General features: G+C 45.5%; 1 protein-coding gene across 1 annotated transcript; it reads left to right on the forward strand.

The window, feature by feature from the left end:
• Positions 1-43,357: 43,357 nt before the first annotated feature.
• Positions 43,358-46,402, forward strand: TMEM17 (transmembrane protein 17). The gene is made up of 4 exons (XM_066547819.1): positions 43,358-43,516; positions 44,890-44,993; positions 45,214-45,327; positions 45,777-46,402. Exons 1-4 carry the CDS (start codon positions 43,369-43,371, stop codon positions 46,065-46,067), a joined length of 657 nt encoding a protein of 218 aa, XP_066403916.1. The 5' UTR covers positions 43,358-43,368; the 3' UTR covers positions 46,068-46,402.
• Positions 46,403-60,948: the final 14,546 nt, after the last annotated feature.

Here is a 60,948-nt window from a genome sequence, read left to right on the forward strand (position 1 = left end):
GCTTGTACAGCCAGAATCCCAAACATCACACAATGGGACATTGGTGCTTGAGAAAAAGTTATCTCAAAGCACAGGGTGGAAATATGTATGTGTGGTGTGGCCTTCAGCCTGGAGAAGAGGTACAATTATCACAGTTACAGCTCATGGAAATGAGCTCCGAAGACCTGTTCATGTATGCAAGACATTCAAGTGGACAAGAGTTGGCAGTAATGGTGTTGGGCAGGCGTGAAATGGTGTGGAGAGACTCAGCTTTGAGAGGACAAGCAATTAACTGTGTTGTAAAAATGACTCCAAAGTTTCCTGTTCCTACTTTTAATACCTCAGCAGCCATCCAGTTGAGATAAATATCTCTTGTTAATCTGGAAATTAAACTAGATAATCACAGCCAAGTTAGATAATTCCAGACTCAGAAACTGTTCTTCATTTTGCCCAGATTAACCCACAGGGATTTAAATGGTGTTGCAAGTTATTTTTAACTGAGTTATCACTAATCTCCCTCTATACTTTTTAGACTGTATATATTAAAATCACATTGTCAGAAAACATGGGGACAGTTATCTTCCAAAAATAAAAGAGCTGACAAATGGGTTGTAGGACTTATTTTGCCAGATCATGGTCATGTTTGGGCTCCTCATGTTTGCCCCACTTCACAATTTTATTTCTGTTATTTCTGTTAAACTCCTCTGCAAGAGCTATGGAGGACATGCAGCCTTAAGGACTTAAGGGATATTATCCCTGTGGCAGAGTCCTCAGTGAGTCCAAGGCTGAAGGAGGACGTTGGTCAGTGTAGATATCTTTCATCCACAGTCTTGGAATGGGAAATTCTTTTTTTTTTTTTTTCTGATTAGTTTTAGGAACCTTACTGACACTTCACACATGCCTAGAAGGAGTGACTGCTTTGTCAGCCATATATAGGGACAACTGAAAAAAAAGGAAATCTCTATTTGGGGCTACTTCCTAAGTGGAAATAGGTGACACTCTTGTGCCTGGGGCAACCTTCAGTCACTAGTTTTGAAGTTAAAGATCTGAAGGTGTAAATGGGTTTCTCTCCAGTAAAAAAAAAGTAGAATCCCAAAACCCCAGCAAATGTGCTCCCAGCCCAGGTCAAGTGCTGGGAATGATTCCATTGCTGCACTAAGAGATGCAACCTAATCAATCACCAAGATACCTTCCTCTCATCCCTAACCCGAGCTCCAGAGCTCAGCAAAGGACCTGCACAACAACAGCACAAGGCTGGTAGAGGAATCTCAGCATCTCTCTTCCTGGCAGAAATTCCTGTATCTGCCAAGCTAGCAGAATCTGTTTTGGAAAACAACGGATATATCAAACATTCTGGGAAAGCCCGGGAGAAATGACAGTTCAATGATGTTGAAAAGAAAATTATCAGAGAGAGATTAATTTGTCTGACAGTATGTCTTAATGGTCTCCACTGAGGAAGAACAAGAGTCCCTTCATGCATATTGAATTTACTTCTGGTGTGAGTCAACCTCTGTCAGTAGGGCTGTAAGTGCTGCCAGTTTAGGAAAATGGGTGATTGCTGCTACCTGGCACCTGCCCCCTGCACACCTTGGAGCACCAAAGCTTTCCAGCCACTGCTTCTGCCACTAGCAGTCCTCATTTTACACCATGGCTTGGGGCATAGCATTCAGAACATCTCCTGCACTATCCATCAAAACATCTGCTGAGGAGGCAAGATGGGACAGCCAAATGCAGGGCTGCAGGCCATGGGAAGCCCAGAGTCTGGGTTTGGAGATGAAAAGAGCAAATGGTGCCTGTTAACAGGAGTGGCAATCCCAGCCCATTTCTCAAATGACTTTGCAGGTGAAGTACCCAGCACTGCCAGCTGCCTGGGGCCATCTCTCTCTGCAGGACACAGCAAAATTTGACCATGTTTTGCCACAGCCAGCCCTTGACTGCTGTGGTGTCACAGCTTGTGCAGAGGCAATAATCCCTGAACAGCAGAATGATGCTGTAGAACAATGTTCTACTCAGAGTGTCTTCAGCAGATGTGTACCACACACTCACATCCATTCTCCTTCCAAGATATCCATGAGCTAAAAGCTCAGGTACAAAGCAATGTCCAGAAGTTTCAGGTCCTTTTTTCTGATACTTATAAGATGCCAAACACAAATGACAGTGGTATGGATTTTGCCTTATGCTCCTGCTGTTCTGCACACCATTCTGGCAGCCCAAAGGTGGCAGCAACCCAACTGAACTCATGGGTTGTTTCTTTCCTGTGAGCAGGCAATGACACATGAAGCAGCAGGAATGGGGTGTCACTTCCCAGCTGTGTCACTGCTGGGGACAAGGACAGGGTCACTGGGGGACTGGTGTGTCTCAGTGTGGCTGGGCAGCAGGAGTGCCCCTTGGCTGGCTGCAGCAGCTGGCATCCCAAAGAGCAATCCCACTGCACCCTTCTGCTGGCCTGCACATCCCAGTGTCCAGTGCAGCAGCAACAGCTCCTGTTTGCTCAGGCCAGTGCAGATCACTTCTTCCATCACAGGGTTTTCTTTTGCCAGCCTCTTTGCTGAGAGGGCCAACTGTATAAGCAGTAAAACTGAGCAACTTAATGTGAGCCTGTTGTTTATTTAAAGCATTGATCAAAATACTTATTTTCCCTAGCATGAATCTTAGTACTGCTGGAATGAGTTGAGCAAATTATCCCAGCCAAAAGATGAACCAGAAGCTGTCACAAGAGCAGGCATGAAAAGTTTGGCTAAAGTATAAGGAACCAAACAAAGAGGGTCTGGCACCTGGCAGCTTCAATAACTGTAGACGCCCTTCAGCTTGCTTGACCCACTACATCAGTCCATGCTGACCTCACTGCTCACCACAAAATTGAGATGCAATCCTCATCCCATGGCAGCATCACCTCAGTGAGACTAAAATAAAACCCACTGAAAGGTTTTATATAATACCAAGGCTACAAGATCTCTAATGTAGTTTTCTTATTGGAGCAAGAGCCAAGTACAGCTTAAATTCATTAGCTAATGGCCTGTGACAACGAAGGACAAAGACAATTATTATGCACATTTCCAAGCTGATTGTTTCTGTGTGAAGAAAATGCAGCAAATTATTGTTCTCCCATATTAACGTACCATAAAGGATTACTATCATATCTATTTCAAAAAATCCCTATCCCTTTCAAAATGCAGACAAATGCCAGATAAATTTAATTTTTATAGATGAAAGCCTGGTGGAAAAGTCAAGATTTTATTAAGGCTATGGACAATCACATTACATTTTATATGATATGACAACTTCACTACTGAATCAGGAAATTGATCTCAGGACATTTTTTCTACTGAAAGCTTACGAATTCCCTGATTATCTCTCATGTATCTCAAACACTTATCCTTGGATATACTAGTTGGAGACATTCTTAATAGCTGCTTGTATTTATAGAAAAGTCAGAAAAGAAATACAACATAACATCATAGACTCATAGAATCATTGAGGTTGGAAAAGACCTCCAAGATCATCAAGTTCAACCTTTGACCAATCACCACTTTGTCAGCCAGACCCCAGCACTGAGTGCCACCTCCACTCATTGGTTACTGTGTTCAGCAAGGCACTTATTGCTGGTCATGAAAGGAGATCAGGCTGATCAGGCAGGTCCTGCCTTTCCTAAACCCATCCTGGCTGTCCTTGATCCCCTGGCTGAAGATCTGCTCCATTACCCTCCCAGGCACTGAGGTCAGGCTGACAGGCCTGGAGTTCCCCAGATCCTCCTTCCAACCCTTCCTGTGGATGGTGTCACCCTGACCAGCCTCCAGTCACCTGGGACCTCCGTGGTCAGCCAGCACTGATGGTCAATGATGGGGAGTGCCTTGGGGAGCCCTTCCAGCAGCCCCCATCAGTACTTTCAGGTGAATCCCATTCTGCCCAATGACTTGTGAGCATCTAAATAGCACAGCAGATCACTACCTACCTTCTGCTAGATCACAGGGTGTCTTTTCTGCTCCCTGTCCCTGTCTACCAGCTCAGGGGACTGATTTTTATAAGGATAACCAGTCTGTCCTAATGTGGAAAGGGTAAATAATTTCACACTTCCAGCAAAATGTATGGTAGTCACACTCCACATTCCTTGTAATTTTTCAATGCCAACAGGTAAAGAAAGCACTGAGGAGAGGACGTGTCACCTCAGTCTGCCAACTGCTGTAAATTCAGAAGAAGCTGTAGCAGCAGGGGGGTTTAGATGGTGGTTGCTGCTACCTATTTCCCAATCAGCATCTCCTGTGGAAAAGCCACTTGGGTAAGCATTCAGGAAGGCAGTGAAGACCACCCTCACCACAGCAAGCTCAATGAAGAGAGGCAGAAGGGCCTTTTATGTGGTCAGTTCCAGCGAGGTTAATGGGAGCACGCCGAAGGGCAGCCACAGACCAAAGGCTGACCATGTGCTCTGCACAAGGCTGAGCAGGGAGGGCATGGGGCGGTGCCAAGGGCAGGGCAAAGGGCATTGGTTCTCAGGGAAGAAGGGGTGGCCACGAGGGGTACCAGAACCAGTGAAGAAACAGGGGAAGTTGGGAAGTGGGGAAAGGAACTGGGATGGATCCCTGTTCAGCGAAAGTCTGTCAGGAAAACTTTTCTGGGGGGAACTCTATGGTAAGTCTCTCCAGGGGAGGGCTCTGGAGGTTTCCCTGCAGGGGAAGGAATCAGAGGATTCCAGAGGAAGCTGGACCCAGCCAGATCCCCCACAGTTTCAGGGGCCCATTCTGTACCCAGGTACGTGTGGAGCAGGTTGGCAGCTCTGGCAAGAGGCTGCTCTCTGGCATTGTGTCAGAAAGGGGAGGACTGACCCCATCGTCCACCAGCAGTGATGGCTTCCTCTCATTTTCATTTCTCACTGTCATTTTCAGTGACAATTTGAGTTTTTCTGAAGCTGTGACTTCTTCCTCATCCCCTGCCCCTTTCCCAAAAGGTGCTGGATAACTTATGTCAAAAGACATTTCTCCCAGCATTCGAGTAAATGACCCACAACTCTAGTAACACCAGGCAAGCTTTGCAGAGGGGTACAAAAGGCCTGGGTCCAGGCATAGACACATTTTCTGAAGTCTCATATTCTGGTAAGCATGCACCCATTGTTCTCAGGGACCATGCAGGACTACTCAGAATCCCACTTGGGGCAGCAACACATCCTCCTTCCCCTCTGTACTCACTCCCAGAGTGTCACTCAAGGTGTCCCTTACTCTGGATTTATCAGGTCATTCACACAGGTGTTGACAAAACCCCAGAGTTACTTACCCTCTAGTGATAAGTGTGAGCAGGAAGCCTCCTTCAGCAAGGGCTTTGTAATCCATCCTGAAAAGAAAAAAGCTGCAGGGGGATTCAGGTGTCCCAGCATGGCCTGGGATCTGCCATTACAGCTGGTCCAGAGGCTTTTAGGCATGCAGTGCAAGGCTCACCTTCTTGTTCCCCTCCAGTTCCACAACTCCACCTTTGTATGGTTTCCCTTTGCAGCTGACACTTGCAATATAAGCCACTGAGGCTGTAATAAAATGCTCAACACTAACAATATATATGGAGTGTTACAGATTATGAAATTCAATGCCATTTTTTTAGATGTCATAAAAACATTATCTGATTCCCAGTAGCCCCCGGAGAGACTTGGGAATATGTTTATACACTAAAATGTCAAAATCATAAAGTGCCTGCTTTTGCACTATTTATTTTTCATGGTGGTGAAGTAGTTATTACATGACATTTCATAAATACAGTGACTCAGAAATAATTAGTGGGCTGAATAACAAGCTTTCCACTCTAATACAGCACCATACATTTTAAACCCCCGATTTTCTTGAGGCACTCACAGAGTCTAGCTTAAATACTACAAATAAAAGTGAACTTGGGGGCTGGGGGGAAGAACAATTCTGCTGCTGAGTTTTAGTTTCTTTCCCTTTCAGGAGAGGTGTACTGACAGTCAGGACAGCAGGGTTAGGCAATGAGCAGCAGTAACTGTGTTTCCCAAAGGGCAGGGACAAAAGAGGCAGCATGTCTCACTGTTATGACACAAGGGAGAGGTTCCAAGAGAGTATCACATTAGCAAGATTAACATTAACAAAAACGCTGAACAAAATCCTTCCTTGAAGGAAGGAGATGATTTAAAATTGCTTGTAATTAATACAGGAGAAACAACGCTGCACACAGCCCTGCTCTAGCCAAGAAGTATCCCAGATTTTCACTGCTCAGCTTGTAATACTCCTACTTACTTTTTTTTTTTTTAAACACACAGTGGATTTTATTGCCTTTTTTAGCTATTAATATGCAACCAATTATAAATTGTGAGTTGCAGCACTGGATAATTTCCCTTCAAGAATGCTAAGCAGATTCTGTGCTGTATCAGGCCATGTGACAGCACAGCAACTACCATCCTCTCTGACATTTTTTTAGCAGCAATTCCTAAACACATGCTCAGCAGGAAAACTGGAGCAAGCCCCATCTTAGGACCTCCTTGTGACACTGTTGTTTTAACTTGCTGGATATTCTGCCTAAAAATAAAAGGAAAATTTAGGATTTAACTCAAGTTCTCAGGAGTGGAGGTTCAGATGAACAACAGGAAATACCAGTAGTATTTATTACATCTTGGGGGTACTTGTCTTATTTTCTCTCACTGCTCTTGTGCTGGCACCACATTCAAAGCTTCTTCTTGAGGCCTGTCAGAGGAGAGAGGGCAAATTTGAGGTGCAAGGTTAGAAAAATAAAAGGAAAACAGAGAAGGCAGTGTGAACTTTGATTTCCCGCAGAAACAATGCACCTGACAGTGCAGCAGTGTCCCTGTGGTGAGGAGCCACTGACCCAGGATGAGCTGAGCTGGAAGGGACCCACAGAGACTATCGAGTCCCTGCCCTGCACAGCACCAAACCAAACAGCACCCAGCTGCTGCAGGTTTTGGCTGCACAAAAGTCCCCTCTTCCCCTTTTTTGTTTATCCTGGGATAAAGCACTTGCAATAAAACCACTCTCCCACTGAGTGAAGGTATAATCATTGATAGTTATTGGTACCCTTGCATTAATGACAGTAGTTGGGCCAAGATGAAGCTCAAGGCAGCTGGCTGAGTCTACAGCAAACCCAAGCAGCAAGAGCTGTTCCTGAATTTGAACATGAGCATGGAACTAGTAAACACACTACCTACAGAAGGAACTTGCATATTAAGTGTCACTATTTATGCATGCTTTACACCTCTTTTCTGTTAAAAGTCTCTTCGCTGTGTGGAAAAATAGTTCTTTACACTGAAATGGCAAAAATGCTGAGGTCAGGCAGTACTTTATATTGTCTTACCATAATCACAGGATTATGGTAAGTCACAGGATTATTTTGTGGGTGTCAGAACTGGGTTTTGGCTGAGGCAATTTAATGCACAGGGACCCTCCGTGGTAACACGAGCTCAGACATGAAACACCGAGCTGGGGCCAGAGCTGTGATATCTTATTGTCTTTGTCTAGAAACTGCAGTCAGCATTTGTAATCCTTCACAGGGAGTTTCAAAACAGCTCCAATGTTTGTGAGACCTAAGGCCAACTTTGTGTGCTGCAGTGTCAGAAGAGCTGAGGACACTCCAGGGGTTTTGCTGCTCTGCTGCTTTGTGGATTCCAGCAAGATGTTGGTGTGTCCTTTCCACACTGGCCTGCTCAGCTCCAGAGATCCTTTCCCTCTCAACACGTTCACATCACCTTTCAATAAATAATTATTAAAAGAACTTCCATAAGTGTTTGCAGTTCATCACAGTCTACATTTGAAGATAAATTAACAGTATGGAAAAGAAAAATCCACTCAAGTATAAAATATCCAGATTAATTAATGGTCCTTGTTTGTTCTTTCTGTTTTATCCTTCATTCCCTCCACCATTCATCACAGGTCCAAACTGGTGCAAATGAACTTCTGAATGTGTGACAACACATCCATCTAAGAAACCTAATTCAGAAGCAATTATTTTTCTTACTTTTCTTTATTCTGTTCCTTCTCAGTGTCCAAGAATGTTCATGGGATCTTGCTAAGGAACCATTTTGATTTGCCTGTTTGTGTAAAAATAATCCACATTTCCTTGACATGTTGAGAATACAACATGCCAGGAATAACTTGCATACTTTGGGAGGTCTTGCTGCTTGTGAAAGTCCAGCATGCTACTGGCTTTATCAGGAGGTCTAAAACATGCTTGGGGAACTTGAAAAAGGTCTTTCCAATGACTAAGGCAGCCCATTTGTATGGATAGCTCATTAAATTAGCAGAAATGCTAAGTCTTACAAGAAGCAATTGTTTTCTTATGCAAAACACGAAATGTGCTCATCCGGAAAAGGAAATTTCACATCTCCTAGCTAACAGGGAAATAACAGACCATCACAAACTCCTTCCAGACTCTTCTGATTTGGACACATTCCATATCTTTTTCCCAGCCAGCATAAGCCTCTGGGAGGCCCTGGGTGCACTGATTTCTCTGCAGTTCCAGCCCCAGCCAGAAGCAAGCTGAGGGAACAGCATTTATCTTTAGATTATATGGCAATATGTGTCAAAGAAGAATATCCTGGAGCCATGATCTGAAGGGCTGCCATGTCCATAGGGCTGAAAGGGTTTTATGTAGCTGCTTTTTTTTTTTTTTTTTTTTTTTTTTTTTTGGTAGCATCTCTAGGTCAAAGTGTTGTCACTTTAATGGTTACATGTGAGGAGATCATAAGGACTAGACCGTTTCTCTTGCTACATGCTCTTTAAAGAGTGCACCTATTGATGCATGAAAAGGCCAGGAAAGTTAGGGATGTTGCAACATTTTTATTAGGGAATTTATCTTGTAGGCAGCCTGGTCTAATTTGGTTCATCTCCCAGTGAATATCAGAAAATATAATATGTTGGAGAAACACATGGAAGCCTTGGGATCCCACGTGCTGCATGGTCACTTTTGCTTACACGTGTCCCTCTCAGCAAAGGAGTGACAGCCCTTGTTAAAAGCATTTGTGGATGGACTGGGGGGAACCTGGGAGCTGCACAGGCCCCAGTGCTCACTCTGTGCCTGACCTCCCCCTGCACCAAAAGCCCTGCTGGCATTTCTGCCCAGACATTTCTGTGGGCACAGAGGCAGAGATGGTGCTTGCAGTCACACCTACTTACAACTTTGTGCTGTGTGAAAATGACTGTTCCTCACTCATCTAGTTTTCAGCTAAGCAGATCTTGAATTTGATTGCATCCTAAGACACATCTGGTTGTAGCACTGCAGACAGGGTCCTTGAAAAACCACAAAGAAAAGGTGTTTAGGTTAAGAATACTCTTGTGATTAAGAAAATATTGAAAGTCCTCAAGTGTTTGTTTAAAGAAAATAATTTTCATTAAAATGCTGGCACAATTTCAAGCAATTTGATTTTAATTTTGAAGTGTTGAAAATGCCCTCAGATAATTTCTGCAGCATTCCAGAACCCAGAAGTGATTGTCGAAAGCAAGTCACTTAAGAAATCAACTGCAGAACTGAAATTCATTTCCTGTTTTCTAAGAAAACAAAAAAAGGCCCAAGGCTCTTAAGTCTTTCTGAGAAAGACCTTCTCACAAGCAGTTTTCAAGCAGGCCAGTGTGGTTTGCCTTTTTTCCCCTAAACAAAACAGAGTTTGCACATTCAGAAAGCTTCCAAGAACCACACAAGACATATGAATACAAATAATTTACTGGACTTTGGTACCAAGTACACTATTTAAGCATGGCTCAGTTGGACCTGAAAGCAGTCTAAAATCATTGCATTATGATTTTAAAGATGCTCACTGATGCATATTTTACAACACTTGTGCTCTGATTTCATCAAAGCAGCAGTCTGATCATTTCATATTAGGATTTCATCTAGGATTACTAAAGCTTCAGTTCATTGACCTTGGGTGGAGTAGAGCTCTTTCTTCAAAGAATCCAAGTGAAATTGTGTCTCCAGCTCACCTCAGAGGAGTGAACACCCCCAGGCAGGCAGGTTCTTTCACTGGGGTTTTGCTACCAGCACCACTTGTGACAAGATGTGCCTCCATCCAGCAAAGAGATGTTGCAACTTGCTGCAAGTACAGCTGTTGCCTCATTTTGGTTTCAAGGAAGCAGATTCTGCAAAACATTCTGCTAGGAAAGTTGGTTTCCATTTAGAAAGGAGGAAAAAAATTGAAAATAAGAAGAAGAAAGAAAAATGCCTCGGGTGCTTGATGCTTCCCCTGGGATACCAAAAAGTGGCACTTTTTTGTGGGAGAGAGTTTTTGACAAATTAGGCCCTTTTAGTCTATTGATAAGAGTCACATAAAAATTTATATCCACAAAATGCCTATTTAGAAAAGGAAGTCAACAATTTTTATTTTTTAATGTCACCACCATTCTCTAGATTTAGTGTCTACCCCATTTATTCAGTTCTCCATGGCAGCTTTTTCTTAGTTTACCATAATTCTCACATTATCAACATCCTCTTCATCAGCATATTTACATGAAGGCAGGTAAGAAATTAGAGAGAAGTTAGTTGACTGTTGAATCACCTGATGTAAATTATTCAGGGTGTTAATCCTGATGCAGTGGGCTGAGAAGAGAGAAGAGAGGACTGCTTTATTGGGTCTGGTAGTTTTTCCACCACTGTGCTTCACACATGTGGTAAGGCAAGGGCAATAAATCAGAACAAAGGCAATAAAGGATGAAGGCTTTAGGGAACATGTGTTTTAGAAGAGAAACTTGGCTCACCACTAAAGCAGCACTGCCTTATAACGGATGTTTAAAATTCAGATGTGGAAAGAGACTGACAGAATTAAATAAATACAGGAGACTTGAAGGTCTGCGCAGCTTTTGACCAGCACTGCAAGCCAGTCCATCTCTGGCAGCCCCTCCTGGGCCTGGACAGGCAGGTCCATGCTCCAGAGCAGCAGGACTGCAGCACTGTGGCAGCACAGCTCATCGCACAGCAGTACTGCTGCACACTGGGCTCAGACAAAGCACTGAAGAATTCAGCCCAGCCCAGGCAGCTGACACATTGTTTTCCAGGACCAGAGCTCTCTCCAGCTGCTGTTGACAGACCTATTGCAAGCAAACCCATGTGAGCCAGGAACATGCTGCTGGAGGAGTCCTTTGCCATCCCTGGGATCTGTACAACCCTCACACTGCAGTGTCAGGGCAGCAGCTTCATGCAGCCAGGAGGACTCTGCTGAGACTCTGCTCCCAGCCTTGGGCAGGCAGAAACTGCTCAGCAGAAGTGAGAACTACTTTGAAGCAGATTTGCCAAGGTTTTTGGAAACCTGGACATGAAGAGAGGTGCCCCATGAGGCTTCCCAAGGCCTCCATTGGGTCAGGCTCTTCAGACTCAATCCCTGAAATGGGAATTTTCTTCCTCTCTCCCTCCAATCTCCCAGAGACCTTAGTGTATGGGGGGCTGCAGGGGTGGTTTCTGTAGGAAGCTGCTGGAAGCTTCCCCCACATCCAACAGGGCCAATGCCAGCCAGCTCCAAACAGACCTGCTGCTGGCCAAAGCTGGGACAATCCAGAATCATGAAAATGCCTCTGAGACAACATTTGTGAGAAGGAAAGAAAACCAGTTATTGGGCACATATAACTGCAGCCAGAGGAGAGGGAGAGGGAGAGGGAGAGGGAGAGGGAGAGGGAGAGGGAGAGGGAGAGGGAGAGGGAGAGAAGAGAAGAGAAGAGAAGAGAAGAGAAGAGAAGAGAAGAGAAGAGAAGAGAAGAGAAGAGAAGAGAAGAGAAGAGAAGAGAAGAGAAGAGAAGAGAAGAGAAGAGAAGAGAGAAGAGAAGAGAGAAGAGAAGAGAAGAGAAGAGAAGAGAAGAGAAGAGAAGAGAAGAGAAGAGAAGAGAAGAGAAGAGAAGAGAAGAGAAGAGAAGAGGTGAAAGTGATAGGAACAGCTCTGCAGACACCAAGGTCAGTGGAGAAGGAGGGGGAAGAGGTTCTCAATCCACCCCACTTTTGAAAGGCCAAGAAGTGCCTCTCTGCATGTTTGGGCACCCAAATACCTCTGCAGAGAGTTTTACATTTCATGACCCTTCCCCTCCTCCTGTGGGCAGCCCATGGGACTCCCAGCCAGGCTGGTGGCCAAGGTCAGCACTGGAGTGACCAGTGCTAAGGGCAGTAAAGCAATCTGGGCTGCTGGCAGGACACAAGAAATCCCAAGAGGGTAACAGGGCTCCTGTTTGTCTGTCCTGTGCCTGTTAATCTCTGAGGGTAAATGGTCTCTATTTCACTTAATGCAATAGCTTTGCTGCCAGTCTTCTGCCAATACACTTTAAGCTAAGTAGTCTAACACTAAATGTATCTTACCTATACTTGGTTGTGATATTAGTCTGCTTTTCCAAATTCCCCTCTTTTTTCATGCTTTATTCATTCCAAGTTTAAATAAAGGCAAAGCCCGGATTCCAAGAATCGAGTGGTGACTAAGATCGGGCTGTGAAAAGGAATAGAGAGGGAGTTGAGCTATAAATGGAATCAGGGAAGCATGGCTTGGGGTGTTTAATGAGCTTACTGTGACAAGTGCTTACTATAAACAGCAGGTAGAGAAGCAAAGCCAGCAGCAGAAAGTGCTCAGGAGCACAGGAGGTGGAGCCATGGCCCCCCACATCAGCAGGGACCCTCCTCAGAGGGGCTTTGGGTGGGGTGAACAGCAGCATTCATAGAACCATTGGGGAACAGCATGCATCCTTGTGGGAACCTGGGAGAAAAGAAGGATTTTTTTAAAAAATACAATTCTATTACTAGCAGCAAAGTCCTGGCTGAAGGTACAGCTAGCAAGTGTCTGTGCTTTTACCCTCCTTCCATGGGATTTTTCTCTAGCAGTGGGTATCCCTGGTGCCCACACTGCCTGCCAGGTTTGCAGCTGCCTGGCACACAGGGCAGCCCCAGTGGGGTGGAAAGAGGAGGACTCTGGAAAGATTGAGGGACTAATGATCAGGGGAAATGCAGTGCAGCTTGGAGCAGCTGTCCTGCAGCATTCAATAGGATCCCAGCATTATCATTCCTAAGGATAAATGTGCAAATGGAGCCTCTGAAATCCTCTCGCTGGTTTGAAAGCATAGAAAAACAAGCAAAGAAAAAGTTCCAATGGAAAACAAAACCAAAATTCTCCCCCCACAAAAATTGATGTTTTTGATATTATATTGCAATGAAAACTGAAACTTTCTCCTTGTTCTCTGTTCCATGATCCATTGATCCATCTCTCTTAGGAAAGCTCAGACTACTGTCAAGTTGTGAGAAAATGGAGAATAGGCAAAACTGGAATTCCAGAGGTGGATTGTTATAGATAAACATAATGCAGACTGTTTTTATAAATAAACTGGCCAAGACTGAATTATTGTTAAAACAAAATATAAATTTTAAACAGTGAAAATAGAAGCTGTGTAAACCAAACTACTCAAGAGTCTTCAAAGAAAACTACTGGGTTACTCAACACAGTGAGCTCTATGAATAACTCCAGCCCACTCCAGCTTGACTTTCCCTTGTTGCAGTGCAGAAAAGTTTCCAGTGCTTGTAGCAACCAACTCAGCTCACTTTGTCTTGCTGGGCAGTTTTTGCAGCAGTGCAGAGCAGATGCAATGGGAGTCAGGATCTGATCCCCCACATGCACGGTTTTAAAGATTATCATTCAGCAGAAGCCACTGTGAGGAAGAAAAAATGCTAAGCCTAGAGTCTTAGTTATTTCTGTGATCCAGAATGCTAACAAACATAATACTTTATTTGGCTGGTTATAGAAAACATGTGGCAAAGCTTCCATTTTTGGGGAAGGTTTGTCCTGCAGCACAAAAAGGAAAGAAAAATAACTGAACTTTATTCTGCCTGTGCTCATCTCTGCAATGCTCATCCTTGCACCCACACAAGCTGCTCTCACCTGAATTTTAATTCTGAATACAGACGATAACTCTGTTTACTCTGCAGAAATACCAACAAGGTCCCAATCAAAGATTAACATCCACATCTGCAGGGTGGGTGCAAACAGGAAAGCATCCCCATGAAAAGTTTATGCTCCAAGCAAAATGGGAAGGTTCAAGATGATCAGTTATTTAAAAGGACATGAAAAGTAGTGAGTTCAGGACAAATTTGAACAGCAAAACACATTCCCCAGTGTGCTTAGCATCAGCAAGAAAATTGTTCAGTGCTCAGATGTCTTAGACCTGAGTACAAGGCTGAGAGACCAGCCTACAGGACCTTTTGGGGCTTTGCATTTAAAGTTCCAGTTCCAATCCTGACCTAGCATCAGGCCCTAAATATGGTCTTTGCCCTGTAATCAAACAAACAAAAAACCCCAAACAAACCCAACAAAAAAGGAACAATGACTCATTTACCCATTGGAAACCTTTCACTTGTCAGTGAACTCCCCCAGCATTTGAAGGGGAGCCAAGGGGTGAGAGACATTACAATGCACAGGAGGAGCACAACAAGAGGGTTGTTTGCTGTTTTCCCCATCCCGGCAGCTGTTCCTGATGTACCCAAATCTCTGCTAAACCTTCCTTAAGGACATTGTACAAAGGGAAGGGTCACTATCCCAGCAGGGCTAGGACGGTTTTCAGCTGCCAGCCAGCTGGGTGAGTGTGAGCCACAGGAGGGGAGGTTCAGGCTCCCATCCTTCCCTCAGGAAGGCTGATGCTGTGCCAGCACACACAAAGGGTGCACACACATGTGTTCTGTACTGGCTCAGCTCCAGGGATGCTTATTTCCAGCTGAGGAGCTGTATCAAGCACAGCAGGAGATAATCTTTCCAGCCTATCCATTGGTTCCTGCCACAAAATGGCACAATAAAGATGTTTCTAAACACCTCCAAACAGGTGGAGGGTTATGAAGTTGGGACAGTCATAGCCATTGCCCTACTTCCTTCATCAGGGGCAAATCCTTTAGCTATTCCCTAAAGCCTCTCCTCACCTGAGCCACCACAGGACCTACAACTCACCTCCTCCTCTTCCCTGGAGACTGACCAGCTGCCCCCAAGCTCCCTTTGTCCATCAGTGAGGGACAAGTCCTCTGGGACCCCTGTGCCCTGCGGTCAGCCCAGCACATCCTCAGTGGGTTTGCTCACCAGGCCACCAGGGATGTCCCCTGAGCTGAGAGCCTGTGACTCAGCCGTGGGCCCGCTGCCACCCAGCTGCTGGCACTTGGCACTGGGCTGTGTGACTCAGGCTGGCAGGAGCCTTTGGAGATGCCTTCCCCTGATTTATATCTGCAAGGGATCCTTTGTGTTCAGACCCTATTGTTGGCATGCCAGCCTCACTGTAAAAATCTGGAGTTAATAAACTCCACTTTGCGAGCCCAGCAACTCAATCCAGGATGCAGCTTTGTAGGGCTGGCAGTGCTTGCTCCTGCTCCATCAGCCAGCACGGCTGCTGATGCCTTTACCTTGCAAAAATCCTGGGATTTCACACATGGGCAACCCCAGGGAAACCCCAGGGTCACAGTGCCTGGTAGTCTGCCTCTGTCTTGCTCCATCTCTTTACCCCTTTTGGGGCCCATGATATTGCAGCCCCACCCCTAAATGCAAGAAGCCTCTTGGCACCAGCAAGTTGAGCTCCCCCAGAGAAATCAGAAAATTTCAAAAAAGAAAAAAATATAAAGACAAAACATGGATGTGTGAGTTCATTTATGGAGCTGTATAAATAATGGGACCATCTCTACCCCTCTCCAGAACTGGTGACATTTTACAGAGGGCAGAGGGACTCAGACGTGGCACTGCAGCCTTTCTTCCATGGCAGATTTGGGACTTGTTTGTTATCAGTCAAAAAGGGTGGAAGCAACTTTCACTTCTCAGCAATCCCATGGGACAGGTGTGCTCTGGAGCTGGCTCCATTCCACCAGAGTGATTCACTTACTTTAAGCCACATTTTTGGTTTGTATTAGCTGGACTGACATCAGTGGAGCTACACCAGTTTGCATCAGCCCAAGTGCACAGCTCCACGTTCTCAAGGAAGGGAGCTCACTTCTGGCAGGTTTTGAGCAGCTCCTTGGTGCTGCAGGCTGGATGCCCCTACAGACAATGAGCCCTGCCTGGGAGGATGTGGGAAGGCTCTTTTGCTTTGTGTTACTCTGGAGAAGAAATGAGGCAGTTCTCCTCACCGTGAATGACAATGGGAAAACAAGAGGAAACATCCAGCAAACAAAATAAAACACTTTAGGACTGAAACTGGAAGCTGAGGCTGGGAGAGAGCTGGAAGAGGCTCCAGAGAGCCCTTGGTTCACAGGGGATGGCAGGATCAGACTGTGACACTCATCACCCCCGTGGGACAGACAGAGGGTGTCAACAGCTTTTCTTAGGAAGAACTGAAAGGATTAAAGCACTTCCATTCCTCCACCCAGAGGAAAATGGGCAAACACAGGACAGCCATGTGTGACTATAATGAACACTTCAATGCTGGTCCTGTGCAGTGCTGGGCAGGTGAAGGGATGTGTTCAGCCCCTGCCCTGCTCCTGCCAAACTAACCAAGGCTAAGCAGGGCTTACAGCCATCCTCTTTCTCTAGCCCTTTTGTGGAGATTTGCTCCTCAGCAAATCCCTCTTCCAAAAACTGACAAAAATCTACGTGTTGAGAAGCTTGGAAACCCATGTGATAATTAGGCAGAGCCACAGAGCGATGCTGTACATTAAATACTGTGATTGTCTGCAGGAACATTCACACAGGGACAAGCAGCTAGCTCCCTTTGCAAACCAGGGTTCAGCAGAAGTAACCCCAACTTACAGCAGGAGAGCATGAACCACAGAGATCAAAGGCTGCTGCTGTTACAATAAAACATAGGCAAGTACCATAGGCACCTTAGGAAAGATTTTGGCAGAATTTGAGTACCCTGGTTGGAAACTGCAATCTGGGAGCTCCATATTCCCACTCTGCTGCTGCCTATCCCTGGAGGTGTCTGAACTTGCCCACTGCCTCCTGTTTTGAGTCACTGGATGGCTGTGAAGCTGCTCCCAGATGTGGTCAGAGCTGCTCCCATCCAAACATCTCCCTCCAGCTCTCAGGTGAGCGCTGCCGTGCTCTGGCAGCAGGGCTGGCAGTGCTGTCCCCATCCCCAGCAGGACCCAGCCAGGGCACTGCAGCAGGAGCACTACAGTCCCCCAGGAAAAGCCTTTTGCTGCAGGAGCAGGAGAGGCTGGGCTGTCCCTGGGAACACCCCTGTGCTGTCCCTGGGGACACCTCTGTCCCATCCCTGGGAGCACCCCTGGGCTGCCCCTAGCAGCTCCCATCCTCTCTGCTGTCCATCCTGTGGGGCACCAGGAGCTCCCCAGCAGCCCCTGCAGCCTCCCAGCTGTGAGCACACACAGCAAGAGCTGCATTTCCCTCCTTCACAGGGATGCCACAGCGTCCTGGGTGACAGCAATGAACTGCAGCCTCCTCCCTGCCCTGCAGAGGTGCCAGGGTAACACAGGCTGGGGTTGACTCTGGCTTTTGTCACTTTTTCAGTATAACCCATGCTTGAGGCAGAGCTTTTTTTTGATGAATTGCGCAGGCATTTCTCCTCCTGTCCTGTTAACAGCTTGGTTTCAGAGAAAGCACAGTAAGTGCCTGTGGTAAGGAACTGCTGAAGCCCAGCTCCCCCCACACTGTCAGCCTCTGCAGCTTTCCCAAACACAATCAACAACCTGGCCTAGGGCTTATCTACCCACTTCCAAAAGTCTTAATCTGACAAATAATGATGCATTAATCACTGTCAGACCACAATCTTTTGTTTCTGCTTCTCTGCAGGCATCTGTCAGGATCACAAAGGATTAATTATTGCACTAGCCTGGGTACAGAAGCTCAGCCCCTCTGCAGATACTCCTCGATGTTTTGTGATTCCTTCAGCAACCACTTCACCTGTCCTTCCCCTCCTTCCTCACCACTCACATTTCTAGCCCTGGATATCTGCTCTCTCTTGTGTAAGCAGGGGTCCTTTTTCAACCTCACAAGCAGCACTAAAAGAGAGGATCACCAAACCCCTTCCCTGCAGCATTGTCCCTGTTTGGGCATCCTGGTTTCAAATTAATTTAACCATGAAAGGTGCCTACTGTCTCCTTCATATCTACTTTTATGTGGCTCACCTCCAACCTTCCATCCACACAGCACTCTAGAGCATGCAGTATGCAGGACTATGAAGAATCTGCTCAAAATTAAGTGACCTTCCTTGCAAAGCCCGTGGGATAGTGACCAAACACCAGAGCAATCTCTGGGAGGCATCCAAGCCCCACCTCAGCAGACAAAGCAGCTGCATCACTTCTGCAAAAGAGCCCCGACAGACTGAAATCACTTTCACGTCTCAAGAGCCTGGGCCCAGCTGCCCACAGGACGTGACACCCCCAGGAGATGCAGGGACATCAAGGGCTCATCTCCACATGGAAGCTGTGAGGGTTTATGGATGCTGGTGCAGCACAAAGAGCCTCTGGGGTTGGACAGAGTAAAACTGTTGCACACACAGAGGCACAGCTGCTTCCAAAGGCAAAAGGAATTAAGCTACACCTATGTAAAATAAATTTTTTAAATAATAGCTTTTCCTCAAATGCAAACTACTTCCACTGACATGGGTGTTGGACCTGCATGTCCTGAGCCTTCTCTGCAGCAGCAGCAGCAGCCAGGAAAGTGCATCTGACCACCCTTCACTGAGCACTGCCTGAGGCAGCCTTTGCTCTCCCTTCCATGAGTTTCTGTGCATGATTCAGCAGCCATCTATGAAAAGCAATTCAGGAGGGGAATGAGTTCACTTTGAAGAGGGGAGGAACACAAGAGAGCATCTCTTGGGTGCATGGGGGAAGTTTCAGCAGGTGCTTGGATCACACAGATCTCTCCATTTCTCAAACATATCCCAGGTGCTGGAGTTACTTCAGTTGTTTTCCTCTCTATAGCAAAGGCCTGAGAAGCAGAAATAGACAAAACTAAGCAGGAAACAAAATCAAGTACTTGTATATGATGCAGTAGCTTCTTTCCAATAATCTTGGAGTGTGTAGGCTTTACAGAAGGAAAATACTTGGCACACCAGCACAGCATCATCCTGCTGCCAGTGACAGAACAGATGGTGGAAGTGTAACCTGACACAAGAGTACCTTTTCCTGTTGGGAGATTTAGCTTACAGCTCCTTCCCAGAGATACATCTAAAGCAGGAAGGTTTCTTCTTCCCAAAACTGGAATTCTCTGAGTGTTAGTTACACTGCTGGAGATTTAAAAGTTTTATTTATACTGGGAAATTTTCTCCTGTAAAGAAACTCCAGAAGTTCCTATAGCCCCAGCATTGCAATGGATCCCCATCTGCTGGAACACTACTGGAATCAAATATTGCTCCAGCCAGGGCTTCCTAGCCTGCTGTGCTGCTCAGGAACCTCTGAGAACATGGCTGAGTCTTCTTAGAGCCTCACTTCTCTCATATATCTCTGAATTTTAATGGACTCGAGTGGTTCCAGCTGCAGCTGACACTGCAGAAAGGACAGAGCCCGACCAACCCACACTTGTCCCTCCCCACCAGCAGGTCTATTTGTGGCCTGGGCAGTGCCAGAAATAGACTGCTTTCCTTGGAGAGACCCACAGCCGAGTGCTGGGCTCTCCACAGAGGGCACAGCAGCCTCCAGGAGCCCCTTTTAGCTCTGGTTTCAAAGTGCTCACCAAGGGGTTTTAGAAGGCTGGAAGTGCCGCTGGGAGTCATGGTGAGGTGGGAAAAGGAGGGAGGTAAAAATTAAATTTGTGTCCCCTCCTAATCCTTGGAAAGCAGCCCTTAAGGGTATGCCAGCTCCCTCTCTTCTCTTCTCTTCTAGCTGGAAGATCCCAGCCTCACAAGTGCAGTGCTGAGTCTATTTTTAATGACTCATTAATGTTTGCACACAAATGCCAGATGCTTTCTTTTTAAATAAACAAACAAACAGCAACCTCAAACACCCTCTGAGAGATGGAACATTTTTTCATACAGTGAAGGCCACAAGTAGTTGCTTGTTCAGGACAGTGGAAGAAGGTTCCTCAAAATCCCACTTTATGAGCCTTTTTCCTCCCTTCCTCAGCCCTTCCCCTGCCACACAGGTGGGGACTTTGGGGAGGGATGGAGGTTATTTCCTCCTACAGCACTGAGGAGAGGATTTTGGAGGACGAGAACTAAACATAGCTGATGGGCTCATTGGAAATTAATCCCTGTGGTTTCCCAGTCCTGCCAGTCCTCAACTTTTCTACACTTCCCATGTTCTTTATACCGTGAAAATGGCAGTGTTACACCAGAAACAAATGGGGGGGAAGAATGGGCAGACTGGCAGAGTTTGGAGGAAAAAACCTCAGATTCAAAATTGCAGGGAAGGTGATTCCAGTGGGAATTAGTCTCTGCTTGCTTCACAAGTTTTACTCCCATGTGCCAGCTGTCAGGTGAAGGAAATGCCCACTGCTCCATGGACACACAGCATCCTTCTTGCAGGGATCTGTTCACACACACTGAACTAAACCCACACCAGCAATTGCTATAAAATTTTAAATAAAGAAAAGGGAAATGTATATTCCGTTTATGTCCTGTGCAAAGGTACTGGCTACTGAAGGCAAGAGGGATTCAGGTGAGCGCTCCACGAGATGTGACTGGAATATGTTCCCTCTGAAGTGCTGTAATCAGAGCAGTAATGTATTCCTTTTTTTCCCCCTAAGACCGGGAAAGCACGTTTTAGTGCCTGCCACAAGACTGTCAGGATCAGCATTTCAAGTAGCAATTCAACCTTTATCAACATTCAACAGCATTGTAAGTCAGGAATAATTAATGTTGCATTAACATAGAGCTATCAGGAAAGGTAAGGCTGTAAGTATTCAACATCAGATCCATTTAGTGTTTCCTGCAATAATGCCATCAGCAGGGAGTATTTACCATAAATGTTGGCTTCAGGGGGATGTTCCAGGGAAGGCAGGAGCAGTTCAGGTGTGCCACCCCTGTACCTGCCACCTCCCAGGTCTTCACAGCTCTTCAGTGCACTCCTCAGAGCATCATCCTGCTAAGCTGATTCATGTGTCAAAGCAAAAAGAACTATTGCTGTAAAAACCACAAACACTTTGCTATGATATCTCCAAGATGAATATAGGGTTAAACTATATTCACTTTCACTATCTAAGATAGATAGATAGATAGACAGACAGATATATCATACAGACAGTCCATAGAGAAATGATAGATGAGAGTCATGGAATGATAGATACAGAGCTGTATTTTTGTATTTATGCAGGCATTTATATGTGAAAGGATACATAAAATCATATATTCACACATCCACCCACCACAACAGGGAAATATATTGTGGCTCTTAAAGAAACTGTTTCTTGACTTTTCAGTGGATATATCAGACAGGGTGGTGTGTACTGTGCTTAACCCCAACAATATACATTCATTTATTTATTTATTTATTTATTTATTTATTTATTTATTTATTTATTTATATAAAAATACATAAATTGATATAAATCCAGTCCAAGATTTTTTTTCATAACAGAGGAAGACAGCTAACTGCCTTGACATCTGGAAAAGATGTCTTTCAGGACACTCAAGGGGCCTGATTCCTGCATTTCTGTTCCATCCTTCTCCAGGGCTATTCCAGTACAGCCAAAAGGAAAGGGAGCCTGAAGGAGGGGTTTGGCTAAGGAGGGTTGCACTAAATATTTAGTGGGATTTTCAAACATGCCAAAGCTGCTACCTTTCATTGACCAGGAGCAAGGCCAGGCATGCTGGAAAGTCTCTGTACTTTCAGGCTCACTTGTAACAGCATGGGACATGTGACAGAGTGCCTAGAGTCAGAATCCCACTGAATTTCAGTGGAACTGGGACACCTGCATCCAGGAAGTTCCAGCAAGCCCCTGCATCACCAAGCACTCCCTGTGCTGAGGGCTGGAGCACCAGTCTGTCCTGGGCTCTGTCCTTGCCCCAGCCTGGCTGGTCCCACTGAGCTCACTGAACCACAGAGCCACAGAATGGTTTGGGTTGGAAGGGACATTAAAGCTCACCCAGTTCCAACCCCCTCCCACAGGCAGGGACATCTCCCACTCAGCCAGGTGGCTAATGCCCCATTCCATCTGGCCTTGAACAGCTCCAAGGATGGGGCATCCACAGCTTCTCTGGGCAAGCTGTTCCAGTGCCTCACTGGCCTCTGAGTAAGGAATTTCCCCCTAATATCTGACCTAACCCTGCCCTCTGCCAGTCTAAAGCCATTCTCTCCTATCACCCCTGTCAAAAGTCCCCTCCAGCTCTCCTTCCCCAGCTGCCACGCACAGGAGTACAAAGAACAGGGAACAAGGAACATGGAACAAACCTTTGCTCTGCAAGATAAGCCCCAAAACCCAGATCCTGCACCATCCAGCACAGAGCTGGTGTCAGCAGTGTGCAGGGGAGGAGGTGAGGGATCAAGACTGACTCAGGAGAGAAGACACCTCTAACTAAAAGACTTAAGCAGTGCTGAGGGCATCTACTATAGTCTCCTTGCTATGCGTGGGGTTTCAAATGCATCAAACACATCTTGAACAAACACTGGATCTTTCTTTAAAAGAGAGAAGAGCTTTTCCTATGAGTAAAATAATGTTAACAGTCTGCTGCTTGGAATTATGTCTAGATAGGGACAAGACAGTGCCTCTTTCTGGTGCCTGTAAAGGAGTTTGATGGCCCCAGAGACACTTCTGTGTGAGATTGTCTCCTCAGGGCAGGGATGGGAGCAAGGCAAGCCAGCCTGTTGCAGTTTAGGATGCCACATTCCCACTGAATCCCAGTCCCATGACTTCTTAGTCAGTTCCATGCTTGTTTGACTGTGTACAGACCAAATGCTATAGAAAAATGTAAATATTTTTATGGCCTGGCCTGCTTAAAAGCCTGTGTTAATGGGAAAGGAATGCTGTGCACACACAGAGCAGAACAAATGTAATGAAAGCCAGAACCCAGAGGTATTCTGTAACCCAGGGATGGAGTGCTTTGCATTGCTGAAGGGTGGGCATTTGGTACCTCACAAAGACAGCCTGAAAGTCGAGATAACACAATTAATAATGAACTCTCCAACACAAAGCACCAGCACATCACCATGACCTCACTCTCCTCACAGACAGAATACAGAGCTCTTCACTCATCTCCTCTTGCTTCTGAGAAATGGGCCAAGTGCCCATTTGTTCTCTCTGTACTGCTGCACAGTTTTGGTGGTGACAGAGCTGGGCTCCTCTGTAGGTGAGCAGGGCACGGACAAAGGGCAGTAACAACCAAAAAAACCACCTTTAGTGAAATAAGGCCCATAAAAGTCCTGAGCTGAGGCTGTGACCACTGAGATTTTCCAGGAGCTGCAGGTTACACCTCTCCCAGCACCACTCCTGACAAAGACCCTTCCCTGTGGACAGTGCAGCCCCCAGCTGGGAGCAGTCAAGGTGGCAGAAGAGTCACTGCTTGCTGTCTTGCATCTCCCCAGCAGCAGGATCACAGGCAGGCAGCAGCACCAGCTGCTGATAAAAACATCCAAGGCAGCCCAGAGCTGCCTCACCCTGCTCTGGTTTTAAATGTGATCTTCGCATCAGCTCTGAAAGCTGGAACTTAATCACAGCTTTGTGCTGCACCTCCTTGTCTTCTGAGGTGTTCCCACCACAGCTGGGACAGCCTCTGGCATGGGGAATCACCCATTCCACCCCCGTGGTACATCCAGGAGCACTGTACACTGGGATGCAGCTCCAGTGAGGCCAAGAAAGCCACACAAGGCATGCAAAGCTTTGGAAGAGAGCCCAGATACAACACCAAATAAGAGGTAAGAGAGGTAAGCCCTGCACAAAGCTTGGCAGAATCCTAATGCACTTAATTTCTTTAGATACATTTATTTAATTATATCTTTTCATATCATCAGTGCTTACAAAGTTCAAGTTTAACCCAGGGAAAAAAGGAAAGACTTAGGAGGATGGATTAAAACCCATCTCAAATATTAAAGCCATTTTTACAGCTAAACATTAAAACTATTTCAAACTCAAATTTCAAACTATTTCCCTCAAATATAAATACTACAATTATGTTAAATGTAAGGCTATTTCTCCCTTGGTCTTGCCTGCATCCTTGAAAAAAAAAAATCAAGTAGACAGAATTTAGGTGGGCCAGGATGAAAGCACAAAAATCTTGAGGTCCATGACAGCTTAATTTAAATTGCAGAGTGCAGGGTCTCTGGCCACAGGGTGACAGCAGCCCAGCTGCTTTCTCAGCACCTCCAGCTTTCAGTCCACAAATGCCACTGGAGCAGATCCTCAGGACATTTTCCCTTTGCCTCTGGGTCTCACAGCGATTTGTTGCTCCCTGACAAACAGCCCATCCTTCAAAGCTGGGAGCCAGCCCCTGTGACCCCTCCAGGTGCCCTGCTGCCTCCTCCCCTGCTCCCACCCTGCTCCCCTGCCCCTGCACCCTGCCCTGCCCGGGGCAGCCTCTGCTCACCCAGCAGGGATCTCAGCATCTGCTGCCTCCTGGGTGCTCCTGGGGCCTCCTCCCGTGCCTCTGAATTCAGAAAGGCTTCCAAGAGCCGAATGCAGCTGCAGCCATCACCAGCAAGCTGCCAGGCTCATGGGCCTGTTGGTGCCCAGCTGGGGGCTCTTCCTTTGGGACCTTTCTGTGGCCTCACTCCCTTTTCTTGCCCTTTCTGGCCTCAGTTACAGCCACATGAGAACAATGTGCCCTGTGTGCACCTTCCCCACTTGGTGTATAGGCTTGTAAAACACTTTTAATTTGTGATTTACAGGGGTTCTGTTTTGGGCTGAAATGGGTCCCCTGAGGAGCTGAGCAAGGCTGAAGTGGCTGGAGGTGTTTATGGAGGGCCAGGTGGGAGCTGACAGGGGGATGAAGGCTCTCAGCTCGCTGGCAGCTCCAGCACCTGGCACTGCAGCCTCTGAGAACCAGAAACAGAAAAAAAAGGGAATGGTGATTCCTGCTTGAGCTGGCATTAGCCCCAGCAAAGCATCCCCACTTCCAGAAGTGACATTTTTGGAGGTTAAGAAATATTTAGACTTGGTCAAAAGCAGAAGTAACCTAAAGCCACTGCAGCATTTGACCCAATTCGATTTGTGACATTTTCTTCCCCCAAAAATTCCAAAACATACTACTAGAAACACAGAAGGAGTAAACAATGGCATCTTGATTAAACTGAATCATATGGGAAAACAGCACCTGATGATTGTATCATAGAAATATATTCTAGAGTAGAATTCTCATGAAAAATAACTTGTAATATTGAAGCATTAGGCAGTCCAGTTTGTTATCATTGTAGGTCCCTAAATTCCAAGTGCTCAAGTACAACTACATTAGACAAAGTATCTAAAGTCCAGCTCCTTACTCAACATTAATAAAGTTTCAATTGGAAAAGATAATATAAACTTCCTGTGCTAGAAAAGGCTACTAGAGGCAATTAAAGCAGCAGGGGAAAGGGGCAGTACTGTACTCTGACCAGCAGCTGCAGTGTTCAAGTCTCCTTCACAGCAGCACATGTTATGAAAGGGAAGGCTGCTGTGCCTTGATTTTATAGACATATATTACAAGATGATGTCATCTCAATTTCAAGTGCTGACAAAACACACTTCAGGATTCTTTAAGGACTTCTTGCTACAGTGGAAGCGTGGGGAAATGTTTGATCTCTCCAGACAGCTTAGCTGAGATTATTTCCTAGCAGGCTGAAGTAATGTAAAAGGTTTTTTCCCCTGCAGAAACACCTGCTAGTGGCAACTCCAGGATCCCAAGCAGGATCCCTGATTTATACCAGATTCCATCAGAGCAATCCCCAAGCAGCAGCAGCAGCAGTGGCCCAACCCTGCCCTGCTCCAGGGAGCAGAGACAAGGTGCTGAGCCTGCTCTGCCTCTGGGAGAGGTTCAAACACCTCTTGGGCTGTTGCTGTCATTAGGACAGCCCAGGGATTATGATCCCTCTGTGCATGAAGCCAACACCTCCTCCCTCTGCTTCCTGGAAAAGCTGCATTTCTCAGCTGCACCTCTCCCTGCAGTGATGGAAGGCTCCTTAAGGAAGAAGAAAGCTCATCCAACTGGTGCCCATATCCTTTGAGTTCTGAGGCTAGAAAGGATTTTGGGTGGAAGCTGTAATTCCAAACTTGAAATTGCATCAGACAGGGCATTCTCAGCGCTGCAGATGTACTTTGGCTCACCAAAGGTGTACAAAGAGACTCCAGAAACAGCTTGGAGGGCTCACTTAACTTTTTCATAAAGATTTTCCTTTAGTTCAGCCATTTTATCTGTCTCTCACATGAACCTTCTGAAGCAACATTTAGTTTAGTTTAGTTTAGTTTAGTTTAGTTTCGTCTAGTTTAGTTTCCCAATGCCAGTTCCTGGAAACCACAAAGGGTGACGGAGTCCACAGCTTTCAAAAAAAAAATAACATTTCTTTTGGCATTTTGATTACCAATACTGCCACTGCATTCCATGCACAAAAAACAGGTTTCTAAGAATGTGAAGACTTTTAAATAAAACATTATGGCTCGGCAGACTTATATTTTTTAGCTACACTTGAAAAAACCCATGCAACCTTATTCCTCTGAAAATTATGGTAACACATTTATTTTGGCATTTATTCTCCTCCTGCTTCTCTCTGCTCCACACCCAAATGTCAACATTAGAATTTACAACCTTTGCAAACAAGTGTTTCCCAGTGTTTTACTGCTTTCTTAAATGAGCTTTTGAAACATGCACTGGCCATAGCCTAAATACACCCTGATGGCTTTACAAAAGGATAGGGAAAAAACTTTCTCTCATCTCTGCATCTCTCATTTTTGCCTAAAACCAGCCAACAGCTTGAACAAGAAATGATGGCACACGAAATGATGAAAATAAGTGAAGTTCACATCAATTAAGCTTTGGAGCAGAAAGAGGGAGAGAGAAAGAGAGAGAGTGTGTGTGTGTGTGTTTCTGTGCACAGGCAATGTTACAGTGAACAATTTCATTGCAGAAGCAAAGTGGCACCCAGAGGTGTCTGAGGCAGGGTCACCTGGGCAAACACTGTTTGCCCTCCCTGCACATAGAGCTTCACATCCCAAACTGTGTGCCATTTTCCCCAAACCAGATAATTCAGTGCTCAGCAGGGGTGTGACCTAGTGAATAAAATGTTATCCAATATTTGATCCTCCTCACTGTCTGCTGGCTGGTGCCTGGCACACAGTTCATGGTCCCAGCACTTGGAACACAGAACCATTCAGTGCCCATCATAAGGATTCTGGCTGCTTCCAAACCCCAATGACTGTGAGCATGGAACTCCTCAGTAAACCAGAGGAATGGTGGAGCTCCTTGTTTAGGAGCTGTGCAACTGACCACAGAGATGCCTTTTTATTTCAGTGCCTGACTTGGGATTTTCTGAGGCTGACCCTTCAGAGGTAACACCAGCCAGTGCCTGCAGCCTGCCTTGGCAGGGAGGAAGGGCTCAGCCATGCCTCTGCCTGCTGCTCCTGGGATGGCTGCTCCCTCTCAGGAGCTCACTACCCTTGGCCCTGCATGCTCACCTCAGCCTGGGCTGCAGCCAGCTCCCTCCCTGCCCTCCCAGCAGCTTCCAGCCCTGTCAGCACAGCACAGCACATGGAGGAGGGACAGCAGGCTGCATTTGCACTCCAGGCTCTGCCTCGGCTGCCACTTTATTAATGGATGAAATTTGGAATGATAATCCCAACCCACAAAGCCATTGCTCTGGGGTCAATTAGCTCTGCAGCTGCCTTGACCTGGACGCCCCACAGCTTGGAAAACATTTGCCTGCCCCTGCCAGGGATTTCCTGGGAGCAGGAGAATAAGCTCCTTTGCCCTCAGATTTGACTTCAGCTGAAATGGATTGCCTTTAGAGAGCCCTGGAAGAGCTGGCTCATCTCCAAACACTACTGAAATCAGGAGTCCCACTTCTTATTCCCATGAATTTTGAGTCATGCCCCAACATGGCCCTTCATTTTCCCCTTGCCATAACATCCAATTCCTTACTAAGGCATTTCAGGTGGGAGTTCAGCTGGGACAGAGCAGGCTGTGCTGCTCCTGGGCTGGCAGGAAACAACAGTCCCTAGACATTAACATGATGGACATGTCGGCAAGGGAAACGTATGGCACCAATTAAGGCAGTATCAACAATTATGCAGAACACAGTTGAGTGGATTAATTTGTTGCCTGCAGTAAAGGCTGCCAGTACAGGCTGGTTGTCAAGAGACACCCTTTCATCCTGCCTGCTGCCTAGTGCCAAGTGTTATGAAGCCCATGTGCACTAAGGATGATCGCTGGGTTTCTTTTTCCACCAGCACTCCTGGAGCAAGGAGGGCACAACCAATTAATGTCTCTACATGCTGACTTTTTTCTTCTTTGTAAGGGAAAAAACAAAAACAAAACCACACTTTAAAAGAAGTCCCCAAATGACCATTATTCACAAAAGACTAAAGTAGGAACTACAAAGTAACTGGGAAAGGATAGTTCTTTTCTTGCTCAGAAAGGTTTTCTTTTGCTGAGGGGCTGACCTGATAACTCATTTGTCAAACACACTTTTCCCTGGTTCTCTAAGCAAAGAGATGAAAAATGGTTAAATCATCTGTCTGACTTTTGTCCAACTTGCTATTTTTACACTGGCCAGAAGGATACTGACACCCTCTCTGTTTCTTTCTTCCCACCCGTTCTTTGCCAAGGAAGATGCAAGATTACCTCTAGCAAGTTGTGACTAAGTTCTCCTGCCTTGCCAAATACTGTAAGAACAAGCAGCTGATTTTCCCTGAAAACCTTATGTTTGCAACATGCTACGTAGGTCTGTGGCTGCCAGAGTATTAAACAGCAAAGAAAGAGCTAGGACTTGTAAATAATCAGTTACTGCACTAATAAGCAGCAGCATTTGAATTCATGCTAAAGCTTTGTACCAGCTGTGCTTTGTCCCAAAATCCAATTTTAAATAAAAAAACTGCTTATGCTTGTTCGTACAATATGAAGGATATTCAGCTATTCTCCATAAACTCTGCTGTTGCTTCCAGTGCATCTGCTCCCACATCAGGCTTCCATTTGTCCATATTTAGCCTTGTTAAACTACAGCATGCCTACCTGAAATATAAATTACCTTGAGGCTTGGAGTGACACCATCCCAAGTAAGGAAACTATTCCTAACACTGCACTCCTTAATTTAATGCAGGCAGAAGTCCCCTGCCCACTTACAACACAGCACACACTGATGACAGTTGTTGATGGAGAAACTCAGTTTTAATCCAACATTCCCAGTAAACACGTTGTTCTCGGATCAGCAGAGCCATGAAATCTGTTCTTTTTCAGATGGTTTATATCCTGTGTGCCTCAGTCCCCAAGACATTTATAGCATATTTGCAGTTTGGCAATATTCCCATCACAAAACCTTCCAGATCCTTCCTATTATCTGCTTCCAACACCTCCACTGAACTCTAATGTATTTCTGGGTGTTTTGCCCCATTTTTCTAACTTAGTGTTCATTTTTCTTCATTTCAAGAGCTGTGTGTCCAGGGTTGTTTTTTTCAGGGACTTGCATAGCTCCAACATTGTCCAAACAAAAAAGATAGTATCTCAAAAAGACACTTCCTGAAAACTTATTTCTGCAGCCAGTAATCCTCTGCCTGCTGCCAGGCATATTATCATGCTTGGAAATTCCAGTCTGGATCCGTGCTGGATGGGTGATATCCCCTTCCAAGGAGAGGAGAGAGGAAGTTCTCAGAGCACAGGGGGGAAGGCTCCCCCTTGGATGTTTTCCCCTTGGACTGAGCTCTTTGTATCCATGGGGTTCCCCCAAGCACACAGATGCCTCCAGCACTGCTCCCAGGGTGCTCTGCCCCAAGGCTCCTTCTCATCTGCCGTTCCCAGGTGCTCCTGACACAGCCTGAGGGGCAGAGAGGGCCTGCAGTAAGGCCAGGGAGAGCCGAGGAAGGTCAAAGCAGGACAGGACAAATTGTAGCCATTCAGACCTGCCAAAATCTGATTTTTTCCTCAATTAAACTTCTAAACATCTACATCATTAAGAATTTTGATGAGGGAGGAAAAAAATCTATTCCCTCATCTTTTTCCTCCTGTTAGCAATGTCAATAGAAACATTTCCTCCTAAGCATCTTTTTACCATCTTTTTCCTTTTCTACCATTTTCTTTCACTTTTATTACTTTTGAGCCCTCACAATAGGAAATATTTTCAGAAATGTCAAGATAATAAAACATCCACAAGACAACAAAAGAGAGAGGAAAAATAATGGCAAGACTTCATTTAGCCTCTTAGCTTAAGTAGCACAAGAAAAGGAGGAGAAAAATAGTGAACTTAAAATCCCAAAATATTTACAAATCACCTCCCTTTTAAAAAAAACTCCTAATTTTTTATGTGAAAAAGTACTTCTGCATGCATGGATATGGACATCTTCTGAAAGATGTGAGGTTTCAGTAAAGCCTCTTTTTCTGCAAGGGAGTTAAAAAAAGGACAGCTCATTTTAATGAAAGTTTAGTCATCAGCATCACATGATCAGTGAATAAGAGGAGCATGATTCCATGCAGACAGCTTCCCCAAGTCAGGGTAGAGGGGAGCTTCAGGTGGCCTTGGATGATGGGAGAAGATCCAGGACAGAGCACACTGGAACAGCAGGGGCACTGCTAAAATGTTCATGAGCTTCTCCCCCTCCCACAGGGAAGGAGAGGGTAGAGCCCATGTGAAGCCTACGTGGAGTCTGTGACTGCTGGATGGGTGGGAATAAGAGACAGCAGAACAATCTGATCCAGCCTGTTTTTAAAGAAATTACTCGGCCATTCAAACGTACTGAAACACTAAACATTGTTTGTGTACTGAAGGACTTGAAAATTTAAAGTTTTCTTCACAAAGACTGGGAAGTGTGAGCTCAAAACCAAAGTCAATCCTCCTGTGAAGCTCCTCATGGGCACCTCCCGAGACATCTCAACATCTCATCCTGGTCTGCACCTGCAGCTCCCGTATCCAAAGGGAAGCCACCTCTCCATACCCAAGAGCACAGCTCCCTCTACATCCTCCTCCTCAGGGAGCCCTCACAGCCTCAGACTGCACTTCACAAGCCAAAATCTGCAAATCCATGGCGCTCTCTAGTGTTTTGGTTCTGCCTGGGAGAAATACAAGCATCCCAAGGCACTGACATCATTCCACAGGGTACAAACCTCCAGGCAGAGGGATGCCCAAGGCCCTCTATTCATCCGGATGGGTTTGCCAGTGTTCAGCTTTGTTGGGGTTGGATTGCACCTCCTGGTGGATGCTGCTCCTGCTGCCTGGCTGTGGCTCCACCGGCAGTGCCTCCAGTGATGTAAGCAAAACCAGGATTTTAAGCCACATTCCCGATGGACAGAGCTATTTCAGAAAAGTTTCTGATTCCAGGATTAGGTCTCTGCAGATGCTAAGTGTGATCCTGTCAGCTCCCAAACTGGCCATCAGTGATGTGTAACACAGGCTGTCATTTTGGGGTGAAGCCCAGAGGAAAAACCCATGTGGAGGAGCTGTCCCAGACACAGCTCCAGGGAGGGCTGTGGGAGAGGGACAAGGGCAGACACAGGGCAGGCTGAGGGCTCCTCTGGGGCCTGCAGGTGCCATCAGCCACGAGGAACAGCAGCCTCCATGGAAACACCAGTCCTTCCCTAATGCCTCACCTCTCCCCATCACCGCTTCATGGGGGAGGAGACGAGGACAAAGCACATTTGTAGCTGTTGAAGGCAAGCACAATCCAAAACTGCAGCTGCTCTGATTTGCTGTTAAACAGCTTGCTGGTCCCTTTGTTAACGGTTTCCTACTCTGATACCATGTCTCTCTTTCTCCTGAGCTTCTCTGAGGCTGACAATTCATGACAGAAATACAGCACATCCCACGGACTCACAGCCTCAGGTCCAACTGTGTCTGCCAAGTGACAAGATCGATGTGGCAATTTGCTGCAGAACATGTGAGATTCCGTCTCCTCTCCCTCTTTTCTCTCTCTCTCCCCTAATATACATTTCAAATTCAATCAGCATCCAAAGGGAGGAGACTCCTCTAGTGCCCAGGAGAACATATTTTCTCCAAGCTCACAGCACTGGCTGGTGACGGGGGATACATTGGCACCGTGTAATTGATTTGATGTGTGCCATGTTTTGGGGGGATAAACACCCCCCCTGGACTCCTGGTATTCCAGCATCTCCAGCCTAAGCTCCTTCTTACTGGTGTGTTGGGAGTCCAGTGAAGACACTGAGTAGTGCTGACATGGAGATAAATGCTCTTATCTTCAGCTCCTAACGTTGCTTCTTTGAACCAGTGCTCTCAGCAGTTTTCACTGTTCCAGCTGCTCTTCAGCAAGGGACGGCAACAGGGGAAAGCCTTTTTAACCCACCCTATTTCAGCAAACTTCTCTGCTGGGAGAACAGGCCAGGCTTGCCATCAAACCAGAGGACTTTCAGCGGGACACATCATCACAATTCACAGGGAATAAATTAGGGGCCCTCCAGGAAACACACTTAAGCACCTGAAGAAACCGCCCAGTTTAGGCTGATCTGTTGCTTTTTGGGCTTAGCAAGCCCCAGCCAGACATTTATCTCCAGAACCTCAGATACAACTGCAACACACCAGCACAACTTCATTCAAACTGTGCTGTGCTGCTGAGAAACCTTCTTAATTTACAGCTGTTAGAAAAATTAATCCACAAACATTATAGGTTTATGTCCAAAAAGGAGAGAGAGGAGTCCTTTTACTTTATTCAAATAAAGGAAGAGGCCATGGGGCATTCCCCTGGGATCTCTCCAATTTTTGGAGGACACAGCCTCCCTTTTATCCCAATTTCCTGGCTGCATTTCCCTTCTCTCTTTCCCCATTGGCTGAGGTACTTGAGAGGTACAGACTTCCTGATACACCTGATACCAAAGATTTCTCTCTAATGTATAACCCTCCTTTTTAATTTTTAATTCTTATGGAATTTAGGGGATTTGTTTCTTTCATATTTTCTCTCTTTTTGTTTTTTTCATTGTATCTTTCATCTTTCAATGTCCAATTTAATTTACCAGCAACCCAAAAGTTTATTTGTAAAAGCAAATATCTTTTTCCATTCATCAATCAATGGAATCCTTCCCATTGTTTCTTTTATCTCTCGGTGCTAGCTTTATCTACCAGCAGACCCACAGCTTGTTTGTAAAGACAAATCTGCCATTTCTCTCACAGCCAAAATGTGAGAACATGAATTTTAAAGTATCTTTCAGGAGGTTGGTGCCAGAACCAGAAGAAAACTTTGTCCTTCAAATCCCTCACCTCTTGCTGTAGCACACTGCCAGAACATGGGAGTGAAAATCCTGCTTTGTGCTTCCTCTCTCCTCTTGCTGCAAGGCTGACTACAGAGCACAAACCTGATCATTAAGCCACGACTCAGCTGGAGCTCAGGAAAAGCCCCACTGATTTGAATGGATTTAGGATTTTGCTCTCTGCTCCTCTACACGGGGATTAAATAAATATTCTCCTGCTAGAAAGGTGCCACATGTCTGCCTGATTTCAATGGGTTCTCTAAAGTAAAGACACGGAGAAGTTGCAATAATTTCTAATGGTGTGGCAGAGGGTGAGTTCTAGGGCCAAAACAATATTTCAGGCACTGTAAATCCAGTTCATCTGTTTTTAACAGATGGAATGGGCTTTGACAGGAAAAATGAGAAACATATAATAAAGAAAAAATCCAGGACAATAAATTGCCAGAAGAAATAAAAAAAAAGCCTGAAATATATCAAAAGGGAGATGTCTAGAGAAACAGTAGGTCTCTGATGGACCAAGCAAGCAGAGGAAGCAATCAAATAGGGAGGTAACAACCAAGTCAAGCAATGTCTTTGGAATGACTATTCCCACTGAAGTTTGATTGGGGTTAGAAAAAGGGAGAAGAAAAAATAGCTATTATGTAGGTCACTGTCTATGCTGAGACACCACCTGACATGCAGGAATAAAGTAATAAGAGCAGCACTGGAAAAAATCAAGATGTCCTGTGGAATTGAATCAGCCAGACTGACAGCACCTTTCTAAATGCACTGGCCAACAAAGTAACTGAGCTCCTGACAAGTATATGGAACTCATCTTCACACAGCTGTTACTGCAGAGAGACCCAAGAAGGCCAAGGTCACTGTGGGATGAGCCTAAACAATTCTAAAATGCCCAACCTAAGAAAAACATCTGAGAAAAGTCATGGAGCTTGAAATGCAAACCCCTCAGGCCAACTGCAGTTGCAATTTTTTTCTTTTAAGTCAGTGAGGAGGAATCCAGTTTTGGTACTGGCCAGAGCATTCTGAAGAGTCTTTTAACTCTGGCAATGAAATATTCACCTGCACAAATCAAAAAGCCTCCACTATATCCAGTTCCTAGGGTGATAAGAGGGAAGAGTTGCAGAGCTGTCTGAAACAAACAATATTTTTGAGTAATATCTTCTAAAATTACCAGAGAGGAAATAAACTCTGTTTTATTGGGCTGAGTTGAAAAGCTACCTAGGCTAGTGAATGCACTTCTGTTTCAGGATGAAATTTCCAATTCATTCCCTCTTTACCACACAAAATGCCAATCACAAAGCAATCCTGTGTGTGGAAGACACAGGATTGAACACTAACCACTAAATTATATTGCCACAACAAGAGTGAGCACCCTGTGGGTCCACAGGGCACATTGACTATTAGTGTCTGAAGTGATGAAGAATAGTCAGAAATAGTAACCACAGCTGGTGATCAAAGGCTCATTCAGCCTCCAGCTGTACAAATTACAACTTCTTACTGAGGAAGCTCAGTGATATATTCAAAAAGCAAAATGAGAAGCAAGTTGCAGATAACAATTGAAAGAAACCAGCCAAATATCTGACTCCCACCAACCAAACTTCTCTTGCTCTCAGCAGGATCAGAATTTTAGATCAGAACAAACAATTGCTCCTAATTTGGCTTGAGTATGACAGAGACATGTTAAGGCACCTTCAGAGAGATAGCTGGGAAAATAGACATAGATATCTTACAGATGTTAGATATGGATGTATCAGTCTTGACTTCTGGAGATATCCTAGAATGCCACACACTCTCAACTGTACAAACTATCTGGGAATCTGTATTTCTATCAATTGAACAGCTGCAGAGACATTTCAGAAGGCAGAAACATGCAGAAAAGCCAGATCTTTTTAATGCATCTCTACTTGGAAGCCCCAAAGCAGCTGGATCATTTGCCATTTTCCATATGCTAGGGCAGTATTTATCCGTGAATTGGAGTATTGCAGCTTCCAGAAATCAGTATGTGAAATTAATCAGCCCAAATATCAGCCAACATTTACAAATCAAATAGCATTTAAATCTGATGAAAGTCATGACTGAAAATTCAGGGTCAGTTGGAAAAGGATTTTTAAATTACAATTTCTCTGGAGTATTTGAGACTAGAAAGACACACAGAGGCAAAAAGGGACAAAACCCAAGCTAAAAAAATCTGATGAAAAATTAAACTAAAGTCTACACCTCAACATCTTATTAATGCCAAAGCAATATGAGCTGAGGCTCAAAAGGAGCAGGCTGAATTAAGCCTTTGCTATCATCCAGACTCTTGTGATCATTATCCTTTCTGCAGCATTCCCACATGAAAAGTTATTTTTCAGCCTAGACTCAGCAGAGCTCTTAAGCACGTGCTGAACCAGTCAAATCAAGACTGGACAAAAAAACAGCTCTCATTCCATCAGGCCTTATAAAGCTCACTGCAGAAGGGCTTAGTGAAGTTATATGGCTTGTTTCACTTGTGAGGTTAGAGAGAGCTCTTCCTTATTCAAAAACCCCCAAACCATGTATTTAATCCACTTCAGCAGAGTGCCTAGTGCTGTCAGGACCCTGACTGCACACAGGACTGGAGATAGGGCTACACTGGTTGTCTGCTCTTAGCAGAACCAAGCCAGCCCCAAGGAATTACAGCTTTTTACCCATTTTTACTCACTGAAAACTGTCACTGATGAGCCTTCTCTCACAGATAACCTGAACCTCAGCTTAACTGGGCACTTGTTCTTCTCTCTGCTCTGAAAGGCACAGAAAAAAAAAAAAACCAAACCAAAAAACTGCTCTAAGATATTTACCAATGAAGTTCACTGTGGAATAGTAAAGAAACATGGAGATCAGAATGGACATAACAGAAGGACAGTTTTTTCAGTTGACTGACCCCACCCTTTGCCAGTATGAGATTTTGGGACATAATGGCTGGAATAAAGTACTGTCAGTCCAGGCTTTGAGGCCACCAGAACCCACTCCTGGCACAAGGCAGTTTTAACACAGCTTTGTGCTCCTCTAACCTAATTTCACACTGGGGGAATTCATGAGCTCACATATTTGCTGCCAACAGATGCTCCTGCAAGCAAGGGTCCTCAGAATGCAGGAATAACTCATCACCTTCTGCCAGGACACACTGACAAGCAGGGACTGTCTAGGCAATTTTTTCAGTGAGTTTTACACTAGGATTTCTTGAGGCAAGGCTGAACACCATGGAAATACCAGCAGCTTTAAGGCTAATTTGCAAACTCAAGCATCTAACCCAGATGTGATGTTAAAAGCCCTCCATGTCTGACAAGTGAGACTTTATAATAAACAGTCTTTATGAGGACTGCTTGGATTCACCTCCAGGGTTATTTGGTCTCACAATTTTGTAGAAAAAAACCCATCATCTCCTTTACATTATAACACTCAGAAATCTACTTTCAGCACAGGAGCAAATACTGACTTATGCTGTCTCAAGTAGATGCTTGCCTTTTTATAAACAAATTCACCTGCAGTGACTATAAAGCAATAACAAGGCTCCCAGGGAATGCTATATATGCACATGATACATCCAGTGTGTGTTAGGAAAGTAATACAGATTTTGGAGATTAGAGGATAATAAAATGAAGAGAAATAACTCCTCATCTGAGTCTTCAAAGGAAAAGACTACTGAGGAAAAAATGTGGATAGACTCCAGCCTTATAGTAATTCCCTTCCATTCTGCATTTGGCATCAAGTTCTTTCTGATTTCTTTACTCAGGCATATTTTCCCTCAGGGGAAATTCATTACAGTTAGAACACTGCCCGTGATTTCATAATACGTATTTATGGAGTTAATCATACTCACATCTCTGAAGGCATCTGTTGCTCTGCTTTGGTAAATTCCTCATTATCCCTGCAGGACAGCAGTGTCAATCCTGAGCCCTCCTACAGTGGGTTGCCATGTTTCATATTCAAGGAAAGGAGATGTTCTTCAGGATCAGGTCTGTGATCAACACACACTGCCTGATACAGCAGTGGGCAATTTATAGTGTACAACAGAACTCTTCTGGTGTATTCATCTCCTGGATCTTTTCCTGTGGCTGCCTGCTGGACTTCCTCACAAGGGGAGCCTTACTGTGATAAACATCCAGCATCAGTCCACATTCCATTTTAATTACTTCTTACTGGCCTCGGTTGCAAAGTACAAAATTGGTCACACTGTAACACAAAGCTGAAGGTTTGAGCCCTGGTCTTCCCTCTCCACTAAACTGCTGCAATTCAGTAATGCTACCGAGGCAAAAGCCTGGCTCAAACTGACCTAATTCAAATTAAAGGAGTAAGAAATCACAGCATAGCAGCACTTCTCAGCAAACTCCAGTTTTTCCCACAAGTAACTCTGTCTGTCCTTCCAACATGTATAAACTTGACTCCTCATGTGGATGCTGCAGTTTGGAAACAACACTTGGCCTGCACAGTGAGCTCAGGCCATTTCTAATTAGAGCTGCTGCACCAGCATCACGTGTTTTAAAATACTGTTGTAATTAATCCTGCAGCTGCAGATTCAATATTTCATAAAAGCAGACATGACCTTGTAAGACAGAGTTTGAGGGGAAATTTGCTCTTAATTGAGTTCTGTAATAAAGCATTTCAGGGAGAAAGAGGACAAGCCTGCAAGCTGGATATGATCATTCAGTCCCGTCCTCTACTATGAATGGGAGCAATTCAGCGTGCAGGAAAGGAATTCCTTGATTTTAAGCAATATTGCTATAGTAAGAATTCCTCTAGACTTTCTCCAGTCTTAAGCACCACTTAAGATTCTGGTTCCATCTATAGATTCTGGTTCCATGAGGAACTCCATCTACAGAAGAAATACAGAAATTTTACATTTCAAAGACAGTAGGCTGAGAAGTTCAAAATTATCATTTGTACTATGACAGTAACTGTAACAATTGAGACTAAGGTCTAATGGCACAAGTAGCCAGCATGTACCCACAAATAACAAGGCCTTGCTTTAAACAATTGAAAATGTAATAAAAAAATAACTCAGTGGTCTTTGGAGCTTCTGACAATCACTACACTTTCTTCGTACTACTTGATGAGAACTTGAGCCAAGTTTGTTTTGTCTGGAAACACAGCAAAGAGCCTAATGCCAACAGATTATGGAATAAAAGGAAGTAGGGATCCAAACCCACATTGCAACAGAGTGATACTGCAGGTTGCAGTGGTGTTGAACTAACATCTCCAAAAGCATAACCCAGGTTGTTGGAAGCTGAAGGAACCAGAACTCTGCTGTTCTTAGGCAGTGAGACTTGTGGGATTCCCACTCATTCTCACAACTTCTCACTCTCACAAGGATGGGGCTGGCCTGGGCAAAAAGAACAAAGGAAACACAGTGGTGCTGACCTGAGAACACACCACCCTCACATTCATACTTACCTTTGCATTCAGCAAAGCTTCAAAGCAGACAGAGAGATTGTTCTTGTTTAGAAATCCAAATTTAGACATCCAAATGTATATCAAAGAATTCAAATATCTAACCTCAAGTTAGAGTGCTGCTGCCACTCCCATTTAAATTCCACAGAAGCTGTGGCATACTCACACTGTTGAAATTAGGCATTTATGTAACTGTCCCAATAGAAAAATAAAGACTTTAAAAAAAAAGCCTTAACACTGAGAGCAGTTTGTTAACTAAACAACAGTCCTCTCTGCCTTGTGGCTTTTTTTTTCCTTAAATGATCAAATTACAAGTGTTATCCTCCATCACTCACTCAGGATTTAGGCTTGAGCTAATTGCAGAGGATACAAAGCAACTGTTACAGGGACCTGACAGCAGAGCGCAACAGCAAAATCAATCCTGCCTTTGCACTGCTGATACAGATTGGAGGTAAATTTTTAAATACTGAGCTATCTTTGGATTCTGCAATAAAGAGAGAAAGCACTGGAACTGCCAGGGTCCACATCCCAGGAAGCCTTTTTGCAAGAGTTGCATAGACTGCAGGTGAAGCATCTGGTGTGGTACCCAGGGAACACAAACAGCCTGACCATCTGGAGGTGCTCAGATCCACAAGGCAACATCTGGGAGAGCTTACATCCCCATAAAGAATCAAATCTTAAAACTTTTGTGCACCTTGATTTAGGAAAATAATGAGACTCTGCCGGTAATCAGTAGAGAAGGAGAGACACAATCAGCAAGCACATTGCCCCTGCCCATGAACAGCCCTCTGGGGGAACCCACCAGGAGAGAAGAGGTGAAACCTCTCTAACTAGTTTGGATTGTGCAAATAATACTAAGGCAGTTAAAATTACTACATGAAAGATCAGCTTGCCTGCCTATGCAAAGATGAGACCAAGGCTGAAGCCTCATCAAGGATTTTTAGTGAGAGCCTGGCTCAAAATCCATCCACTCTCAGTAACCTTCCCATGTACCATGAAAATCTTGAACACTTTTGCAACACAAACTGTAAAATTTGTTTAATAGCCATGCCAGCTTTCAGACTCTCCCAGCATACTTGACAAAACTACGAATCAACAAAATAAATAAAACAAAAGTAGGGAGTGGCTCTAACTAAATGCCAATTACAGCAAGAAGAAATTCAATCTGCAGGAGCAAGTAACAGCCTTTTCTTCTTTTTTTTTTTTTGCCTCTTTTTTTCCCTGCTATCTTTATGCTTAAAACTAAAATAGCCAATATACATTTAATGCATGGAATCCCTGTAGTGATATGTACTTGGTAATACTTGACACAAGGGCCTGGGCTAAGTCTCATCAGCAACAATAATTGTTTACCAGACACCAATATCCCATAGGTGTGAAATTAAAACCTGCACAAGTGACACAGAGAAAAAAACCACTGTCCTGGGGTTCACAAGGCAGAAGCACAACTGTGAAATTACCCTGGCAGACACTGGCACAGCTAATAACATGATCCTTTCCATCACACACATTAGAGTCTTCGTGGCATCTGTGATTTGTTAAAACTCCCAATCTGCCACTTCATTCTTAGGACACAAGGAGGAAGCAAGGCTGCACTTTGCCTGCTGGCACATAGCTTGGCTCAGCAGTATTTCTCACATCCCTTCCACCATTTGTGCTACAATACCAGGCAGGTATTAGGGAGCAAGCAAGGAGGAGAGTAATTTCTGTTGCTCACACACATCAGGGGACAGCAGCACAGGCATGCCAGGGAAAATAGCTTTTGTGAGATTCCACAACAGCACCTTCAGAAATGTGATTCAGGTGCAAAGGTAAACCACTGGAACCAGTTAAATGAACCCTGCATTGCTGAAATGCCAATTGTGCAAAACTGCTGATATTTCATTTCGATAGATATATTGCATCTGGTGTTTATGGCTTTGTGTTGCTGCCAGAGAGCCCCAGGAGCTTTGGTCTGGGAGCCAGGCCAGTGTCTACCAAGTCAGTTGGACTGCTGTGGATATACAAAGATCCAATATTGCTCTGATTTAAAGCTTTCAGGCAGATTTTTCAGAGACTTTTATTTTATTTATAGCTAGCACGTGTGGAGAGAAATAAAACAGTCATTTAAAATGCTGTGCCACTGTGAGCCTATTTCTTCCAGTTTCACATTTCAATATCTTATTTTGAAGCACAGAGAACTGGAAATCTGGTTATTTCTAAGTAAACATCCATTTGTGGATAGTCAAAGGTTCAGTCAGGGAATGCCTCTCCATGAAGAAAGGAAAAGGCCAGACTTTTGTCACAAAAGCTGGAAATGTGACACTATTTATGCAGATGGTCATGGTTTCTGTTACAGCCATGTAACAGTTAAGTGTTTTCCTTCTCCCACTCCTGATGGCACAGATTCTTGCCCTTCTGTTACAGAAAGCTCTGATGTGTCAATGGAGATGCCCCAGGTATTCTGATTCTTCGAGTTTGAAGGTTTTCTTACACTTGAAGGGATGCTCTCCATCCTTCCCCACAGAAAATCAAAAGAATTCTGATCATTAAATTGCTGGGAGATAAAAATTTTAAAATAGGAGGCTGTAGTCTAATAAAAATCAAACAGAATTAGTAAAAACAAAGAGTTTCTCCTAAGGGAATATTTTAAGTGTCTGCACAGACAAAAATATTAAACAAAAGTGTGCACAACTTTATTTTGTGGGGGCATGCAGAATGCTGGGCCATCTGTTGAAAATGGAAGGCTGCCAAATATCACAGAGTCACACCTTGAGTCTGGAAGCTGAGCCTGCCTGGCAAATCCATACATTTCTTGTGGTGTCTGCATGCCATCAGCCTTTCCTTTACCCACTTCCCTGGCTCCTAAACTGGATTGCTTCAGTTTTTACAAGGGCAGAGCCCAATTCTGCAAAACACCACTGGCTGCTGCAGAGCTGCTGGCAGGACACCTGGCTACATGCTTGAAGGTTTTCAGAACAAGCAGTATTAGGAAGATCAGGGTCCCCAGTCAAAGCCACTGGTATCAGGAAAAGGCATAACATTGTGTAGTTCAGGAAAAATTCTTCCATCTTCCATTCAGAAAAAGTAATTAACAGGAAAATCCTTAAAGGGTGAACTTTTACATGCCACCTACTTATACCATGGAAAAAACCTTGAGACTTCCATGAATATCTAACTTAATCAAAACTCTGCCATATTTTGATTCATATAAGCCTGTTTCTTGTGTCTTAATCATTGAGAGTATGGGATGAGTCTCCCTAACTTGTAGAGTGGTTAATCAGGTCAGGTCTAAGGTAACAACAGTAAAACAACATTTCTGGCAATCTCATTGAGATTCCTCACCTTACCCCATTCTATAGCAGAGAACTTTATGAACATATTGGCTAAACAGTGCAAAAGTCACCATAACAGTTGTTGAGCCTGAAAGGAAATACCTTCCAGCACCTACTGGCAATTGGCAAGATAACTGACACAGACTGCACTTTTTAAAGTTCAGATACCCATCTGAACATTAATTCTGGATTTCATAAAGTTTCCTCAAATATAAAAGTGATCCTCAAACTCTTCTATAATTTCAGTTATTTTTTAATGCAGATTCCTGCTGGCATACCCATGTTTGGAGAAGTCCTTAGGAAAGTATCTGTTGTCAATACCACACCATTCACCAGCTCAAAAGCCAAATGGATTTCTCAGAACTCCTCCTTGTTTAGCCATCTTTCTCAGTAGTCCTCCCAGTAGGATAGAATGAAATTAAATTTAAACTAGGGTTTAAATTATTTAGTTGGAGATAATTGAGTTTAGAAAGTCATACTGGAGCATGATCACCCCGGGACAAAGCTGAACATGATTTGGAGTGGGGGAGCAGGAGAAGAGAGCTGGCATGTCCTGCCCAGTGAATGTGTCCCTGCCCATGGCAGGGGGCCTGGAACACTGTGGTCTTTAAGTTCCCTTCCCACCTGAACCATCCTGTAATTCTATGTCACATTAGGTGCAGAAAAGCTCGCATAGTAGAAGGCACAAGCTGCTCTTTCATTTTGGTTGTGCAGAAAATAACTTGCTGCACGCCTAAGAATGGCATCCTTTTTTTTCTTGAAAGAATCAGGCCCTAAGGTGATTGAAAAACCTGGAGAGCAAATTACCTCATTTCTAGAGGGCCTGTATTTTCCAAGTAAAAAAAGCACAAGAAGTTGGGTGTATATTATTAACTTATTGTGATTCCATGAAACCCCCAGTAAGGGACAAAGCCGACTGGGCTTCAGCCGTCTTGGTAAAACCACAGCTTTTAACTTCAGAGTAGCACACACAGATTTCCTTGAGGAAAAGGTATTTTCTGGCTCAGTTACACCTGCATCTCTCGTAAAATGAGTCATTCATATCCACTTTAAGTGGCAACACAGAACGTTCACCATTCTTCCACTCCCCGCTCCCTCTCTGACCCTCATCGAGGACCATCATTCTCCCGGATTTATCTAGATGGGAAAAGAGCGCTTCTACAGCACCTTTCCTCAGGCCATCATTCCCGTTACCTTCTCAGAAAACCACAGAGTGGAAGAAAAAAAATCCCCTCGGACTGATGCGAAACGAAGCAAAGGGATGCGGGAACTGAGGGCAGCCGCTGGCACCGGCAGCTCCCAGCGCCAGGGCATGGCCACAGCTCCGTCCCGCCAATGCCGCGCCCCTGGGGGCTCGGGGTCCGTCCCCGGGGCGGAGGCTCCGCTCCCCCCGCCCCAAGCCCCGCATCGCTCCCGCCCCAAGCCCGGCATCGCTCCCGCCCCAAGCCCGGCATCGCTCCCGCCCCAGCACCGCCATCGCCCCGGCCCCGTCCCGGCCCCTCAGCCCTGCGGGCGCCACGGCGCCTGCGCGGCCCCGCCGCGGCCTGGGCGCGATGGCGCGGCCTGAGGGGCCCCCGACGCTGCCCGAGCCGCTGCGGCGGCGGCTCGTCTCCTTCAGCAGCTCCGTGTTCAGCGACAGCCACCGCACCGCGCTCGGCGACGGCCCCCGCGCCCCCCCGGGCTTCCCGGGCTACCGCGCAGGTACAGCGCGACTCCGCCGCCTCGGGCCGGCCGTGCGGGCGGCGCCGGGCCCGGGGCTCTGCTGAGGAGCCTGGGTCGGGCCCGCCGGAGGCAGCGCCCGCAGGAGCTGCTGTGGCCGGTGGCTCTCTCTGTGTGCACCCGGCCTGGCGGGGAGAGCGGTGGCTGCGGCCCAACCCGCGCCCTGTTCAAACCTCTAGCGCGAGAGTAGCCATGGCAATGCACACAGTGCAGCCTGCACAGAGAGGCTGGCGTGATTTCAGCCCATAAATCCATTCTGAGCCGATCGAATTAATCAACAAGACGTTCTTGTTTCAAGAGAGGAGTTCCTGCTTCCTTTGTGTAGTAACACTGCTAACGCTTACGAGTTCTTCATTTCATTTATCAAACATTTCACCAATAGCATCTATCTTTAGTCTCTTTTTATGTGGCTTGCTGTGTGAAGAATACTCCTGTGTTAATATCCAATTGCAAATTACTGGACATGGGGATTTCAAAAATTCAGTTTTACACATACATATCTTGGGGAGTTGCTGTAGCAACAGCCATTGCAATACTGTCTGGCTTTTGCATTAATCTCAGCAATCCCAGCAAATAAGCATTAATTTAATTTAGGGATAGAAAAATTAATTAGAATTGGCTTATGTTGCTTGAACATTCATCCAAACACAGTTTTAGAATTTGCACAGAATTTATAAATAGCAATGCCATGTCAAGGAAACCTTTAAAATACCTAAACATTGGGATGACAATAGAAATTTGAACTCTTGGCTTCTCTGATTTTAAGTAAATTTTTCCTTAAATCTGACCTTGTAGGTCTATTATAAAGTTGTAAGTACAGAATTTACTGCCCGCATGTTGGAGTTTGAGACTTGCTTTTCTCTACATTGAGTTGTGTGATGCAGCTTGTCCTGTACCCGCCTGAAAGGATGAGCTTTAGTTTGACACATATTTGAAACTGTTATCTCTTAAGAATCAAATTACCATCCAAGTGTCTGTTTAAATAAAAGGTTGAAAGTGAAGAGTGGGCCATGCAAGCCTGCTCTCTAGCAGCTCTCTTGACATAAGCCTCAGTCAGAGATGGTGGAGTAAGCTAAAAGCCACCAGGTAATCAACAATTGGACACTCAGCTTGATTATATGACTATATTATAAAAGTGCTCTGTCCCAGGAGCCAAAAGGTGCCTTGGATTCCAGGAAATGATGTAACTCCAGATAGGGTGTGAAGATTTCCTCTGGATAAACAAAAATATTTTTCTTAACATTTTATTTGACTGGGAAGAGTCAAATTACTGCCCTGCATGAAGCTAAGATGGAGCAGTATCCTTCTGTCATATTTACAGCTGGAGTGATAAAATCTTCTTTCTCTCTGTACAGATTGTGAAATCCTTTCCAGTTTGCCACTGCAGATGTCCCTCTATTTCAATGTTTATTTCTTCCCGTTTTGGTGGCTCATCACAGTTGCCATCCTCTACGTGAAGGTGAGAAGGAAGGAAAGTGGTGGTTTGTAAATGTATGTTACATCAGACACGTCCAGGTGTGGGATACAGCTCACTGGAGTTAGAGGTCTTTACACTGATTTGGGAATTCATGGAAACTGGAGGTTCAGGTGCCAATACTGTCAGCTGAGAGTAGCACAGAGCATCTTCATTTAATCACAGACACCATGACAGAAACTTCTACTTTCTTCTTCCCCTGCAGTATCCAGCCTTATCAGATTATTACAAGTTCATCCTGGTCACCATCATGATCCTGGTCTCTATGACAGAGCTCATTCGACTCTACCTGGGATATGTGGGCAATCTGCTGGAGAAAGTAAGTTACCAGAGGGTCACAGTAATTTCTGCAAGAATTTCTGCTTTTGGGAGTTGAGCGTTAACTGGCAGGCATTTTATTTGAGAGATTTAAGTTGAGGACATGGTTATTTCTCTTCAGTTGCACTCTGCATCTTCTATGGTTGTTTCTCTTCAGTTGCACTCTGCATCTTCTATTCCCTTGGCATTGGCTTCCACTTAATTTTGTGAATTTCAAGTAGTTTTCCCTCAGAAGAGAGCTCTCTCACTCCCTAAAATTGTTTTGTCAGAAAATGCAAGTATGCTTAAAAACACAGGATATGGAAATATGAAGCCACCCCACTTTGCCTTTCCACATTATGTACCAGCTTTTGGAAAATTAAAAATAAATGTGTTTTGTTCACAAGATTTTGGATTTTTTCATCCCATTCAGCTGTCGGGTTTTTAATAGGTGATGTCTCCCTGTTATAGGTCCCTGAGCTGGCTGGGTTTTGGCTCCTGACTCTCCTCCCACAGTTGCCTATAATTCTCTTCTTGCTATTTAATGAAGGTCTGAAAATCCACTCTCTGGAGCGAGCCGTCCACATCATCTTCGCCGCCTTCCTCTCCTTCCAAGTGGTGGCAGCGTTTTTCGCCCTGAGAAGGATGGTGAACACTCTGGCCACTCGCTTCCGCCTCACCGAGTTCCACCTCCTGGAGGAGCAGCGCCCCGCGCCCGGCCTGTGCAGCCTGGCCGCGGGCAGCGGCTCCCGGGGCTGGTAGGGCCCCGAGGGCCTCAGGGGGTAACAGAGCCCAGCCCAGTGCAGCCACAATTCTGTTTCCGTTCTGTTGGGTCATTCTTTGCCTTCTTGCCTCAGAGGTATGAAAAAAATAGATCTCGCTCAAGAGCCAACATTAAACCTCAGAGGATGGAGCTCTTTTCTGCAAGGAAAATCAAAGCCAATTGCATAATTGACCTGAGTGGACTATTTGTGGACTGAGTAGATTTGGAGCGTTTTACGTGTTACAAAGTTGTGGCATTTGTAAAATACCAGAAGCCTTTTTTCCCACTGTTTGCACAAAATTGTTTTGTTTACAATAAATCTTTTCTACGCTTTTTTGTGGTGGTACGAGTTTTGTCTGTTTTCCAGATTTGTTGCACGTATTTCGTGTCTGATACCTCAGTTAGGAAAAAAACCCAACCCAAAACCAAACTGGAAACAAAAGCCCCAAGAGATCTTGAGGCTCAAAAAGAAGTTAGTGAACAAAGACTGCACTTCCAGAGATGGTCTTCCAGGTAATTCCAGCTCTTAGAAATTCCTCACTGCTATACTAGGCATGTAATTTCAAAGATATTCATTCCACGAAACTCTTATGGCTCATCTCCTTTGGCTTAGCTACAGTTCTAACTATCAAGTCAGAGTGGTGCAATTTTCGCAGAGAGAGCAGTAACAAAATTATAGGCATTAAAAAAGTAGCTTTATGTCACTGAAAGGCAGAACCTGTTGTTCCCAAGCCAGGGCAAATACCAAGGTTCTCTCATTCCTGTTATGTGTATTAAATTTTAGGCTATCTTCTGCAGTTTTGGTAATGGCTGAAAGTTCACTTTTTCTGTCAAGGAGTGATAGAGCTCAAACGTTAAAATAAATTTTTCACCAGAATCCTTTGAGACCTTTGAGCAGGGCAGGAGTTGTCAGTTTTGAAAGCTGGCACAAGCATGCAAACTGCTCAAAGGATTGGAAGGAAAATGAGTCTAACATGAAAAAGGCACATTATGCTTAAAGCTGTTGAATATTTAAAGCTTACAGAACCCCAAGTGAGAAAAAGGCATTAGCTTTTGTTTTTACCAAAATGGTTAATTTTCCTTTCAATCCATGAATGAATGGGACAATGAATTACACTAAGTTTGCTTCTTCATTTCATTATTATAAAGCTTATGTTATCAGAGCACATACCCCTTTGTTTTAAAGCAAACTACCATCTTGGATTTTTGCACAGAAAGAGAGGATTTCTCTAAGAGTCTCTTAAGAGTGTCTTTTAACAATTAATATAAAACATTTAGGGCCCTGTAATCGGAGCCTGAGAGGGACACACTGAGGTTTAAGGAGAAGTTACAGCATTTCAAAAATACTTTTCCAGCATTAGAAAATCCTTGTCAAAACATTCTTAACTGATGCAAGGGGAACATTGGGTATATTTTTAATGTCAACCACAGTTACACTACAGGAGAATGCTAAAAGCAGGGCTGAAGGAAGGTTTTTAATACTAAGTACATGAAATACAACATGAAGCTGAAAAAGTCAACCATACACCAATGCTGGCAACAAGGAACTGGCCTCCAGGCTAAGGCCATGAGGTATAACTCAAAATCCCTGATTTTAGTCATAAATGATGCATTTGGAAGATCAGATTGCCATGCAAGACAACTGTCTGGAGTCAAAGACACAAGGATGCACAGCTCTTTGGGGATGGGGAGGAGGAGGGGGAAATAGAATTAAGAAAAGCACTGTTAGAGTTGTCTGGAAATGGTAAAGGTAGAAACCAGCTTGTGAGGTAAATCTTCAGGAACATATTTGATAAACACAAGATCTCTACCTACACTCTGCTCAGGCTTCCTAACAGATCTGCTGGTCTATTTTTAATTTCATAATTATCAGTCTTAATTTCACAATGAAACTTCCCTTCAGTTTCCAAATTTCACAGGAGCTGGTGAGACATCAAGCAAGCAGAAAAAATACACAAGTATATAAAATACACATGAGAATTTAAGATTCAGCAGAGCAAGTATTTGGGCAGCAAGGAGGGCTGGTGGTTTTCCTCACCTCTAGAGAATAGATGGAAACCAAAATGAAAGGAAGGAACCCAAAACCACTGGAAACACGTGGGAGTTCACTGAGCAGCATCCAGACAGTTCTGAACACAAGCTGTACAACAGTGGCTTTCTGCCACACTGCAGTTTGTGCCAAGAACACCCCAAAAAGTATTTTTTGATGCTCTAGATTGCTACCAGCAGCTCTCCCTTCACAATCAAGATCTTTGAGTGGCTAAAACCTGGGAACAGAAATCAGTTATTTTATTTCATGAAGGTTACTGTCAGGAAAGGCCAACAGCCAATTTTAAGGGAAATTTGTACCAATGTATTTCCTTTAACTGAATAAAAGAAATGAGGAATGGGTCTTATCTAAGAGCATTATCTTAAAATGCTCTATTTTAGGTTACTGATCAATTTGAAGATGAGAGGAGTATTTTGTGATCAAGGGCATAGTTGGCAAGTGGTTAATACCTGGACTTGGCCTGTGTCCCTTGTCTAAAATAGACTTTGTAAAAGGATTTCTCTTTTTTTTAATAGTTGCATGACTTTCAGAAGGAGAAATTAAATTTAGAAGAGGCTTTAAATGTGTACCTTACTTAAGCAGATCTGATAAAGTAGACATAAGATAAGACATAGATTTGATAGAAAACAGACAATTGATAAAAAAGAGGGTACAGCATTAACCTTTCAATATCAACAGCTCACTCTTTACATTTGCTGAAAGAATTGCACCCAGAGGAATGAGATCATACATTTCACTCTTGCCTTTGTCTCTTATAAACTGGACTGGACTTACTGTGAATCATTAAAGAGTTGATGAAGCAGAATTGGCATCATTACATAGTCTGATAAGATGGCCAATAGCTGGGAAAGGCTGCAGATATCATTTATTTTGAAAAACAAATTTTGTTTCTCCAGAACAAAGGTTGGATAGCAACAATTAAAAATAACCTTGTTGAGTGCTTCAAATAAAGCAAGGATAATAGAGTTTGCTAAAGGAGGCAGGCAAAGCTGTATGTAAAGGTCAGCTGATAAGAGCAAGAAGAATTTAAACTACAATGGAATAAATAGGTTCAAGAAGTGTAACACAGACAGAAAATGTGTATGTTGATGATTGGTGCCACCAAAGTTGCCCCTGGGTACATGAAGGAGAGAATTTATTAAAAGAAAATAAATGTGAAAATTTACCAGCTTGAAATCTTCAGGGAGTCAGCAGAATGTTATTCTTCCAGCTAAGCAGCAGCCTAGAGCACTCAGTTCCACATTCATTAAATACATGCAATTTTTGCAGTTTCTTATGGAAAAAAAAGCACTTTAACTTTTTCTTCTTCAGATGGCCCAGGGTTTGAAAATAATATAGTCCCTGGGAAGCATTTACTGGCCAAGAGGCATGAGCACAACAGAGGAACTGTAGACAGAGATTAACAGATCTGGCAGGTAGCTGCAAGAATGGCCAAGGCCTGTGGCTTCCCTGGTGGATTTGGGAAGTATTCATGACTTCCTTGAGAGCTGCCTGGAACATCCAGTATCAAGGCAGGAGTTCCTGCAGTTTGTGAAATAAGGCACTGTTGTTCTTTAAGGATAGAAAAGACCCTTTTATATTCACACTGGGAGGCTCAAGTAAAATAATCAGGGAAAAATGCCTGAGCATCTTTAGTTACCACACTCGCCAGGTATTGAAAACAATCAGCTGAAGTCATGAAGGTGGGAAGGATATCAGAGATACCTGTTGATAATCACTTGTACTGCTGGAGGTTTGAGCACAGCCCCTCAGCCCACGCAGCCACTGCCTGTGTCAGTCCAGAGGGATCCCTGCCAGTCAGTGAGTCAATGTTTGAGCTCCTGTTTCAATTACAGAAAGGATGTTAGCATGGGAATCTTTCCTCTCTTTGTTTGGTCTTTTGCACAGGAAATAAAAAATTTATCACAAGATTCAAGTCTGCAAGAGCAAGATACTTGAGTATCTTCTGCAGTATATCAGTGTAGTAGTCAAACAATTAAAATATATAGCTAAAGGGCTCTGTATTTGATTTTAGTTTTTTGCTTTTAAAACACCTCAATTCGAAGCAAATTCTTACTACAACCAGAAATGCAACAAATCTTCCTTTTACATTGCAGCTGGGAGTAGGTTAACAGCAAGTCTTTGAACACCTTCAGTCTCAAAATCCTGGAGGAACCTAAATCTCACTCTTTTTTTTTTTTCCCATTTCCAAATGATCTATCATGGTTAGCAAAGCATGTATAAAAACATGGGGTGGGAAAATAATTTGAAGCTGCTCCTTTTTCCAAAATAAAACTGCATTGAAAAAATAATTTTTAAGTTCTCAAGCCCCGCCAGGCACTCAGGAGCGGGTGTCAAGGTAATAATAAAAGGACAAAAAGGACAATGTCTTTTTTTGGGGAAATACTGATAAGGCAGCAGCAAAAGGATTAGCCAGGCTGGCTGCAGTCATGGACAGTGAAATGTGACACAATAAAAACTCAGTTATTGAGTTAAGGAAAGCCCTTTGGACACAAAAGACTGAAATGAAGAAAAGCTGTGGGTTTCTTTGTTCTTGAATAGGACTTTTTTTTTTTTTTTTTTTTTTTTTTTTTTTTTTTTTTGCGCCGAAGCATGAAATATTGCAGTGATAACAGAGATTGGATAATAAGAATAAAAACCCAACCAAGGAAAATTCTCTGAGGGTTTTTTTAGGATGCACTGAAAGAGTAATTTTTTTCTAAACATCACCTGCAACAAAGCAACCCAACAGGTGTGAGTAGGGTGGGACACATTTGCCTGTGTTTGCATTTCTCAGTACAGCTTTCAATTAGAGAGTGATAAAATCACAGGGAAAGACTGGAAAATACCTCTGAAAATGTGGAGTCCAGCTGATAACCCAGTCCCAGCCAGGGTTATAATTACCAGGCCCACCAGTAACCCATGTCCCTGGGCACCACATCTGCACAGTTTTTGAACACTCCCAGGGACAATGACACCACCACTGTCCTGGGCAGCCTGTCCCACTGCCTGGCCACAGTTTTGGTGAAGAGATTCACCCTAATATCCAAACTCAGCCTCCTCTGGCATAACTTGAGGCTGTTTCCTCTTGTCCTAGCACTTATTACCTGGGAAAAGGGACTGACCCCCACTTCCTTCAGTCAGGAGCTCTGTCCATTGCCCTGCTGAACAAACCATCTGGGCTTGTAGAATAAAATAATAATTTCTTACTATTCTTCAACTTTGGTGAGAGCAGGTCAGGATGTTCAGAGAAGTTGTGCAGTGTTTTAAGCCATTTTCCTACTTTGGTTTTGATGCCTCTGGTTTTAGCTTTTATATTTTTCAGATTCTGTGCTGCTTTAGTGTGTGGGTCTGGGCTTCATATTAGGGGACAGTAAGCTTTCTTCACAGAGCAGGTAGACAAAACCATTCCTTCTCTAGCTGGGGACCAAGGACAACAGATCCAGATCTCAGGCCCAAGAGCATAAGCAACCTGGACTGAAGAGGGAAAAGCAAGAAGCATGGGACTTCATGGGCTAAAGCTGTAATTGGACAATTAGCTCCAATATGCTAATGGGCAAAAACTCATAAAAGTGTGAGACCCTGTGACCGGTCAGGCATTTTGTGACCATTTTGGGTTATGCTGTCCAAGGTGGATCAATTGAGAGCTTTTAATAAATACCTACTTTAGCTCTGTTTAGTCTCTGTCCTAGGTCAGCCTTCACAAGGCATCAGTTTTAGCACTGCTGAAATCAGCCATGAACAGACCTTGTCCTGGGCCTGAAGGCTGAGGACCCTTCTCCCCCAAAGCTGAAAGCCTCCAGCCAGTCCTGCTTGCTCCATAGGTAATATGGCTCTGCCCATTCTGTGCCATCAGATTACTGTCCTATATGAAGGACATCCAGAGCACAGACCTTCCCACACATTCTGGGAACCAGGCACTTTTCCAGGCACGTGTGAGTCAGCCCTGCAGAAACCCCAGTGCTGTTTTTATGCAGAACAGGCACCCGTGGCTGGCTCAGTGCTCCAGCAGCCTTGCAGTGACAGCCCTGTTATTTCCCACCCATTTGCTGTGCATCATTATCACTCTTTAGCTTTCTGACAGGCAGCTCGTTCCTGCTCTCCCTTCTGTGTGCCTTTGATGGGTTAGACATGTACATAATGCTTTTTTGGGGCTGTGTTCAGGGAGCGCTCACAGTTTGGTTTATCTGCTGCTGCAGCAGTGGGAGCTGCAAACTAAGAAAAATGGAGGCACCAGCTTTGCTGACAGCAGCACACACATGGATGCTGTTGCCGGGATCCTTTTTAGGGGAAAAAAGCAATTGGAAATATCTTCTATGGTGTTTTCAGCCAGCAGAGGGGCCGGGCAGCTTTCCCCCTTGCTAGCAATGTGAGAAATCCCCATTGTAATATCTAGTGCTTATTTTCCATGATAGCTTCCTGCTATTCCACATTTGTTGGTATAATCAAGCACATCTTTACTGCAATATATCTTTCACATGTGCAACCCACCCTTAAGAGAGCCATTTTGGCTGATTAAGTTCAAACTGTTGCACTTATTCAGTCATGTGCAGATATTTTTCTCCATCCCTATTTCTCCTTCCACCTTTGAGCAAAGCCAGACAGACCACTGCATTTCCCAAAAAGCAGCCAAAAACACCCAAATCCACAATTACAGACCCCCATGGCCAACTGGCACAAGTCACACCAACAAGAACTAGGGGGAAAAATTAAAGTTCAAATGCCCAAAACAAATTAAGGCATGGCTAAGTTGAATCATTTCAAGGGCAGATCTAAAATGCACATAACCAGCACAAATATTTTGATGATCTCAGTTAAGAGACTCCACCTCTCCCTCTTCAGGGCCACAAACAAAGTTAGGTCACTGCAAAAACATTTTGGACTGAAGTACTCCAGCAGGAGAATGCACCCTTCCTTAGGGTTTTAACTGTTCAAGCCTTATAAAGCAAAAACACTTATAAACAAAACTGGGATGAATTCAGCATGTGTAGTAAGATTTTTTTTAAATATTCTCTTTAAGGCTAACTATGAGAGCTTAATGTTGCCCTCAGGGTTATATGAAGGCTTTTAAGCCTGACACTGAGACTGAGACAAAGTTAATGCACAGCTGAGGACAGATTTTTTTGCCTCCTGCACAATGAATCCTGAGATTCATTGGAAACTGAAAGCAGCCGTGGAAGAGGGGGAAAAGTGTCTGGTGGTGCACAGTGGCACTGTCTGCCCAGAGCCCTGGTCCAAGGGCCCATGCCATGGCTGATGGACACACAAGAATTTGAGGGTGGGGAGAGCTATAATTACATTTCTGCGACAGTAATTACATGTATTTCACACAGTTCAGCTGACGTCATGTGGCATAATAGGTGCTGTGAAGAATACTCATTTATTAAGTAATTTATTGCATAATAATTAACAGCTAATCACTTGTGAATTAAGATGCTCTGGGAACAGACCCAATTCACAGTCTGTGCTGCCTCCTTCCAAGAAATATGACTATTTAGAGAGTGCTCCTCACTCCCCAAAAGCCTCCATCTCTGCAGAGCCCCTGCTTGCATGCACAGACATCTGCAGGTGATCACTGTGTGTGTGGCAGCAGCTCCAGCTGCCACACACACAGTGAACTCAAACTCTAAAGTGATATCCACAGGGCAGGCAGGGAGCTGCAGCTGTCTCCTCTGGGATGGAGAACAGGCTTTTAGACCAGGCTAGAAGAAAAGTGACAGCTGTAGGCCTCATTTCTCTGCTCTGCCTCACTAATTTGAACCTGTTGCAGATATATCTTCACTTAATCACAGTCACTCACTTGAGGGAGTATCACTCAGCCAGTCAACAAAATACTGCTACAGTTTTCTGCACTTGAGCTGATAGGGCAAAACCCACCTTCTCCCTGGTTTGTGGTTATATTACAGCTTAATGCCATTCAAACCATTCAGCATGAAGCCACACTCCCACATCTTCACTCTAGTGTCCTCCTACATGCACCACTTTCACACAAGAACATCAGAGCCCCTGGAGGTCTCCCTCAGCACGACAATGACCTCAGCAATGCCCCAGCCTCTACTAAGTGGCAGAGAGTGGTGGGCAGCAAAGACATAGGAGTGGTGTCCCAGTGAGCTGTGAGCACCCACATCCCTTTCCCAGCTCTCTGCTTGTTGTAGGAAAGAAAACCCAATTCATGTCCAGCATTTCCCTTCACAGTGATTCTCACCACACATTATTTGTTGCTTTCACTTCTCATGTTAAGGTACCAGCCACAGCCACCACAGGTTGAATGAGATGTCTCCCATTTTTCTTGGCTTTTCTGATGAAGTAGGTGCAAATAGAATGAGGAGTCTCCCACAAGGAACTGCCTCTATGTCTTTTGCCCTAGCTTGATGGTTCATGTCCAAGTGCTATGGGGCCAGATGATGTTTGCCCTGCCTGCCTCAAAATCCAGGGGAAAACCAGTCAGATGAACTTGAAGGATTTCGGGAGAATGTGTTCAACCAGGTTTAGTAAATGTCTGCTCAAAAAAAAAAAAAAAAAAAAATCAGCTGATGTACAAATACTGTTCTTCACCTGCAGTTCCTAGGGTATGTCCCAATCTCCAAGTAAACCCTGGACTCTCTCAAACCTCTGCACAATGCTCAGTCACAGAGCAATAATGCATGAGAGAACAGTTCCTACTGAAAAGAAAAAAATCATTTGTGGTGGCCCATAAATCACCAGAGTGTGTCATTTCATATGGCCAAGGGCTGTGAGCAAGCAGAGCGCTGCACAGTGAGGTGACAAATTCATTTTGCATGTCAGAAACAGCAGAGCTTCCAGTCAATCTCTGAGCAAATTCAGATTTGCAGATCCAGCAGATTTGTCTTGTTTTATTGTCTATTAGTTCAATCCACAGCAGATGTAAGAGAAGAGCAGATGCCAGTACCCTGACCTGCAGCAGAGGGAAGGAAGTTTGGGACAGAGTGCCTGCTCAGCAAGTTCACTGGTGCCAGGAAGCCGGGAGCAGTGGCTGATACCCCAGAGGGCTCTGAGCCCTTCAGAGGGACCTGGACAGCCTGGAGAGATGGGCAGGGAAGAACCTCCTGGAGTTCCACAGGGGCCAGTGCAGGGTCTGCAGCTGGGCAGGAACAGCCCCAGGCACCAGCACAGGCTGGGGTGACCTGCTGGGCAGCAGCTCTGCACAGAAGGACCTGGGGGTGCTGCTGGACAAGGAGCTGTCCATGGGCCAGCCCTGCCCTGGGGACAAGAAGGCCAAGGGGACCCTGGGCTGCATCAGGAACTGCATTGGCAGCAGGGCAGGGAGGTGATCCTGCCCCTCTGCTCAGCCCTGGGGAGGCCAGTCTGCAGTGCTGGCTCCAGTTCTGGCATCCTCAGGACAAGGGAGACCTGGAGCTCCTGGAGAGGGTCCAGCAGAGGGGGACAGAGATGATGAAGGGACTGGAGCACCTCAGTTCTGAGGAGAGGCTGGGGGAGCTGGGGCTGCTCAGCCTGGAGAAGAGACACTGGGAGGAACCTCATCCATGTCTGTCAGTGCCTGCAGGGAGGGGCCAGAGCATGGACCAGGCTCTGTCCAGAGGCAGTGGGACAATGGGGCAGGAACTGAGGCTCAGGAAGTTCCACCTGAACATGAGGAAGAGCTTCCCTGTGCAGTGCCTGAGCACTGGGACAGATTGCCCAGAGGCTGTGGAGTCTCCCTCACTGGGGATAGCCAAGAACCACCTGGACACCATCCTGTGCCCTGTGCTCTGGGATGGCCCTGCTTGAGCAGGGAGGTTGGAGCAGATGACCCACAGTGGTCCCTTCCAGCCTGACCCATCCTGGGATTCTGAGATGTCAGCCCCTCTCAATTCAGCTGGGAGCAGGAAAGGAGGGATGGGCTGTTCTTAAAGCCAGCCTAGAGTTCATGAGGCAAAACAGTTTCTTTAGACATACTGGAAAATAAAAAGCATCACTATTTGAGACTGAAATGGTGGATTTTTGTAACAGGGAAACCCCCTGCTAACTACTGCTCACAATGGGCTTGATCCCTGGCTCTATCCTGCTGTTTCACACACAGATCACACACATACCTTAGGTGCTCCCAGTAAAAGCCTGACATTTCTCCCAGGCACAGCCATGAGGGGCAGGTGCTGTCGCTTCACACCAGATAAGAGGGGTGCAGCATGCCATCTCCTCCTGCATGCACCCAGAGCCCAGGTGGACCTGCTGCTGCCATGGGTTTGGCTGCAGAAAACCCTGCCCAGGCACATCCCTCCAGGCTTTCCTCTGTGCCCTGTGCATGAGCATCAGCAGGACATTCTGTCTGGATGAAAGCTGCAGGGAAAGGTGATCCAACGGGAGGATCATCCATGGGTCATCCTCATGCTTGGGTTACAGAGCGGACTACAGCTGTATTAAAGGAGCTGGCTTCCAACAGGGGAGCACAGTGTGAGGCTCACCTTGCTCCTGGAAAAGCTGAGAAGAAAGCAGAAGCATCCATTTGCTTAACAGTTGCTTGGCTTTGGGATACAAACCTTACCTGACTGGGAGAGAGTAGAGTTAGCAACCTAAAGAGCCCCCAGGTCCCCTTTGTGGATCCGAGAAGGGAAAAGGGGAGATGGTGACTGACCAAATCCAAGGCCAAGGTAATGACAGTATTATTTTAGCCCCTGCTGCTTGTCTTTGATCTCAGTGAGGAAACAAGCACAGTGTGTGCAAACACATTAATAGTTTCCTTCTCTTTACAATGGAAAATTACACCCACTTACCTGCCTCCTAGGGGGATGTTTGCATTTAATTCTCTGCTATTTACAAAATACTTTGAAAACCATGCATAGAAAATGGTTGGTAAGAGGTGATTGCTCCACATATGTCAAAGGAAGCAATGATCAGGGTGTCTTCAGGAGATCCATTTTTCTCTGTTTCACTCCCCAAAACTGGATGGCCCCAGTGCTGAAGTGAGCTGCTGTTGGGGAGTGTGTGCAGGGAGGCACCAGCTCTGCCTCACCTGTCTCTGCAGGCAGGAGCCCCATCAGTGGCAGCTGATTGGGATGAGCCTGTCATGGGAGAGCAGCCCAGCCACGCCTCGCCAGAGGGACACAGAGGCTATTTGTTCCTTTATCACCTCAGTGCAAAAAAACAGTGCCCTCACGTGGTTCTGACAACACTGCCATTTACAGTGCCCCAACCTGTGCTGAAGCAATCCTTTGGCAAACCCATCCCCCTCCACACTGCAGATGCTGCTTCTTCAGCAATTCAACAGCTGAGATAAAGGAAGTGCCTCTTCCTTCTTTTTTATTTTCTTTTCTGTTGTTGTTGGTTGGTTGGTTTTGGTTGGGTTTTTTTTTGGGGGAGGGGGGTGGGGTGGGGTGGTTTTTTGTTTTGTTTTTGGTTGGGATTTTTTGGTGGTTTGGTGGTTTCAGGGTTTGTTTTGTTGGTTTTTGGGATGTTTTTTGTTCGTTTGGGTTTTTTTGGTTTTTTTGTTGTTGTTGTTGTTGTTGTTTTTGTTTGTTTGGGGTTTTATTTTTGGGGTGTGGTGGGGGAGGAGTATGGAAGCAAATTATCCTAGGGAAACATGCCAGGACCCCTTCTGACTCCTCCGCCAGCATCCTCACCTGCAGACAAACACAGCAGGGCCATTCCCAGCCCCTTCTAAGCTGACGGTGCAGAGCAAACCCTGAGCTGGGCAGATCCCTGTGCAATCCCGCTGCCTTCAGCGCACACCTGACAGACGCCGGGACACCAGCCCCGAGCGGTGACCGAGCTGTCTGAGGCAGGGACCCGCAGCCCGGCCGTGCCCAGCCCTGGGAGCAGCTCCGGGCGGCCCCTCCTTCCTTCCTTCCCGGGCTTTCGGAGGCTGAGAGCTCCCTCCAGTGGGGCACCTGCCACGCTCCATGCCCGCTTCTTCCCGGGGAAAGGGGGGATGCCCATTGAAACCCCCTTAAAAAAGGCAAACAGAGGAGTTTACCAGGCTCCAGCTGCTGGACACGCTGGGAAGGCAGCTGTGCTTTACAGCTGGCCAGGACGAGGTGGTGGGGGTGCAGCCAACATCCAAAAATGCTGCAAGCACCAAAACTGCTGTTCCCATCACTCAGTGAGTGGGGGCTCACCTGCCATAACCTGAGCAGGATTCTCACCAAATTTTTAAGTCAAGTTCTGGAGGTGTTTCTCAGCCAGGCTGCAAGAAATACTCCACAGATCCTCAGGTCATGCCAGGGCTTCCCACAGAGCTCTGCCTTGGGAGCAGGAGAAAGCAGGCAGCACTGAGCAGGATGCAGAATAATTTTTAATTTCATATTAAGGACCAAAACATCTTACTTCCTTTTTTCTTTAAAAGAAAATAAAGTTTTTAATTTTCCTGTGCAGATCTCAAGTAGAGTAAATCAGCAGACGTACAGCAGCGTGAAGCAAATATTTTGTTCCCCAAGTTGCGCAAGCATTAAAAAAAAATTAAATTACAACATGAGGAACACTGTTGTGAGATATTCATGGTCCATAAAACACAGAAGGGTTGGCACAGGCAGGGGTTGTGGCAGAAACCCGGGGAAATGCAGGAGTGCCTGCCCAGGTCACCGAGGCCCGGGCCCCCCTCAGAGTGGGGGAGGCTGCTCTGGAAATTGCTGTCCTGCCTGGCCGGGGGGGGCACGGACATTCCAGAGCCACTCGGGAGACCTGGCCCGCAGCTTCAGCTGGAAGGGGTCGAGCTGCAGGCACTGCCCCAGGCTGTGCAGCTCCATGGCTGGCTCCTCCACAGCCCTCACCGCTGCCTCCTCGGGCCTTGGGCTCCTCCTGGGGGCCTGTCCCCACAGGGCCATGACACTGAGGCCACCAAAGGCCACCAGCAGCACCAGGCCGGCCACCAGGGCTGCCCCCACCAGCATGTCAGCGTGGCGGAGGAAGGTGCTGATCCCTGCAAGAGAAAAGCCATGGGCTCATCCCAGTGCCCACTGTGCTCACAAAATGCCCCACATCTCCTCTGGGAAGTTCAGCATGGTCCCTGCCACCCTCCAGGAACCCTCACACCTGCCTCCAGGCCAGAGCACATCTCCCAAACCTCCATCCCAGGGAAACACTTAGACCAAGAGCCCAGAGCAGCACAAGGATGGTGCTACCCCAGAAGAACCCTGACAGAGCAAAGCCATTGCCAAAGCCATGTGCAGCTACATGGAGATTAAAACGTCTGCTGCTGTTCCCATCCAGGCCTGGAGGGACCCTCCCTATGGCCCAGCAGATAAAGATGGATTTATAAAATTACCTGTGTCAGAATATAACAATAACCAGCTGATCTGTACAGGCTTAGACTACTCAAGTTGTTAATTAACTTGGAGTTGGTAGGATGGATGAGAAATTATATTTGGCTATGAGCTCAAGTTAAGGTTTAAACCACTGCAGTGAAGTTGAAGTAGTTTTGGTAAAGCAGCTGCAGTGTTTGGAGCACATATTACAGAATATTGCTGTTTTCCAGCCTGTGAGGCTCCATTGCTCTGCAATTGGATTGGATTAGCCACCTCCGATTATAGTCAAGCACCACATGCCATCTGCTGAGCCTTGTGTCAAAGCTGGGGTAAAGACCAGGAACATCACTGCCCTTCTCACCAAGATCTACACAGGGTGACAGGAGACCAAAGGGCACCCCCAGGAGCCACCAGGTTTGCTGATCACATCAGTTACAGCAGAGGTAGCTTAGAAATCACCCCGACCACACTTTGCTTATAACTTAAGGGCTCACATGTGCCAGGTTGCAGCCCCGATGCAGAGAAAGCAGCAGGCTGGGGCAAGGGAGCCTAAAGCTCATGAAGAGGTTCTATTCCCAGCCCTTGCAAAGGCATTCCACATGTGGCAGGGACACCTCGAGCCACCACTCACAGCACACACCAGCAGAGGGGCAGGACCCCCGGCTAGGAGAGGGCCCCTTGCCCTGGTGTGCTCGCTCACTCCAGCGGCTCTCCCCACTCAGGCCAGGACAGCAGCAGCCCGGGGAGGGAGCAGAGCCGCAGTTCCACCCCCTACCTGCTCGGGGAGCGCGGATGCAGAGCGTGCCGGCCTTGGTGGGAGAATGGTCCTCGTAGCCCTTCTTGCAGCGGCACAGGTAGGTGCCCACGCCATTGAAGCACTCTGCCTCCTCCCCACAGAGGCTGAGCCCAGCCTGGCACTCGTTCACATCTATCATGAGGAATAGACGCCCCAAGTCAAGTCAGGCTTGGCATTAAAGGGTTTATCCCAGAAAAAAAAATAAAAATAAACTGAAGCACCCACCTTCAACAAAGAGTGAAACAAGCTGCAGCTTCTCCACACCCAGCGAGGTGCCAAGCAGCTCCTGCAGGTGGGAGCGCAGGAGCAGAGACACATTCCTGTCCTCTGGCTCCAGGTGCAGCCAGAAGGTGAGCAGCAGGTTGGCATCACCAGTCCTGTGGAGAGGGGAGAGCCCAGGGTGAGGCAGGAGGAAAAAAACATCACTGCAGGCCCAGCTCTGACAGCCCATTTAGACCTTCCACCCTTAGCATGGATCGTGGTGCTGCAGGCTCTTGCAAAGATGATCTGTGCCAAGAAGCAGCTTTGCACTTGGACCATGGGAAAAAGGAAAGCCCAGGAGTGGGTCCTCATTGGGAGCTAGGCTGAAATGACCAGATATTTGTGTAAAGTGAATTGTAGTAGCAATCTGCAGTCCCAGATCAGCCTCTGCTGACAGCTCCCAGCTTTCTCCAGCAGGCGCTGTGGCAGTGAGATTATCCTCATTTTCCTCCAAAGTTTAAATCCATTTTATACCTATATAGACCCTAGATAATACTAAGCACCAATTTTCACCATGTTTCCTCTAGAAAACAATTTTTTTTTCTACTTTCAGGACAAATTACAGATCAAGGAAGAAGAACAAACACATGTCTCTT

Source organism: Molothrus aeneus, chromosome 3 (assembly GCF_037042795.1).
Source record: "Molothrus aeneus isolate 106 chromosome 3, BPBGC_Maene_1.0, whole genome shotgun sequence".
NCBI lineage: Eukaryota > Metazoa > Chordata > Aves > Passeriformes > Icteridae > Molothrus > Molothrus aeneus.

What these genes read in the sequence shown, in the direction of transcription:
- TMEM17 (XM_066547819.1), top strand. Translation starts at nt 43,369, where the DNA reads ATGGCGCGGCCTGAGGGGCCCCCGACGCTGCCCGAGCCGCTGCGGCGG. An exon ending in CTTCCCGGGCTACCGCGCAG is followed by an intron (nt 43,517 to 44,889) that starts GTACAGCGCGAC and finishes CTCTCTGTACAG; the next exon opens with ATTGTGAAATCCTTTCCAGT. An exon ending in TGGGCAATCTGCTGGAGAAA is followed by an intron (nt 45,328 to 45,776) that starts GTAAGTTACCAG and finishes TCCCTGTTATAG; the next exon opens with GTCCCTGAGCTGGCTGGGTT.